Source organism: Giraffa tippelskirchi, chromosome 7 (assembly GCF_054371585.1).
Source record: "Giraffa tippelskirchi isolate mGirTip1 chromosome 7, T2T-mGirTip1v1.2.pri, whole genome shotgun sequence".
NCBI classification, from domain to species: domain Eukaryota; kingdom Metazoa; phylum Chordata; class Mammalia; order Artiodactyla; family Giraffidae; genus Giraffa; species Giraffa tippelskirchi.
In genome coordinates, this window is record NC_137281.1 from 48,001,897 (window position 1) to 48,072,855 (window position 70,959).

General features: G+C 52.7%; 1 long non-coding RNA gene across 2 annotated transcripts; it reads right to left on the reverse strand.

The window, feature by feature from the left end:
- Positions 1-15,647: 15,647 nt before the first annotated feature.
- LOC145514728 (uncharacterized) lies at positions 15,648-19,371 on the reverse strand. Of its 2 annotated transcripts, XR_014060323.1 has the most exons (3): positions 19,226-19,371; positions 16,840-18,868; positions 15,648-16,046 (listed from the first exon to the last, which is right to left on the reverse strand). It is a non-coding gene; the product is annotated as an uncharacterized LOC145514728 (long non-coding RNA). The 2 variants fall into 2 exon arrangements; XR_014060322.1 differs by lacking the exon at positions 15,648-16,046 and having other exon boundaries at positions 16,626-18,868.
- Between the last annotated feature and the right edge of the window lie 51,588 nt (positions 19,372-70,959).

Here is a 70,959-nt window from a genome sequence, read left to right on the forward strand (position 1 = left end):
GGTGGATGTTAAACCAACACTTGTTAATGGAAGGGAAACAAATTATTTTTAGACCTTCACTTCCCTGAAATTGCAGTTTCAAGTAGGGTAGTCAGGAAGGCCTCTGGAGACCATGCACCTTAAGGTAAGGTGGGGAGGACCCTCCGTGCTGTTTGTCCCACCCTCTTCGCATGACGGAGGGAGCTACATGGGTTTCTGGGGGAGGTGATGGGGATAGACCTTTCAGGATGAGTCCTGACACTGGGACCCTCAGCTAACGAAAAGTGAGAGGCTTCACCCCCAGAGCCTCTCAAGGCAGTTGTTCTGGGCAAGAGTAGGTGGAGAAGGACCCCAGAGGGCTCTGCCAGGGGTCTCATGTGAAGAACAGCAGTGCCAGCTTAGTTGCTTCTCAGGGGGCCTCAAGCATCAGGAATCGAGGGAGGACATGGGGCAAGCTTGGGCCTGGTCTGGCTTCTCTCCAGAGGCAGAGAAAGTAGAGCCGGCAGTTTCTAATCACGTGATAAGGGTGTGCACATCTGTGACACCCAAGGCCTGGCCTGCCCTTGCCTTATGGATGCCCAGGTGGGGACAGGTGTGCAGGGGTCCCTCTCACTCTAGGCAGCAGCTGAAGGGGCATGAGAGGCCTCCAGGGAGGGAGAGCCGTGTGCAGGCTGAGCTCCACCCTGAGCCGGCGGGAGAGTTCACAACCAGGCCTGCTGGAAGCCCCGAGTGGGGCCCATAGTGCGTGCCGGGCACCTGCCGGTGCTCAGCCACCACCCAGAAGAGGGGGTGCAGTTCCCATCTGGGCATGAGAGCCTTCACGTGTGTGTCACCACCCTCTCATCGGGTGGTTGTGTTGCCCCCAAAAGGAAGAGAAGCTGATTTCTGACCCACCAGGAGTCTCTTTTTTGCCTCTCCTGGGCCTGCAAGTCAGTGCCCAGCTTGGCTCAGCTCAGCTGGGCCCTGGACCCCATTGGCCGCTGGGAGGAGCTGCCAGGAAAGTGTAAGCGCTAGCTAAGGTGGAGTGTTCTTGGCCTGGGCAGTTTCTGAGGCCCATTTGTGGGGAGAGGAAGCTGGTGGCTGGCTGAAACCAGAGCCAGTGCAGCTGGGCGGTGAGAAGCAGACTCGTCAGGCACACAGGCCCTCAGTGTGGGCTAGGCCAGTGCCAAACGCCCTCCTGCTGGGTCGGGGCCTGGCGGCGTGGGTGGGGGTGTTCAGGTGGTTACAGGGCTGGACTGGGAAGGAGCCCGCTGGCGCTGACGACATGTCACTTTGGGGAGGAGGTGGGGCTGTGGAAAAGGACTCCTTTGGTGTCTGAGGAATAAAGAGGTTTTTGTGCGAGGGCTGACGACAGACTCCGATTCCCCGTCAGGTGGAAGGACAACCGCCTGCCCCTTGAGTCCAGACTCGGTCAGAAGGTGTGGATTTGGGTCCCCTAGCTACTTCTGCACAGGTCCAGAGTTAAGGCCACAGCCCCTGGTGACCTAACCGGGACCCCCCCCCCCACCTCACAGGACTGTGGCCTCCAGTGGCAGAGCCATCACACTGTCGGGGTGGGTGGTTACAGCATCGAGGCCTTCTCTGGAAATGCAGAGCATCAGACCAGGACACCCGCCTCCTCTCACCCATGTCCAACATCAGCCTTAAATGTGAGACCCAAACACCTGGGGTTCATCTTTTTTTAAAAAAAATACATTCGTTTTCAGTGAACTTTTATTATTTTTTTTTGAGAAAAAAATTATTATTTTTTAGGTTTATAGAAAGTCGGTGGAGAGTACAGAGCATGTTTGGACCCCTCCTTCAGAGCCCCTGTGCTGACGGCTTCATCAGTGGGTGCGTCTGTTACATGCTTTCTGGCTTTGCACACTTGATAGACACGTAACATTGGGTGAGCTCCAGGTGTACAATGTGGTGATTTGATGTATGTATGTATTGCACAATGATCACCACAATAAAGGTTAGTTAGCACCTCCAACACCTCACATGGTTACCACTTCCTTCCTATGGTAAGAACGTTTAAGATTCACTCTCTCAGCTGCTTTCGAGGATATCATGCAGTGTTGTCAACTATAGGTACCGTGCTGTGCGTTGGACCCTGGAACTCACCTCCTTCCAACTGAAGTTTGTACCCTTTGACCAGCATCTCCCCATTTCCCCCACCCCCCCAGCCCCTGACACCACATTCCATTGTTTGCTTCTCTGAATTTGGCTTTTTCAGATTCCATGTATGTGTGATATGATACAGGATTTGTCTTTCTTATTTCACTTAGCAGAATACCCTCCATGTTGCTGCAAAGGACATCATTTCATTCTTTTTTGTGGCTGAGTAGTATTCCATTGTGTGTATATGTGCCACATCTTCTTTATCCTCTGCCCGTGGACTCTTAGGCTGTTTCCATGTCTTGGCTGTTGTAAATTGGGCTGCTATGAACATGGGGTGCAGTATCACACTGGGATCCTGATTTCATTTCCTTTGAGTGTATATGGTGGGTTCGTTTTACATGTTAATGCTTTTCCAACCCCCAGGGAACAACTGGATAAAATTCATCTAGGCCGGTTGTTATACACAAGCCATCTAAGAGTCACATTTATAAATTAAATGACAAAAGAGACTTAAGTGCTGCTAAGTCTTAAGCATGTTCTTTGTCAAGCAACAGTCTGCCTGGGGAAATTGCCTACATGTTTCTTATATGCTTTTATTTTAAAAAAAGAAAGGAGAGAATTGAAAAACAGAATTCAGAAATACCTAGTGAATTCCAGGTCAGTAATTTAGTGTCAAATATGGAGCCATTTTCCTATGGACTCTGGTCTGCCACACTGATTCTCTCCAGAGAACAGACAGTGGGCGATTCTGGCCAGATCTGGGACCTCTTCTTCCTGGCGACTTCCCCTGGAGGTTTCATCCCTCTGCCTACAGCGGGTTCTGTTGGGGTCTGCGTGCTTGTGGAGAGTTGCTTCGATCAGTCTCATTTGCAGTCCAGGGGAGATAGCGATACTTTCTGTGCAATTCACTGCAGACAGTGGCATCAGGACGGGACCCCTTACAGTGTATTTTAAGGCCTATATCATTTTTTTTCTAAATGAACGTGAGCAAGCAGATGAAAATACAAATAAGGCGAATTAGAAACGTGTGGCCTGAGCTGCCCCTTAAATTCTAGGAGTGAGGGGGCCGTGTCCAGAGAGGCCAATGAGTGAGCAGCACAGAATCCGAAGGTTCACCTGGAGCATGAGGAGGGGTCAGCCTGGAACCGCTGATGGAGCAGACTCGGGACAGGCCAGCCGGAGGCTGTGGAGGGGGTCATGGTGGAAGCTGGCCATTTCTCTAATCCGTGCTGTTTGTCCCCAAGTTGGGCGCCAGTATCTTCTCCATGGAGCCGAAGGTGCACGACTGCTGTCTGTGAGCGTTTCCTCTGGGTCCTCCCCATCTCACGGGACCCTCTCAACAACCGTGCAGCCCAAGGAGGCTGCTGTTTGGTCCTCCCCCCGCGGAGATGGGTAAACTGAGGTCAGAGTGCTCAGTGACCTGATCAAGGCCATGCAGCTTAGAGAGCTGTTCATGAGTGTCCTCGAGGCTCTGAGGATTCCTGCAGGCAAGCCAACGGCACACCCCGCTTAGAGGTCTGGAATCCAGCATCTCCCATGAGAGCTGCGTGCGGGCAGAGGCCAGTGTAGACTCACAGCCTCTGGACGGGGCCACTCACCTGAAGGACAGTCTGAGGCCCCGAGGCCAGGTGGGGGGCACTGGAGACCCCGCCTCTGAGGCCTTCAGTGCCGTGCCAACTGTGCTTTCAGCCTTGCTGTGTCCCTTGCCTCCCTCCTCGGGCTGCTGTTTGTGCAGCGTGTATCATGTGGCTTCCGCGTTTGAGCTCCTGTTGTGCAGCCGGCAGTGCTGTGGGCAGTCACGATCTTGGCTTCTTTGCCGACGGGGACACTGAGGGCCAGCAATGCTGAGGAGGCTGCCCAGGGTCACACAGCTGGCCGGTGGGATTTGGACCTGGGCCGAGCAGGACATCTCGGCTGGATGACCGGTGAGTTCCGTGCTCACTGCATCCGCCACGGACGTCAGCACGGGGTGGTCATTACCCCAGGACAAATCGTGGCCGGCGGTCCAGCTGTCAGCCTCGTGCACTCCAGAGGGGCCAGGCTTGGCCTGACTAAAATCCATTTAAGAAAATTAACCCTCGGCTCTCACCCTGCTTTCAGCTCAGGGGCGGCAGGAGCTGCAAAGTTCTTAAAAGGTGTGAGGGCAGATTAATGGAGTCCATATGCCTGGAACTGAGAGTATCTTTGTGCTGGGTGGGCTTATCGTCAAGCCTTTTAGGATAACAAAGGTGGGACAGTTCAAAGGCCTGGCTCTCCAGATGCGGGGCTCTTTCGGGGCCTCCGTTCTGGCCCTGCTGAACAAATATTGTCATCTTGCTTCTCCACTTGGAGCCCAGGCCTCTGTCTCCCCTCCTTGTTTCTTTCCTTTTTCACTCTGACAGTTAGGCAGACATTCTGTGGGAACCATCCCCATAAAAGGACTGATTTATAAGTCCTCTTGGGAGTAAAACGATCTCTGATGATCCATCCCTGGGCTCATGAGGGCCGCAGGATGAGCAGGGCAGGGGCACATGGAGCCTGACAGCTCAAAGCTGACATCCCAGCCTGCCTTGTCTACATAGCCCTGCCGGGGGCAGACTAGCTGCTGGAACCTGGGCCAGGACATGGTTCTCCCCACCAGCCCCCGCCCCCCACCCCACCCCAACAAGGCTCGAGTGACACTGCTGCTCACTGGCTTGTTCTGTGAGGGACTCATGAGTCGTTGTGTGCAAATGCCCCAGGGGGGGAACGCTTGTCCAGGTTAGATGTCTGTGGTGCGTAAAGATCAGACATCAGCCACTTCCCTGTTAGGGGCTGCTCACCTTCTTCTTGCTGGTGCCTGAGCTGTGGTCTACACAAGATGGCTACTTGACAACGCACCTGACTTGCGGATCCTCCCGCATTGGTAAATGAGCACTTAAAGACTCCAGGTGAGCCAGAAATTGACTAGGGCTCACAGACACCTCAGAGAAGGAAATGGCAACCCACTCCAGTGTTCTTGCCTGGAGAATCCCAGGGACGGGGGAGCCAGGTGGGCTGCCATCTATGGGGTCGCACAGAGTCGGACACGACTGACGCGACTTAGCAGCAGCAGCAGCACAGACACCTACTAGACACAAGGCTTTCCGCTGGGGTGGCAGGTAGTCATACTACTACTACTGATGATAATGATGTTGCCTATTTGCATTGGATTGTGATAAAGGGTCCGAGTTTGGAGATGGACCCGCCTCCTCCAGGAAGCGTTCTTGGTGCATGCTGACCTCAGAGTCAGCTTTCCTCTCTTCTTTGCCCAATATCCAACAGTCATCCAGTCCTGCGGCTTCTTTCACCAGAACATTGTGAGGGTGGGAAGTCATCCAGTTCGGAGGAAGTGTGCCTCTCTGACCCTCAGTTTCCAGACCCATAAAGTCAGGCAGTAGTAGAAGTGTCTGCAGGGCTTGGAAATAGTGGGGAAGAGGCTTAGGTAGGTCGTGGCCCTGAGGAAACCTGGTCACACTCAGCTTTCATCATGAGCTGCTATGGCTGCTATTTCTCTGTGGAGCAACATTCACTCAGAGGTTTTATTTCCTGGGTCTGTTGCAAAACCCTTCAGAGATCTTTTCCCTGGATCTTTCTAGCCTTTTGCTCCTCTGGGCTCCTTTCATATGTTCCTGGCCTTATCTTGGGTGTCCCCCAAGCTGCACCCTTGGGATCTGGTGGTTGATTTGGGAGGTGGTGTAGGGTGCAGGAGTGATGGAGGGGGGGAGGGGAGGGTGTCAGGTTGAGGTCCCTCGGGGCAGCGGGGGCTCCTAAGATGTCAGGACATCCCAAGGCGCTCACAGAACATCTCCCAGAGCTGTCTGTGCCCCAAATGAGGGCAGGAGTATTTATTCATTGGTCCCCTGACCTCGTTGGTCAACTCCTAACTCCCAGACAGAGCCCCGGGAGGTTGGACGGATCCCCTCCGCAGCCTCAGTGTCAGAGTGAGGCCCTCTGGCCTCTGAGGCACGATGTGGTCAGCAGGAAGGGGCTGTGTGGATGCTCCACCCGGCATGGGCCGTCAGAGGAGGGGCTGAGTGGATGCTCCACCCGGCGTGGGCCGTCAGAGGAGGGGCTGAGAGCACAGGTGCGGAGTTCCTCCCGTGGGCCGATCGCCTCGGGGCTCTGGTCAGGTACTCTCCTGCTCATAAATCTGCTGGTCCCCCCTTCATAGCAGTGCTCGACCCAACAAGGCTGAGAAACGCTGTGTTAAGCAAGTGTGGACTGGATTCTCTACTGTAGGCATTCTCAGAGCCTTGGTCCTATTCACGAGCCTGGGATTTGTTAAGAAGGAGGCAGGCGATTAAGCTCTCCGGCAGTTTCCTGATTACAGAACTCTCACAGCTGCAGCTCACGGGATGGGCAGTTTCCTGGGAGAAGTGTCATTAGAAGAACCGAATCCAAAACCCTTCATGTTCATGGGGCCAGTGGTCTCTTCTAGCTTGAATTTCCATCACCTCCTTCTGACGTCCTTAACTCTGACAAAACTGGCTTTGCTTCACACTCCTTAATTTCTCACTTAGGATCCTTTGTTCCTGATGTTCCTTCTACCTGGAATAGCATTTAATCTCCCAGCTCAAACTTTCCTTCCAGTCTCCACTCGGCTACCATGGCCTCTCTGAGGCCGACTGAGATCTGGCAAAGCACAGAGCTGCCACAGAATGGTATTTGCAGCCCTTAAGGTGCTCAGCTTGCCCGTTCTAGTTGCTCGCACACACATCTGGTCTCCCTGCTAAGCTGCATGTGGTCCGGGGAAGCACTCATGTCTACTTTGTCAGTCCTTGGTCAGTCCTCTACCTGCTTTGCCATGCCACAGTAACAAATAACCCAGATCTCAGTGATGTAGCTCAGTGAAGACCCACCTCCCACTCCTGCCAAGCCCAGTGCACCTTCCTGGGTAACTGCCCTCCACGCAGTGACTCAGCGATCCAGGCCAATTCCATCTTATTGCCCCATCCTTCCAACGGGGGCTTTCCATCTGCCGCGGAGGGAAAGTGGGCACACGGCAGTTGGGTAAGGACCCCCTCCCACCCTGCTCTTTACTGATGTGGCCTGGGAATCACCCACGTCACTGCAGCTCATGGACCTGCCAGAACCAGGCACAGGCTGCCCTACCCAGGGGTGGGAGGGCCGAGGAGTGCAGTTTTCCTATGAAAACCTGTGGTGTCTAGCACACCCACCTCCTGTCCCTCACCTGCTCCCCACTCCAGCAAAAAGCTCATGGCCCTGCACTAGAAGGCGCCCTCAACCCGTTTATGCAGTGATGCATAACTGCAAGGTGACCTCTCCCTGTCTCTGGAATTCAGGGCCCACACAGCTGGAACCACTTACTGGGCATTTAAACACATGTTGTCTTGGCAGAGCCCTTGGAATGCCGTGTGTGGTTCAAATCTAGAACCGAAATGTGTCCCAGGAGATGCTTCACAAAAAGATGTTTCCTTGCCCAAATAACTGGGGAAACCCAGCTCTCCTCTATTTTCTTGGAGATGCACAATGCACATAAGCATATTCAAGGCTCTGAAAAGTCCTGCACGGAAACCTGTATCAATTTCCTTAAGCCAGCACTTCCCAAACCTCTACCAGCCTTGTGGGGTGGTAACGCTGGGGATCGTGATGAAGTGCACAGTTAGCACCGTGCCTGGCAACTCACAAGTCTTCAGTGGGTGACAGCAGCACCACGAGCTCGCCCCTGGCCTCAGCTTTCCCACCTGTAGAGTGGGAGAGTTAGATGTGTGCCCCTGTGATTCTTCACCTCTCACACCGCAGCACATGTATGTGCTTTCATGTCATGGGGCTCAAGTCGTTCTGGGGCAGGAGTTTCTTGCTCAAGTGCTTGTATTTCCTCTTCTCTCGTGGACGATCATATTTGAATTAGACTCAAGGTTTTGGTCATAGGTTGACTTGCTGTGTGTCTTGCATAAACCACTTTCCTTTCTAGGGGCTTTTTCTCCATACTTGAAACTGTGGGCTTGACCTCTAACATCCTTTCTGTTCCTAAAAGTTACAATGCCATGACTCTGTTCAGCAGTCCCTAACCAGTTTGATTTCTGAGTTATTAGCATACTTCCTTGTTTCCATTCCAGCTTCTCTCTGCTTACTCACTGAGATCTCTCAAGAATCTCACTGTTCAATGAGAAATTCAGTCCCCAGGAGAGAAAATGCATTGTCGAAAATTCTTGCTGGAGTATAAATGCCCGATAAAGAAAAATCTGCCCAGAAGGCCATGCGATGGGGAGCAGAGGGTTCGAGTGGGGGAATGGCAGGGGGCTGCATGGGGGGCGGGCCGGCCCCCGAGGGCTGCAGGTGGGATCTGCTTGGGTCGGTTAGAGTAAGTGTAGTTTATTCATTTGGGGATGGAAAAATAGGAGGCAGTTCTGTGTTGGTGATGGGGAGCCCCAAGCCAGGAGTGGCCAGTTCGGAATTAATGGACACACCAAGCCTTTGGAAGTGGGCCTGGCGTGTTTTCTGCCAGCCTCACCACTACAGCGGAGAAAGCAATGGCAACCCACTCCAGTACTCTTGCCTGGAAAATCCCATGGATGGAGGAGCCTGGTAGGCTGCAGTCCATGGGGTTGCTAAGAGTCAGACATGACTGAGCAACTTCACTTTCACTTTTCACTTTCATGCATTGGAGAAGAAAATGGCAACTCACTCCAGTGTTCTTGCCTGGAGAATCCCAGGGATGGGGGAGCCTGGTGGGCCACCGTCTATGGGGTCGCACAGAGTCGGACACAACTGAAGCGACTTAGCAGCAACAGCAGCAGCACCGCTACAGAAGAGCAATTAGAAAATGCAGAGGAACCACACAAGAAAAGTCACTTTTCTTGATATGCCACTGCTGACACTGAGTGCGTGCCTGCTTTAAGTTTTACCTGGTACCTGTAGTAATAGGATGCTACGTGTGGTTGCACAGAGTGTGCACTGCACAGCTCCATTCAGAGAGGTGAGGTTGAAGTGGCTTGCCCTGGAAGTGTACAACACATAAGCAGCAGTGCTAACAGCCTCGTCCCACTTTCTCAGCTGAGCTGTGAGCAGGTCTGTATTTCATCGCACACATGAGAGGTTGTAGGGCTACTCGGCGCCACGGGGCTTCTCTGGGTCTCCCCACCTTGGTTACCTCCAAGCCAGGGCTCTGGAAGAGCAGAGCTGAAGGGGATTTGTGATTATTCTGCCCAATGAGTCCTCTGATTAAAGGTTTAGAAGGTTTAAAAAGACAGGCATGGGAGGGGGGAATGGGAGGAAGAAGAGGGAGAGAGCAGGGCTCTGTTTATGGAGCAATAAAAGGAACGTTATGCTCTGAGGCTCTGCTGAACGTCTCCACAGAAGCCGACCCTCTTGCCAGCGAATTCAGGGCGTAATAAATACTAATCCCACAAAGGGGGCCCTTGGAAGCCATCAGAGCCCTATCTCCTTGTAATCAGAGCTCCATTAAATGCCCGTCTTCCTGCACTCAGCGGCCCGGCCGACAGCCCCGCTGCAGGCCCCGCGTGGATGTGTGGCAGCCTCGGAGCTAACCCGGCTGGCCCTGCCTATGCCTTCCCGTCCCGCTCGCTGCCCGGCTGTGGCCATGTGGGCCGTCCGTCTCTGGGACACCTTCGTGAGGCCCCGGTGGCAGGCCGGCCCTCTGCCTCTGTTGCTGGGCACCCCGGCACCAGGCTGGGGTGCAGGGTGTCACGCGCACCGTCAGGAGTGTGGCAGCTCCAGGAGCCGTGCTGGGTCCGTCACCGTGGTCCCCATTCTCCCCACTGTTGGGGATGGAATCTCCATTTCACAGCCCAGACAGCTGGTGTGTGTACGCCACCTGTCTCGGGATCACAGTGGAAGTGATGGAGTGGGGTTTGGACCCGGGGCCCTTCTTTGCCCCTCAGCCACCTGCCCTGGAAGCTCCTCTTTGGAGAAGCCAACACTCCCTGCCGCTGTAGTGGATTCCATAATCGTGCATCAAAATGTGTATTTTTCCACTCCACAGGCATTGGAGCCCCCATATATTCTCAGATATTAGTCTCCTATGCCCAGGGGTCCGGAAGCTCCTCGTATAGAGCCCTCTCTTCGCACTCTACCTCGGTTTCCCCAGTTCTGAGGTGGGCCGGCATGGCCCCAACCACAGGACTGCAGTGAGGAGTAAGCGAGAGAGGATGAGTACGAGATCACAGCTGATGCTCGGCCCTGCAGCCCTCAGACAGGCCTGGGTGGGCATTCTCTGGACACCCACCCGCAAGCTCCCTCCTTCTCCACTGTCTGCTTTGCCCCCAGCCATCCTGCGCCACGCTGAAGTCGTGGTCTAGTCACGTGGCCCTCAAGGCTAAAAGTAGCAGGGGGCCATCTTGGTCCTGAGGACCTTCAGGGGTCTGGTCGAGGGTACGAGGCATTCCTAAGCTAATTAGCCCAGCCTCTGACCCCTACACACCTGGATTTGGGTTCAAGGTGGGTGAGTGAGGTTCTGCTCCCTGAACAGCCAGACAGATGCAGTGGTTGACCTGGTACCACAGTCTGCTCTGCTGGCTGGGGCACTCCGCTCAGAGCCCCTGCCTGGAAGCCCCGGAATGAGGGGCAGGGAAGACGGCCCCATACCATGGGGCTGTCTCCCTGCCCTTTCGCTTGGCACTGCAGGTGTCTCACCAAGGTGGTACAGGCCTACCTCTGTGCTGCCTCTCCCGGGGTGGGGGAAGGCCGCCAGGTAGGTGACAGGCACCATGATGCTGACGAGTCGAGACGGCATAAGTCAGAGCCCTCCCCAGAAGTCTGCTCAGGTGCGGTGCAGGGTCCTGGGGCTGAGGCAGCCAGTGTACATGCCAGACGCTCGCAACAGCAGAGGTGTCCTCTCCCAGGTCCGGAGGCCAAGAGGAGGGCAGGGCCGCGGGCCCTCTGGAGGCTCTGGGCAGGGTCCTTCCTGCTCCTCAAGCTTCCAGTCGTTCCAGGCGTCCCTTGACTTGTGGCCACATCACTCCAAGCTCGGCCCCCGTGTCCCCATGGCCTGCTTCCCCATGTCTCTCTGTGTCCCCTCATCCTGTAAGGATGCAGTCCCTGTGTTTAGAGCCGCCCTTATCCAGTGTGACCTCATCCTAACTAGTTATAGCTCACAGACCCTAGTTCCAAATAAGGTCATGCTATGAGGTTCCAGAAGCACGTGAATTTGGGGGCACACCGTTCCACCCCCACATGCCTTTCTTCTATACTATTTTATTCCCACTTCCTAGAGGAGGAAACTGAGGTTTAGACTGGTAAAGCAGTCATCAGGCCAAAGTGACGCTTTAAACCCGTCAGGTTCCCGGGGCCCTGCTCTCAGCCTGCTCATGTCTCACAGGCCCCACAGTGGAGCTTTCTGGTGGTTTGACCCCTGGAACTGGAGTTCCTGGAGACGTCAGCAGCCAACAAAATGGCAAGGCCCTGGGTGGGCAGGAGGAAGGGCAAGAAAGAGAAGGGAAGGCCCAGCCAGCCTGGGGGTGGGGGCATCTCAGGCCAAAACCTGGGAACGTGAGCCTTTCTCAGCAAAGTTCAGGTTCAAAAGTTCAAGCCTGCCACTCTCCAGAAGGCAAAACAGAGGCCGCCCTGTAGCCGCTGTGGCCGACCCCCACCCCGCTCCCCCATTCTGACAACAGCAGACACTGCCTTTTTTTTCAGAGAAGGCTCGAGCAGAGGCGGCTCTCAGGACGATTCTCCTCCTGCCATTCCACAAAATGTTAGCCACTGAATGGCACGAGGATCTTTTCTGTTTGTGAAATTCCAAAAGTAACCTTGGCTCACCACGCCTGTCTGCCGTTCCCTCTGAGCACACTCACCAGGGCCGCACTTCAGGGCTTTAGAATGAAACACAGGGCAGCTCTGTCAGTGCACGTGCTTGTTCACCATCGATTGAGCACCTACTGTGTACCCACCACGGTTCTAGAACCTGGGGATACAGCAGTCAACAGCCAGTGAACCCTGCCCTGTGGAGCTTGTGATTTAATGACTGATCCTGTTACTTCCACTGGGGGCAGAGATCTCGTTGTGGGGGTACCCCATGCAGAGCACTGGAGTAGGGCCCCAGGAGGTGTTCTTAGAGGGGAGCCTAGTCCTTTACGGGCATCCCTGGGGCTTGTCTAATTAAGACGCAGGTCGTCCTTCTGTGGCCGGGGTGGGGGGGGTCCGCATTTCCCCCTGCTGTCAGTACTGCTGGTGCACAGACCATGCCTACAGCACCCCTGCCCCCGACCTTGGTCTACAGGGAGGTCCTCCCCAGGGTGGCAAGGGCAAGCTGGCTTCGAGGAGGTTTCCTGAAGTCTGGTCTGAGCACAGGACCTGGGATCATGGAGACCCTGTTTCTCCACACCCTGAAGCAGCGTGTGTGCCCCTCTGAGGTGCCTGTGTGTCCTGTGGGCCAAGGTTTCAGAGATTTTCCAGAAAGCCTTTGGGGCTTGGAGTGACCAGTCGCCTCCATGGGCCAGCCAGGCTGCCTCCCAGGCTCACCCCTCAGGAACCCGCTTACATTCCAGAGGAAGGAGGTCTTTCTGCCCAAGGCATTTATTGCTGAGCAATTTGTAACTAATTAGCCAGTGTGCAGTGATTAGACGCTTGCATAATAATTGCAGATAATTGCCTCTTGACACCACGAGCATCCACTGACCAGCTCAGAATGTCTTTTCTAATTAGCTCAACTACTCGGGAGGCCCTCGGAGGGAGGGAGCAAGCAGCTCCGTCCCGGTCTCTCTGACACTTTCGGGTGAAGTCCTGCCTGGGGGATCATCGAGTGGGTGCCAGGCTCTGACAGCAACTCCAGCCCTCCTCAATTGGTTCCAGATGCAGCCACCCAGCGGGCCTCCAGTTCTATAAATAGCTCACCCAGTCTGGGCGCCGACGCAGAGATGGACAGCTCTGCCATTCCCCGGGGCCCACACCAGGGGCCACACACCAGTGCCGTCTTCTCCTCCCTCTCCTCCTGCATGGGGCACACCTGAATTCTGGCTCCCCAGCAATCAGCAGTTTGCCTTTCCAGTTGCCTTTGGGGTGTTTTCTCTGGAGCTAGGAGAAGGGGGAGTCGTAAAGTGTACTCGGAGGGAACAGAAACCACGGTGCCTGACTCTGGACAGTGTCCCTTGGTCCGCAGCCGACCCCACAAAGACGTCTTGTTGGAGAATTATCCCCCAGAGGAAAAAGCGGGGACAGCCAGCGTCCCCCACACCTCCCCTGTCTCTGGAGGTGACTCGGGGTGGCGGTCAGCCTTCTGGCGCGTTCTCTGACTGCCTGTGTGCCGAGTGGGAGGAGGGCCATTGGAAGCTGCAGCGGGGAGGCCGGAGCCAGGTCTGGCTGTCGAGATGTGGGGATGAAGCTGCCTTATCCCCAGCTGGCCCTGCTCTGTTTTCTGGCCATGTTTTGAAGACAGCCAGGGCCTGGGTGGTACATGTGGCAGACATCAGCTCTGGAGCCTGCTTTTGTAGAAATTGTTCAGAATGGTTGGTTTCCCTCATTTTCCTGCAGTGGTTTGCACGGAGAGGGGGAGGGGGGAGCCCAGAATGCTTTGAGCCGCCTCTCTCCTTCCCACCCCCGCCCATCGGATACGTGGATCCATAAACACGTCAGGAGGACAGTTGTAAAAGAGATGGATTTTGCTTCCCAATGTATCCCCATCGGTCTGCCGCCAGATAATTCACGGTTGTTTTATGGTCAAGGTCCCCGGCTGTACGTCCAGTACCGTGCGACCCAGGGGTGAGGGTACAGCTCAACAGCAGCTCCGTGGCCTGGAGCAAGCTACTTACTGTGTCTGGGTCTCAGTGCCCCTGCGAGCAGAAGGGGCATGAGAGACAGAATGTCTGTGAGAGGGGTATGTGATGCAGGCTCTTAGTCGTTCTACCTTGTTATCCATTAGATGGAGAACATGCAGGGTCCACACACACGGGAGGCATCTGGAACCTGGCAGGCCTTGCAGGGAGCAAGGGAGGGAGGTGGCTGCAAATAAGGATAGGGTAAAGCTTCCCAATATTGATCTTTTATATTCGGGGTCACGTAAATGAATTTCCTCTAGACGTTATAACCGTCCTCTAAAGCCATTGTCCTCCAGTACGCATCGTAGGATAGAGCCGTCTTACTTCTTGTTGCAGTTGACATGTATTCAGTAATGGGAACACATTTAAGTGTACCCCTCAGTGCATTTTTCCTTGGCACGTGCACACCACGTAACCACCACCCAGACCAACATCCAGAACATTTCCAGCCCCCAGCAGGCGCCCCCCACCTCCCACCTGCTCCAGCTGATATAGCCCCCTTCCACAGAGAGGAAACTGCTGTGTGATTCCACACTGCGCAAGCCATGCTGGTTCTTTCCTCTCCCTTCCCTCTCTCTCTCCCCCTCTTCTCCCCCGCTCTCTTCAATATATATTTTATTGAAGTGTAGTTGATTTATAATGCTGTGTTAGTGTCAGGTATACAGCACAATGATTCAGTTAAACACACACACTTATTTCCAGACTCTTTCCCCTTGTATGTTATTACAAAATACTGAGTTTAATTCCCTGTGCTGTACAATAGGTCCTCGTTGGTTATGTGGTAACCATAAATTTATTTTCTATATCTGTAGGTCTATTTCTGTTTTAGAAATAAGTTCATTTGTGTCTTTTAAAGAAGACTCCATATACAAGTGATAGCATATAATATTTATCTTTCTCCAGCTTACTTCACTTAGTATAATAATCTCTAGGTCCCTCCATGTTGCTGCAAATGGCATTATTTCCATCTTTTTTATGACTGAATGGTGTTCCATTGTCTATATGTATCACACTTTCTTTATCCATTCCTCTGTCGACGGACATTTAGGTTGCTTCTGTGTCTTGGCTATTGTGACTAATGCTGCCGTGAACATTCTTGCTATAGAGTCTGTTACGTGAGCCCCACGGGACTGACTTGCCACCTCCACCATGGAGGCGCATCGAGGGGTCCAGCCAGGGCACGTTTGGGACATGTGGGCCGTGTCTGGCCGGGGTGCACCCTGGAGTAGAATTGTGGCACAGGGCACACGGTCTGCATCACTAGAACATGTTACTGCTCTGAATCCTCCTGCCAACCCTAAGAAGGGTTTCATGTGTCACTGGGTGTCATTTACACGCGAGGACCCCGGGGCACAGGCTGGTGACAGCCATGGCCCAGGTTCACTTTCGTAAGTCAAGGAGCAGGGTTCCCTCTCAGGCCGTCAGATTCCAGACTCCAGGGCTGAACTTTTAACCACCTCGATACGCTGGGACAGACTCACTGGCCCCACTCAAAGGGGAGGCCCGGGTCACTCTCACTCTGAAAGCCTTGATCGTATCTTAAACTCACAACTTCCTCTCATGAAGGGGGTCACTCTCTAAGGACACAGCCCTTTTGTAGGAGAAAAAATATTTTTAGCTCACACACCCGGGATCAGATTTTGGCTCAGCGAGCCAGTAGCTGTGTGACCCTGAGCAGCCTCATGTGAGCAGATAAAGAGATAAACCACACTCTGGGAGGCTGTGCACAGGGCTCCTTTTGATATTCTCCTCAGATCCCACATAAAGAGAATCTCCTTATGATTAAGGGAAAGCTCCTGAACCACTGGGAGCAAGCCAAGGCTTGTCATCTTTCTTTCTTTTTTGTTTTGGATTTATTTGGGAAAATTGTTCCTATAAGACTGCAATTAACAGCCAAACAGCATGAATGTAATAGAACATGGTATTAACTGATCTGCCTAATGTTTTCGGTGTACTTAACCTTTAATACCCTGAAACTATCTCCCTTCTCCCTCACAAGAGTTAGTATTTAAATGGATGAAAATGAACAAGGCAAAAATGGAATTCACTGTAGAAAAATTAGTCTTGCAGGTAACTTTTTCATGAGTCAGCCTTGAGGCTCTCTTGCTTGATTTCACACCAGGAGAGAGGGGGTGCAGAGTCCACCCGAACTGGGGCCACAGACTCTTAAGGATCCTGTGCAGGAAAATATGGGTGCAGTCTAGCCACAGGAGTCTCCTGGCTTTGACACTGGAGGACAGGTGGGATACAGATAGCCAGGCATGAGAAAGAACAGCAATAGTGATGCAGATAAATTAAATCATCTGCACATATCAGGACTATTCATGCATTCATTCGTTTATTCACTCAGTCTATCCATCCACCCATTCATCCTTCCTTCCTGTCTCCCACACAATCATCTATGTGACTCACTCCCTCACTGCTTTTAGGTTTATACACAAAGATCATCTTATCAGAAAGCCCTTCTCAGTCCACTCTATAGAATCTTCAACTCTCCTGGCCCCCAAATTTCATGTTTCTCCTCAGCTTTCTATTTTCTTCCTTTTTAAGTTGAAGCATACTTGACTTAAAATATTACTTTAGCTTCAAGTGTACGCTGTTGTGTCTGTGTTTTTGTACATTATACACCATAAAATGTTATTACAGTATTATTGATTATATATCCCCTGTGATACATTACATCCCTGTGACTTACTTGTTTTATAACTGGTAGTTTGTACCTCCTAACTCCATCCACCTATTTCGCTCATCCCCCCACTTCCCTCCTGTCTGGCAACCAGTATTTTCTTCTCTTATCTGTCCTTTCTATTTTTTTTTATATTTGCTCATTTATTTTATTTTTTAGACTTCATATACAAGTGAAAACATACAGTATTTGCCTTTCACTATCTGACTTATTTCACTTCTCATAATAACCTCCAGGTCCGTCCATGTTGTTGCAAAAGGCAAGGTTTTGTTCTTTTTTATGGTTGCATACTATTTCACTGTTTGTCTCTTTATACAACAACAGCGATCTATCTACCTGTATCACATGTTCTTATCTAGTCATTTTCAGTGGACACTTAGCTTCTTTCTATATCTTGGCTATTGTAAAGAATGCTGAAATGAACATTGATGTGCATGTATCTTTTTGAATTGTTGTTCATTGTTGTTCAGTCACTAAGTTGTGCCTGACTCTTTGTGACCCCATGAACTGCAGCTCACCAGGCTTCCCTGTTCTTCACCATCTCTTGGAGTTTGCTCAAACTCATGTCCACTGAGTCGGTGATGGCATCCAGCTATCTCATCCTCTGTCACCCTCTCCTTTTGCCTTCAATCTTTCCCACCATCAGGGTCTTTTCCAATGAGTCGGCTTTTCACATCAGGTGGCCAAAGTACTAGAGCTTCAGCTTCAGCATCAATCTTTCCAAAGAATATTCAGGGTTGATTTCCTTTAGGATTGATTGGTTTGATTTCCTTGCTTTCCAAGGGACTCTCAAGAGTCTTCTCCAGCATACAATTCAAAAGCATCAATTCTTCGGAGTTTAGCCTTCTTTATGGTCCAACTCTCACATCCATACATGACTACTGGAAAAACCATAGCTTTGACTATACAGACCTTTGTCAGCAAAGTGATATCTTTTCTTTTTAATACACTGTCTAGGTTTGTCATAGCTTTCCTTCCATGGAGCAGGTGTCTTTTAATTTCATGGCTACAGTCAATGTCCACAGTGATTTTGGAGCAAAAGAAAATGAAGTCTGTCACTGTTCCCACTTTTTCCCTTACTAGTTACCATGAAGTGATGGAACCAGATGCCATGATCTTAGTTTTTTGAATGTTGAGTTTTAAACCAGCTTTTTCACTCTCCTCTTTCACCATCATCAAGAGCTCTTTAGCTCCTCTTCACTTTCTGCCATTACAGTGCTATCATCTGTTTTTATATCCTTTAGATAAATACCCAGAAGTGGAATTGTTGGATCGTACAGTAGTTCTGTTTTTAGCTTTTTGAGGAAATTCCACTCTTTTCCATAGTGACTGCACCAAGTTACACTCCCACCAACAGTGCACAAGGGTCCCTTTTCTCCACCAACACTTATTGTTTCTTGTCTTTTTGATGATAGCCATTCTGACAGGCATGGGGTGGTCTCTCATTGTGGTTTTGATTGGTATTTCCCTGATGACTAGTGGTGTTGAGTAAGTGGAGGCCAGACCTAGAGCTCTGAGTGGGGCTCAGACTGACCCTGGCTGTTCTTACAAACAGGACAGAAACGCATGGAGAAGGCAGTGGCGGGTGCTGTGACCTGCTCCAGTGGAGCTCCCTGACCTCGGCTCCCTGCCCGCCCCCACCTCCGTCTCAGAAGCAGATGTTTCTACAGGTGTTCCTGCCTCCTTGGCTGGGCTTGTCCACGCAGCGCACATGCCCAGGGCCCCTTTCCGAGGCCTCTCGTTTTCACCTGCTTCCTGCTTCCGCTGGGCTTCCAAAGGCCTTCTGTCCTCAGTCCAAACTGCCCAGAGGCTGCCAAACAGCTGGGATGTGGCTGCTGACAGCCAGAGCCAGGATCAAGCCAGGAGCCACAGCCGTATTCACCAAGCATGTCTCTTGTGCTAAGATTGTGGCTGTTATTCCCAGCATCATCCACTAGCGATAAATGAGATTACTGCCCCCGTCTTGAAGATGGGGAGGTTTAGCTCCGAAGAATTAGGTAAGTTTCCCAAGCTCACCCCTGGTCAGTGGCAGAGGTCACGCTCCAGTGCGACGGGGCCACCCTGATGAGCCCTTGGCCATTGTGCCATGTTGCCTCTGCCCCTTGGTGGGGCCTTGAGCCCAGCCCACGATGGCCCGTGTTTCAGGGGTGCCAGGGCCTGATGAATCCTTGCCTCCTGCTGAGGGCAGCGAGTCCACCTGGAGCCGGACTCCTCAGCACAGCCGGTGCTGGAGTGGATGTGTGGCAGCGGGGGTGGGGGTGGGGGTGCTGCGGTGCTGCTGGACCAGACGGGCCTCCTCCTTCTGCCCCTCATGGTCGGCTCCTGGCTACAGAGGAAGTGCGTCCCTGCCCAGGCAACGGGGCTGCTGCGGAGAAGGGAAGGTTGATGCAGAGAGGACTGCGCTTGGCAGGTGTGTTCTGTGCCTGCCCGGCCCTCCCAGAAAAGGGCCCCCTCAGAGCCAGGCCTCCCGCACAAATTACCCTCGTCCCCAGCAAGTCAGGGGCCTCCCCTGCCATCATCTCTGCTCAGTTTTGTGTCTGGAGGAAGGACGTCTAACACAGACGTTTCTGAAGAGGCAGCTGCATGCCAAGCTCCAGTTACCAGATTGACACGTCCCTCTCCTCAGGGCTGGGTGGGCCCATCTGTGCAGATGACCCTGAGTCACTTGTTCTGCAATGTCCTGGGCTGCACACACTGGGGGCTTGAAGCCACACACACTTACTGTCCCACAGTCCTGGAGGCCAGAGTCTGGACTCAAGGCGTCAGGGCCGTGTCCCGCTGGAGGCTCTCAGGGAGGAACCCCCTGTCTCCCCCAGCTCCAGGTGCCCCAGATATCCTTGGTTTGTGGCTGCTTCACTGCCTCTTCTTGTGAGGACACCTGTCATAATGGGTTTAGAGGTCATCCTGATCCATTGTGACCATCAGCTCCCTCTTTGTGGGCGCTCACACTCCCTGTCTCTAAGATGAGGACGTTGGGTCAGGTTCAGGGCTATGTCCCTGGATGTCCATTCTAGTCCTCTGAGAGCATTTGAAAAATACAAATGCCTGGCCCCTCACACTCCAGATCTACCGAGTCAGGAAGCCCTGGAGCTCCAGGAGGAGTGGGGCTGATCGTACACCCCGGAAGAGCGAGAATCTCCCAGGCGACTACAGAGAATCCAGTCTAAGGACCATTGTTGGAGAACTTCCGGTGCAGGTCTCCTCCTGGAATCTTTTCAAGCTCAGACCCTGGAACTCCATGGCATGCACCTCTCACACCAGACCAGGCAGTTGGTGTAAGTCCCAAGCCTGGAAACTGGATCCAGACCGTCCAGTATCCTGAATTCAGAAACTTTAGAGAAACGCTGGAATTTCAGTAGGAAACACACACATCCAGCACAACGTCAAAGAATTTTTAATGTAACCAGAAAGTCAAAACTTGCTTTAGATTTCAGTCAGTTTGAGATGGAAACCATTGGCAAGACGTTAGACACGTTTCTTAAAACAATGTGACTACTGTGCTGGTATTTATGCAATGTCTTTGGCTGAGGTCTTCTCTGTGGCGAAGGACTCTTCATAGGGTGTACAAGTAAGGTCACTAAAGCTCCCTGAAGTATGATAGCATTGGGCCCTACATCAAAATGATAGTAATTGACCCAAAATATGCTAATAATGAAAAAGTATATTTTTAATTTTTCTACCAATTCTGTCAGTCAGTTCAGTCACTCAGTTCTGACTCTTGGCAACCCCATGGAATGCAGCATGCCAGGCTTCCCAGTCCATCACCAACTCCCAAAGCTTGCTCAAACTCATGTCCATCGAGTCGGTAATGCCATCCAACAATCTCATCCTCTCTCATTCCCTTCTCCTCCTGCCTTCATTCTTTCCCAGCATCAGGATCTTTTCCAATGAGTCAGTTCTTCACATCAGGTGGCCAAAGTTTTGGAGTTTCAGCTTCAGCATCAGTCCTTCCAATGAATATTGAGGACTGATTTCCTTTAGGATTGATTGGTTGATTTCCTTGCAGTCCAAGGGACTCTCTAGAGTCTTCTCCAGCACCACAGTTCAAAAGCATCAATTCTTTGGTGCTCAGCTTTCTTTATTGTCCAACTGTCACATCCACACATGACTACTGGAAAAATTGTAGCTTTGACTAGATAGAATTTTGTTGGCAAAGTAATGTCTCTGCTTTTTAATATGCTATCTAGTTGTCATAGCTTTTCTTCCAAGGAGCAAGTGTCTTTTAATTTCAGGGCTGCAGTTACCATCTGCAGTGATTTTGGAGCCCCCCAAAATAAAGTCTGTCACTGTTTCCATTGTTTCCCCATCTATTTGCCATGAAGTGGTAAGACCAGATGCCATGATCTTAGTTTTTGAATGTTGAGTTTTAAGCTAGCTTTTTCACTCTCCTCTTTCACTTTTATATAGAGGCTCTTTAGTTCTTCGCTTTCTGCCATAAGGGTGATGTCATCTACATATCTGAGGTTATTGATATTTCTCCTGGCCATCTTGATTCTAGTTTGTCCTTCATCCAGCCTGGCATTTCACATGATGTACTCTGTATATAAGTTAAATAAGCAGGGTGACAATATACAGCCTTGACGTACCCCTTTCCCAATTTGGAACCAGTCCATTGTTCCATGACTGGTTCTAACTGTTGCTTCTTGACCTGCATGCAGGCTTCTCAGGAGGCAGGTAAGGTGGTCTGGTATTCCCATCTCTTACAGAATTTTCCACAGTTTGTTGTGATCCACACAGTCAAAGGATTTGGCATAGTCAATAATGCAGAAGTAGATGTTTTTCTGGAATCTTTGCTTTCTCTATGATCCAGCAGATGTTGGCAATTTGATCTCTGGTTCCTCTGCCCTTTCTAAGTTCAGCTTGAACATCTGGAAGTTCACGGTTCACGTACTATTGAAGCCTGGCTTGGAGAATTTTGAGCATTACTTTGCTAGTGTGTGAGATGAGTGCAATTGTGGGGTAGTTTGAACATTCTTTGGCATTGCCTTTCTTTGGGACTGGAATGAAAACTGACCTTTTCCAGTCCTGTGGCCACTGCTGAGTTTTCCAAATTTACTAGCATATTGAGTGGCATATTAACAGCATCATCTTTTAGGATTTGAAATAGCTCAACTATTCAATAGGATTTGAATTAGGATTCAATAGGATTTTAATTCAAATAGGATTTGAAATAGCTCAACTGGAATTCCATCACCTCCACTAGCTTTGTTCATAGTGGTGCTTCCTAAGGCCCACGTGACTTTGCATTCCAGGATGTCTGGCTCTAGGTAAGTGATCACACCATCGTGATTATCTGGGTCATGAAGATTTTTTTTTTTGTATAGTTCTGTGTATTCTTGGCACCTCCTCTTAACATCTTCTGCTTCTGTTAGGTCCATACCATTTGTGTCCTTTATTGTGCCCATCTCTGCCATCCATGGGGTCACAAAGAGTTGGACACAACTGAGCGACTGAACTGAAGTTGCATGAAATGTTCCCTTGGTATCTCTAATTTTCTTGAAGAGATCTCTAGTCTTTCCCATTCTATTGTTTTCCTCTATTTCCTTGCATTGATCGCTGAAGAAGGCTTTCTTATCTCTCCTTGCTATTCTTTGGAACTCTGCATTCAGATGGGTATATCTTTCCTTTTCTCCTTTGCCTTTATCTTCTCTTCTCAGCTATTTGTAAGGCCTTCTCAGACAGCCATTTTGCCTTTTTGCATTTCTTTTTCTTGGGGGTGATCTTGATCACTGCCCCTTGTACAATGTCATGAACTTCCATCCATAGTTCTTCAGGCACTCTATCAGATCTAATCCCTTGAATCTATTTGTCACTTCCACTGTATAATTGTAAGGGATTTGATTTAGGTCATACTTGAATGGTCTAGTGGTTTTCCCTACTTTCTTCAATTGAAGTCTGAATTTTGCAATAAGGAGTTCATGATCTGAGCCACAGTCAGCTCCTGGTCTTGTTTTGCTGACTATATAGAGCTTCTCCATCTTTGACTGCAAAGAATATAATTCATCTGATTTCAGTATTGACCACCTGGTGATGTTCATGTGTAGAGTTGTCTCTTGTATTGCTGGAAGAGAGTGTTTGCTATGACCAGGGCGTTCTCTTGGCAAAACTCTGTTAGCCTTTGTCCTGCCTCATTTTGTACTCCAATGCCAAACTTGCCAGTTACTCCAGGTGTCTCTTGACTTCCTACTTTTACATTCCAGTCCCCCATGATGAAAAGGACAGAGTTTGTTTATTATAGCTCTCTCTGGATGTCAGAGAGTTATACTTAAATATTTAAGTTTTTAGTCACTTTTTCTGAAGAGAGCAATACCTGAGATTGTGGCCACTGAGAAGAACTGCTTCTGCTGAGGCACACGGTGTCCCAGTGCCTGGCATGGCCACGCAGCCAGGCCCTTAGGTTGGCTGTCCAGGCTTCTTTGGCGCCCCTCCCTCCCTGACATCTGTTTTTGCTCCACCACTGATCTGTCTTTCCTGAGTCAGGCCCTCGTGATGGATTGTACCACGTGTCTAGTCGTCAATCACCAGGCTGCCGGTGGGCTCACACAGGGCAACTGCAACTGGGCCATCTTGAGGCTCCAAGTAATTTACCAGGTCTGGCTCTTTCCCCCATTGAGTACCAAGTGGAAAAGCAATTTGCAATGGGGTCAGCCATGTAGCAGGCTCCTCAGAGGATTTCTTAGCAAGTCCCTCTAACAGAGAAGGTGTCCTAAGGCGTATTTAGTTTCCATGCCTGTTGCCCCTGTACCATCATCATCATTGTAAAGTTGATTTTGTTAAATAGCAGAATATTCACTTCTCATCCCTTGTCCTAGCACAGTTTCTGATGTCTCCTCCCCAGATTCTTATATTGAAGCCATCACCTCCAACATGGTGGTGTTTGGGGATGGGGCCTTTGGGAAGGACTTAGAAAGGTCACGAGGGTAGGGCTCTCTTGATGGGATTAGTGTGTCCTTGTAGGAAGAGGAAGAAACCTAGTGAGAAACTAGCCATTCAGGAGCCAGGAGCAGGGCTCTCACTGGAAGAGCCACCCTAGTTGTGGCTTTCCCTCTAGAATCATCATATAAATGTCTGCTGTTTAAAGCGCTGATCTCTGGTGTTTTGCTGCAGCAGCCCAAGCAGACTAAGACACTGTTTTGTTTTGTTTTTTCAATTGTTTTTAATTGAAGGATAATTGCTTTACAATAACAATATTGTGTTGGTTTCTGCCATACATCAACACAAATCTGCCTGCAATGCAGGAGATGCGGGTTCCATCCCTGGGTCGGAAGATCCCCTGGAAGAGGGCATGGCAACCCACTCCAGTATTCTTGCCTGGGAAATCCCATGGACAGAGGATCCTGGCAGTCCATGGGGTTGCAAAGAGTCGGCTGAGTGACTAAGCACCCTATACATATGTCCCCTCCCTCTTGAACCTCCCTCCACCTCCCACCCCTTCCCACATCCTCTAGGTTGTCACAGAGCACTGGTTTGAGTTCCCTGAATCAAACAGCAAATTCTCACAGGCTCTCTGTTTTACACATGGTAGTGTATATGTTCCCATGCTACTCTCTCCATTCGTCCCACCCTCACCTTCCTCCTCCGATCCCTGCCCATGTCCATAAATCTGTTCTCCATGTCTGCGTAAGACGCCGTTCTTTCAAATAAACTCAGTTGGGTTTGTGCACTGCTGCTCTCAGCCTCACTGCCCAGCCGTCAGCAGGGGAGCTGGTAGAGCAGAGCATCTAGGCCCCTTGCGAAGGCTCTGATGTACCTGAGAAAAGCCCATGCAGCAACAAAAACCCAAAACAGCCAAAAATAAATAAATGAATAAAATTATAAAAATAATTCATAGCATTTTAACAAAAGAACATAGCTACCAGTCATTGAAAGGGGACAAGATATGGGACTTGTCCATCTGACTCAATGGACATGAGTTTGAGCAAGTTCCGGGAGTTGGTGATGGACAGGGAGGCCTGGCATGCTGCAGTCCATGGGGTCACAAAGAGTCAGACATGACTGAGAGACTGAACTGACCTGAACTGAAGGTATGGGACTGGCAAACCCCGGCTCAGCTGTTCATTGCGCAGACGCCTCTTTGACCCTTAGTGTCCTCATCACCAGCAGAGCAGACCTTATTCTCTGTCCCCTGTAGGATTTTCATGTCGATTATATGGGTTGCAGCAGTCGTATTTTATCATCAGATTTTAAGTTTCTTGAGGGCAGAGAAAAATGTCTTTCCTTTTTTATATGACTACCGTGTCTGCCTACCTGGAAAGATGACTTAATATTTGTTGAGTCAGTGAACGCAGGAAAAGACTAGCATGTTCTCAGATTATTAATGCACTGAAATTACTTCATCTTTCAATGATGGATTTTCAGACAAAGGAAACAGGAGAGTGTACTGAAAAGGACACAGGTTCTGGAGTCAGATGGCATTCAGCTTAATCTCTACTCCACCTTTGGCAAAATTAAATGACTCGCTTAGTTTTTCTCATCAGTAAAATGGGTTTGTAGATGTTTTTCCTCTTGGAGAGGAGGTGAGAACCTTAAAGTAGATCACATATAGTAAGTACTTCATATATAGTGCTTATTTATTAAATAAACTTTTATGAAGGCACAGGGCTTCATAAACCAGAGGGCCAAAATCAAATATTAATTTTTGTCCCAGCAATAGTAGCCACTTTATTTGCGCCAATGGCAAAGCACTTTTTTCACTCTGTATGTATACATGTAATATACAGAAAAAATGCCCCTCCTCCTAAAAAAAGACATTGCACCAAGTCCCTAGAACTTGTAGTACAGTCTCAAAATAGAGAGGTGATCCATTTCTGGAGATGTTGTGTGAACCCTGGAGCAAGCCTTGCCTGAAACTCCTAAACTACTCTTGGGCTGCTCTGGTATATAAGCCAGTAAGTTTCTTTTGCATAAGAACAGATAAGAATGTTGTCATTGCTCAAAACATGGCAGGACAGGTCTCAGAGCATGGGCTGGGGCCCAGATGTGGGGTTGGGGCTCACTCACCTCTTTGCCCCTGACTTGGCTAACTCCTGTGGTTAACGTAGCTTGCACCTGCCCACCCTCTGTGGAATCTTGCCCACCCTGGGGGTGGGGCACCTAGATTAGAATCAGCAGCAAAGCCCCTCATTGTCAGACTATCTCCTGGAGCCCAGGGTTGTGGGGGGTGGGGGGTGGCACAGGCATTGGCTTCCAATCAGATAAGGCACCCCCTTCACAAGGCACGGCAGGTCAGGTTTCACAGGCTGGACACATTTATAACAGCACAGTCTCCATGTGGAGAGTGGAGGGAGGGCGGACAAGGGCCAGCGGGAGATTTATCTCCTTAATAGTGGCTCTGACAGGCCTTGGAGTGAGATGTCATGGTCCATGGGGGATGCGAGTGGGGATGGGGCAGGAGCTGATCTGAAACATAAATTTGGGGGAAGCCGCTGGGGGACAGCTGGCCCAGGTCTGCAGAGCCTCGAGCTGCCCTTGGAAAGGACAAGAGCCGACGTGGCTCGGGGCGCCATGAGAAGCGTGTTGTTCACATTCATGTGTTTGATCCCCCGCACCCTCAGCGGTAGGTGCTGCTCTCACGCCTGTTTTACACGTGAAGGAACTGTGGCACAGAGAAGTTAAGGGACTTGCCCCAGGCCACACAGCTAGTAAGTGGCAGAGCTGGGTCGAGAGTGTGATTCTGTCTCATCCTGAGCTGTTCTTGAATCTACCCCAGGAAGGTTGTTGTCATTCGGTCAAGCATGTCCCATAACTGCCTATGAGAGACCAGCGCTGGCAGCTCTGGCTTTCCCGGGCAGCGTCATCTAGGGAACCTGAGCTTCTGTGGAGCTGACCGAGCCTAGGTTTGAATCTTCCCCCATCCCCCTCCCCTGCTTAGCTTGGCGACACTGAGTAAGTGAAGCTGCCTCTCTGAATCTTGGACCATACTCGCACACACCATTGAGGGTCGTGAGGCGAAAACCCAAAAGCACAGAGTACTAGTTTGGAAAACTGGTCTCAGAGCTCAGCTGTGGGCCCTGCCGTGGGTGCTCATCCTCCCCGGTGCAGACTGGAGTGCGGTGGTCCCAACCCAGCTTTGCAGAGAGAGTCTGTTCCTGAGGGCAGGGCATGAACCACGAGGAGCCGACCTCAGCCGTAGGCTGCCTGCACCCGCAGGTGACCGTGGGCCTCTCTCTCCTGCTTTGGAGCCTCAGCTTCCCCATGTGCGATGGGCCAGGGCAGCAGTTCATGAGTCCGGCCCTGCTATCCCCCGCCTCCCCTTACACATCCTGCTTTCCTTGATCCAGGTGTGGCAGGGCTTTGATGTGTTAGTTTAAATTAGGGGTTGAATTGTGTCCCGGCAAACAGTGCTGAAGTCCCACCCCGTCAGTATCTGTGAAGGTGACCTTAATGCGAACAGTGTCTTCATCAGTAGATGAAGATCCAGTTAAGACTGAGTTAAGATCAGAGTGGACTGAATCCTCTATGGCTTACAAGTGTCCTTATGAAAGGGACGCTCACAAGGAGACACCGCCGTGCAAGAATGAGGCCAGAGATTGGGGTGACACTGGGGACAGGACTGGCAGGGTGTCCTCACAGACCCATAAGGAAGCGGCCCTGATCTCAGACTCTGGGCCTCCAGACTGCAGGAGAGGATGTTTCTGTTGTTCAGGCTGCCCGGCGTGTGGCCCTTTGTCCGGGCCGCCCCGGGACACACTCACCAGGTGGTTCCAATGTGCTGGCTTATTGGAAACAGAAAGCAGCGGGGTTCCTCCTCCCTCGCGAATGTTCATATCCCTGGGGCTCTTTCTTGTAAGTGACAGGGTTCTGGAGCACTCTGGGGACAGCGCTAAATTCTAACAGAGATCAGGTCTTTTTGGAGTGATCCTCTGGAAGGTCCGGGTGAAGGGAAGGGCCTTGATCTTGGGTGCAGACAGGTGGGCGTGGGAAAGGTCGCCGCAGGCCTCACCTCCCAACAGATGCTGCGGCCGCCTGCTGATAACTGCCATAGGGCACAGGGGACAGGAGGCAATATTGGTGCAAAGCTCTCAGATAAGAGATGCAAACAGGGCCCGGCTGTCATTCCTGGCAGGCCATCAAAGCCTGTCACCCACCAGGGAGTGGGTGTTCCAGGAACCCGTCCTGGTGTGCAGCTGGTCACATGGCCCAGACACAGTCCTCCTGCTGCCTAGCACCCACCGTCCATGGCTGCTGGACACAGAAGGAGTGTTGAGCGTTCTGAGAGAGCGGCTGCAGACACCGAGGGGGTGTCGGGGATAGAGCTGAGGGCACGTGAGGCTCCAGGATGGAGAGCCCAGGGTGGGAGGTGCCTGTCCACACAGCAGCTCCTTCTGTCACTGGTCCCAAAGGCTGCGTGTTGGAGGGAAGGCTGTCCATTGAGGCAGCAGGGCTGGGTGGTAACAGACCAGGATGAGTGCTCAGGCCCCTGGGGCCCTGTGGTGGTACTGGGGGTCTCTAGGAGCATCCAGGCTTTGATGGGTGCCAGGCTGTGGGCAAGTGGCCTCCTTCTCCTCCTGTCTGAGCCCAGGGAGGCACTCTCATCCCCACCAAGGTCTGAGGGCCAGCTTGGGAGGATTAGAAGCCCTGTGCTATGCCGGGCCATGCTGGCCATCCTCCAGGACAGGGGTTCCCACAGATGACTGTACCCTACGGGGGACCTGGCAATGCCTGCAAACAGTGTGGTTGTTATAACTGGGGGAGGGGTGCTACTGGTGCTTAGTGTGGGGTCCAGGGGTGCTGCTCAGCATCCCACAGTGCACAGGACAACCCCCCACAAAGAATCATCCGGCCCCAAATGCCAACGGTGCCAAGGTGGGGAAGCCCTGTTCTTGGCCCGACTTCCCATAAGATGCTCTGAGATGGGGCTGTTCACTGGTTGTTTCAGGGGCTGTGCTGCTCCTTGTGGGCACGGGGATGGGCGTGTACGATTCCATGTGATTCCCAAGTGACTGAGTGTGGTCTGTGGCCCCTCCCCGTCCTCACTGCCCAGATGGGGTGCCGGGGCCAGAGGCAGGATGCGAGCTTCGCCCATAGCGGAACCACAAGCCACGCCTCCCACCTGCTCAGAGCCTCCCCCCTGAGCACCCGCTTATTCCTCCTTGGACCCTGCCATTCGCTCACCATCCAGAGTGACCCCGCTGAAGGCAAATCCGCCTCTATCACCTGTTGCTGGAAACCTTCCAGCAGCTTCTGTGAGCAGTTAGGGAAAATTTCACAACCCCTCCCAGGGCTCCACAGCCTCTGCTTGGTCGACCCCTCACCCCTGGGCCTCTCCACAGCTCTACTGACTTCAGGTCTCCTGCAGCACCCTTGCACGGCGCTGCCCTCTGCCTGCAAAGCCCCCGGCCATTCTCAGGACTCCCTTCTCACTTCTATAGCTTGGTTGTCAGTCATCAAGGCCTCCAGTGAGCCTCTGTCTAAAGAGGCCCTCTTGTTCCTTCATTCTCCATCTTCACTCTGGTGTATTTTTTATTTTTTTGGTAGTTTTTAATCACCATATGATGTGTTTATTTATCCATTTATTCTCATGTTTGTTTACAGTCTATCTCCTCCACCGGTCTGAAGCTCAAAGGAGGCCGGATATTGGTTGGTTGTGGTCTGTACTGAGTGCTCAACTCTGAGCATAGAGAGAGTGGAGGACCAGGGTCCCCCGAGGGTACAGACCTGAGGCCACAACATGGGCCCCCCGCCACCCGCCAGCTCGGTTCTTCTCAGGAACAGCTCTGGGAGGTGATGGGCCTTTGTACACTTGCTCCGAAGAAAGAAGAAAACTTACTGTAGCGGGGTGAACAGTGGCCCCTGCTCCCCCAGAAGATATGGTCATGTCCTAATCCTCAGAGCCTGTGGATGTGACCTTATTTAGAAATGGCATCTCTGCAGACATGATTCGGAGAAGGCAATGGCACCCCACTCCAGTGCTTTTGCTTGGAAAATCCCATGGACGGAGGGGCCTGGTTGGCTGCAGTTCATGGGGTCGCCAAGAGTCAGACACGACTGAGCAACTTCACTTTCACTTTTCACTTTCATGCATTGGAGAAGGAAATGGCAACCCACTCCAGTGTTCTTGCCTGGAGAATCCCAGGGACGGGGGAGCCTGGTGGGCTGCCGTCTATGGGGTCGCAGAGTCGGACACGACTGAAGCGACTTAGCAGCAGCAGACATGATTAACTGAGCCTTGTGAGGTCAGCCCGGATTGCCTGGTCAGGTGTGGAATCCAATGACAGATTTCTTACGTGAGACAACAGAGAAGCACACAGAGAGAGGCCGTGTAAAGACGGGGGCAGAGGTTGGAAGAACGCGGCCACAAGCCAAGGGCGCCTGGAGCCACAGGAGCTGGAAGAGGCAGGAAGGACCCTTCCAGAGGCCCTCCAGAGAGACTGCGACCCTGCCCACACCCTGACTTCAGACTTCTGGCCTCCAGGACTGCGAAACAATCAATTTCTGTTGAGGCAACTTCTTGCAGCAGCCCCAGGAAACTCATACTTCCCCCAGCAGATGCTCAGAAATCTGCATGTGCTTCAGTCATGCTTTAATCCGTGAGATGCACCAGCTAGGGGGATGTTGGCTCCCAGCCTGTGTCTGCAAGAGGTGAGGGAGTTGCTGAGAAGTCCATGGGGTCGCTACGAGTTGGGCATGACTGAGCTACTTCACTTTCACTTTTCACTTTCCTGCATTGGAGAAGGAAATGGCAACCCACTCCAGTGTTCTTGCCTGGAGAATCCCAGGGCAGGGGGGAGCCTGGTGGGCTGCCATCTGTGGGGTCGCACAGAGTCGGACACGACTGAAGCGACTTAGCAGTAGCAGCAGCCAGCGTCACCTTCCTGCAGTGGAGGGCAGGGAGGATGGAGGGGTGGAGACGGGAAGCAGATTGCCTTGTAATCAAATTCAGAAGCTGCCTCGTAAACCTCATTCCCAGAGACCCTCCGGGTCCTGCGCGTGGGCAGCACAGCGGTGGGTTTGATTCCTTCGAGCAGGCAGATTCCTGGGGCCTGGCCACCCGGTGATTCTGGCCGAGGACGGCAGGGAGGGTTCCAGACGTGTCACTGAAGCAGTGTCGTCTCCCTGGGGCCAGAGCAGTCAGCGGGCTGTGGTCGTTTTCCACGCTGGGGGCCCTGTGGAAAGAGTGGGCCATGGGTTCTGACGGAAGGGCTGGGAGCTGCTCCTCGTTAACCCTCTGGAGAATATCAGGAAAGGGAGGGTGACCCCAGTCTCTTCCCAGCTGTGACTGTGACATACCGGAGGGAGTGTCCCATGAAACCCTGGGATAGAACCCCATGTCCTGTGCTGGGCAGAGCAGATGGACAGGGGAACAGGGCCTGGTTGAGTCCCGATGGCTCACCGCTGGTGTCTTGGATGCTTGGATGTGTCCTTTGTCCTCTCTGAGTCCCAGTTTCTCCATCTATGTTGGGGAAGGGGACAAAGAAGGCCACAGCTGAGGAAATAAGAGCCTGGGGTGAGGCCTGGGTTTGAACTGGGCTCTGCCACGCACTGACTCCGAGTGGCGCTGAGGACGTCACTGACTCCTCCAAGCCTCAGTTACCTTGCTGTAAGAAGGAGCTCATCGTAGGGCCTGCCGATGGGGCTGTTATGAGGTTCACAGAGAAAATGTGTGTCCGGCTTTTAGCATCTTGGTGTAGCCCCCTCCCTGGCAAAAAGGAATATTTTGTCACTCATATCACAGGAGTCTGGGTGTGGAATGATTTGAGTTCCAAATAGTCATTATGGCTAGCAGCTGTGTGACCTTGGCTAGTTTACTTACCCTGTCTGGTTTTCCACTTTCCTTTTTTGAAAAACAATCATTAGAGGACCCATCTCATGAAGGATAAAGTGAGATTTCGGCCTAGCACAGCACTCAGCACCCAGGCGATGGCCTGTACCTGTTGTCTGTTGTTACGGTGGTGCCCTGCCCCCAGTCACAGTGACCTTCTCTGCGTGTGGCCACCTGGCCAGGTGTTCTGTCGGCGGCAGTCTCAGACCCATTCCTCTTGGGTTCTTCTCCCTCTCCTCCCTATTCATCCCTGGTTCCCTCCAGGCTGTGTGGCCTCCCGTCCAGGCACTCCATGCTGGGCAGGCAGGAGCTTCTCTCCACCCAGTCCCTGGGCCTCTGCAGGCCTCCTTGATTGTCCATCAGGACCCAATGCCCAGCTTCTGGACAGCCACTGAGGGACCAACGTGTTCTACCTCCCTGCTCCTTCTCCAAACACTCAATATGAGACGTGCTTTTTAAATTCTTTGACAGAATGCTTTTTACAGGGCCGAAGGGCTGATAAATCTTCTCTACATCCTGGCCTCTGGGCCTCCGGGAAGTCTTGGTGGTAGCGAGCGGGCTGGGGGCAGCTCCTGTTTTCTCCTGGAGCCCATAGGGGAGCTGAGAGGTGGGGTGCTGCGGCCCCTGTGGTCTCAGGAGAGCTGTGTTACCTTTCTAGAATCTCTTGGGAGGAGCCTCGAAGCTCCAGGGTGGGACTCCAGGGCTGGGGCTGGGGCTGCAGAGCAGAGCTGGACGTGGAGGGGGGGTCTGTTCTGGGGGGTCCTTCCCTGGGGTGCCTGCCCTGGGGATCCTGCTCTCGGGGGGTGCAGTGCAGCTGGGAGACACACACTTGTCTTGCACACAATGGAAAATCTTGACTGCCTGGGGGAGCCGCTGGGGAGCTCCTGAGCTCTTCTGGTTGGGGGGTTGCCCTGTGAAGGAAGTGGGCTGATGTGAACAGGAGCAGGCTTTTGGGGAGGACAGAAGGGAAAGTACGTTCATGAGAAGGTGGGACAAACAGAACAGGACTAGCTCACTCTACCTTCTGTGTTAAGACTCCCCTGGACGTTGTCACATGCCTGCATAGGTGGCAAAAAGTCACTGAGCTGTATACTTGCGTTGTTGTTGTTCAGTCGCTCAGTCGTGTCCGACCCTGTGACCCCATGGACAGTGGCACGCCAGGCTTCCCTGTCCTTCACCACCTCCCAGAGTTTTCTCAGACTCATATCCATTGAGTCGGTGTACACTTACGAGGGTGAGTTTTCCCCTGTGTTCAAAAAGCGTTTGTCACCCAAAACATCTGAAATCACACCAGCATGTTGAAAATGTGTGTCTTTTCTGGGTGTTGGGATTCCATGGAATTCGCCCGCTCCCTTACGCCCACGGTCTCCCAACCTTGTTCCTTTAGTCTGTGTTCGCTGTTTTACAATGAATATATGGTGCATTAAGTGTTTAAAGATGGACACCCACACCCCTGGGGAAAGTCCGTCTGCCTGTCACACCTCGCATCCAGATGTGACTTCTCATCCTGGACCTGGGATTAGCATCCCTGGATGCAGGGCTTTCCATCGCATGCAGATAGCACCCTGATCTCAGTGACATTCTGCAGCAGAGCCTGGCAAGCCTTCCTAAGACAGTGTTGGGGAGGCAGAGGGTGGGAGGGGGAGCAGGGTGATGTCACTGGTCAGGAAGGCCCTCAGTGCAGAGGCGGGGATGGGCATTATCTGGCCCAGCCCCTTCTTTTAGAGCTCAAGATCAACTGCTGGGCCTGTGGCCTATGCGTTCCTTCGTTCGGCAGATACTGGTTGCACATCTGCTGAGGGCCGGGTCTTGTTCCAGGTCTCAGGGACACAGCTGTGAACAAGGTCCTCTCTTCCATGGAAGAACAGATATTGAGCCCCATGAGAGCAAACCCCAGGATTCTAATCTCTGTTGTGTTTACCTTGGGTAGTTCTGTGCTTGTGGGTCCCAGCAGGGAGGACAATCTCCCCTCTCCTTCCTCTCACGTGCTTTGCTTACTGATGGAGAAAGTTGGAATCAGACAAATTGGGTCTGAATCCGAGCTCTGGTGGTTGTGGCTGTGCCTGTGGACACTTCACTCTCTGTCTCTGATCTCCTGTCTAGAGGGCCATTGATGTCACCTAAATCATGAGACAGTGGGGAGGATGGAAAGGAAACCCATGTGAAAATTCCCAACACCCGCAGAACTCAGGCATAACTTCCTGGCCTCCTTGCTTGGTTTCCTTCTTAGAAGCTTTTGTGGATTTGGGTGGAGATGTGGGCTGCCATTTCCCTCCCTCGTTGTCTCTGTCTGCAAAATCACATGACGCCCAGTCAGTGTGATCACCCTCCCCACAGCCCTGGCCTCGGCACTTTCCTGAGATGCAGCCCAGGCTCTTGCTAAGAGAGACTCAGCTGGGGTGGTAGCTCCTCACGGTGGCTTGTCGGCATCAGATGCCCTCTCCCTGAAAGGCACAGTGGGGCTCGGCCTTGCAGGTCTGTTGTAATCAGCTGATGCTGCGTAACAAACTGTCCCAAAGCCGTGGCTCACGAGTCTAGGGATGCCTGGGCTCTCCAGGTGGTTCTCAATCAGGCTTTCTCACCCAGCTGCAGGGAGCTGGTCCTGGACTCATCTCGAAGGCTTCTCTCCTCCTAGTATCTGGAGCTACCTGGCCACCCTTCTCCCTACATGGTCCCTCCAGGGTGGTCCCTGAGGGCAGCCAGACTCCTAAGTGCTTCACATGCCTGACTCACTGGCCCACTGTGTGATGATCACATGGAAAAGAATTCTGGGCAGAAGGAATGGCAGCTGCAAAACCTCTAAGCTGGGAAGTGTCACTTCAGTTTCCCTCTCTGAAATGGAAATAATAATTCCTTGTGGGTGATGCTGTTGGGTGAATGTGAGAGATGAAGCAGGTGAAGTGTAGGGAAGGCCCCACACAAGGATTGGGGAGCTCCCCCACCACAAAAGGCACACCTTCCCAGGGCTCTGAGAGGCTGCTCCTGAGGGGAGTTACACACAGAGGGACCTCATTCTGCACACAGCTCATCACCAGTGATGCCATGTACCAACTCAGAGGCCTGGTCAGACTGGAATCTGGACGTGGGGCACATCACCAGACGTGGGCATTTCTTTTGCCCTAACACCAGAATTATGAATGGCTCTAGTGTGCTTTGCCGACACTGAAAACAGCCCTCCACATGGTGCCCGTCAATAACGCTGTATTTTTAGTGGCAGCTTGCACCGGGGAAGCTGAAAACCTGAGCTTGAAAGCACAGGCATGGCCTTGCAGCTGCCTGGACAGGGACGCGGGGGCCTGGGTTTGGGGGCAGGTCAGAGTGAGCTGGAGGTCAGAGGACTGGTCACATTTGTTTCTCAGGGTGGGACACCAGGCCCAGTCTCTGGGTGGCCTGTCTTTTGGAGGTGGGAGGCTGAACTGTTGTCCTGGTGTCTGTGCCCCCGTCCAACCACTGCCCACCTGGGGCCCGCTCGGTGACTGCGAAGCCCGGGAGGTCAGCTTGTGGACGCAGCTGCTAGTGGACGAGGCTCGGGCTCTCCCTGAGGCCTGGCCCTGGCGTCCTGAGAGCACCTGGGCCCTTACTGGGCACCAGAGGCCTCTCTGGTCTTGCGTTTGCCACCTCTGGTCTGGGGGTTCCTTGAGGGCTGTGACTGCCAAAGGGGAGACAGCCCCAAGGCAGGGGGGCCCGTAAAAGCTATTCGTCCTCCCAGTAGGGTGAGGAAGCATCTAGAACCTGTGGACAGGGAGGGACTCAGAAGCCGTCCCACCCACACGCCAGGGAGACAGGTTGGCCAGGTCTGCATACTCACTCCTCCCCAAGGCCCCTCTGCTCCTGGCTTCACTGGCAGGAGACTTAGAGGTGATCATCAGGGAGTGTTACACTTCTTAGATCAAAGCAGTTTTGTCATAAAAAAGTGGTAGATGCCCATTAAACATTTTTAAAATAGTACAGAACAGTCTGAAGGGGGGTGGGGAAGAAAACCAAACTGTTGCCATCAATGGTTCCAGACCTTTATGTATTTTGATTATTATTTCTTTCACTAGTTGTGTGTGTTTCTTAAATAGGCACGAACTGTAATCCTGACTGGGGCTTTCCCTTTCTCATCCTTCCGCCTGTTCCCAGGCCCGTCTCCCCTCTCCCGCCCTGGCCCCCCCTCAGAATTTCACCGAATTTCCCGAGCGAGCCTTTGGCCCAGAGGATGCCGGGAGAGGGAGGCGGCAGTGGGGGAGGGGTGGCCACAGGACAATGGTGCCTTGTTTTCCGTGCTGGCCCGAAACGCTGGACCCCACTGGCGAGTTCATTGGCTCCTTGCGGAGTCAGCATTCTGCCCCCGGGAGTGAGTGAGAGGCTAATTAAGAGGGCTCGCTTCTGCGTGAGCGCTGGCCGCACATCAGAGGGCCCAGGGTGATGACTGTTTTGGTCAGGAAGCTGGGGACATTGTCGTAGGGGAGGACAAGCCGGGGCACAGAGGTGCCGGCTGCGGCCCACGCCGCCCCCCAGCCCCCACCCTTTATCAGTTTCCTCCTCCCCCTGGCTGCAAACAAAAGGCCGCCAGTACCTGGGGGCCGGGGAGACACCGTGACACAGGATGTTCCCAGCATTTTGGATGTTTCCTCCGCCGTCTGACTGATACGTCCTAGAGAAAGCACTGGGGTTCTCCAGGGAGTGCGGGGCTGTAAAAACTCCAAAACACGGTAATAACAAAGCCATAAATCTGGGCCTGCCACAGCGGCTCCAGGCCCAGGGCGACCAGCCCAGGCCACACAGTGTGGCCACAGGAGGCCCAAGGACTCAGAAGCAGTCAGAGTCCAAGGGACAGAAGGTGGCATGAGTGACATTCCTCACGTGGGGGTGGGGGTGGGTAGTTGGGGCTGGCTTTCATCAGGTGCGCGAGCTCTTCCTGCAAGGCACGAATGAGAGGTAGGTGGGGCCGGGACTGAGGGCAGCACTGGGGTCTGGTGTCCAGAAGAGAAGGTGTGGATCACATCTCTGTCTGTCAGACCAGCAAGTCGCTTAACCTTACGTGCTTGACTTCCCTCCTTGTAAAATGGGGCTAATAAAGGCACCCACTTTTGGAATTTTCCTGTGAGGGCGAAGTGAGCTGGCACCCGTTAGGCACATAGTGTGATGCCACGGAGATGGTCTGTACGCACTACACATCCGCCCTCCCTCCTGCCTGTTCTTCTCGTGAGCACCACGTCCCTTCCACAAACAGCAGCCTCTCCAGGTGTTTTACAGAGAGGATTTAATCCAGGGGCATGGTGGTTGAGTGGAGACATCAAGCAGGGACAGTGAGGTGCTTACGTGGATTAGCAAGAGCAGAAAGCTACCAGCACTTCCCGCGCTGGAGAAGCGGATGGTGTAATGGAACCCAGGAGCCGGGGCCACCTGCTGAAGGTTGCTGGGAACAGGGACCAAGGAAGGAGGGACATTCCCACAGGGGAGGAGCAGAGAGAGAAAGGAGAAATACTCCAGGTTTTTACCTGCGTGGCTGCACTGTTGCCTCCCATTGACTGAACTTACTCAGGAGTCTGAGAGCAAGGGAGCCTGGGAAATGTAGTTCTCTGAGCCAGAGTAGGGAAAAGTGGGAGGGAACCATCCCAACCAGTACAGACCGAAGGTCCACGTGACAGGTGATGGGGTTCTGGGAAGAGATTTCCTGGCCTTGAACCCCAGCTCCCCACTTCTTAGCTGAGTGACCTTGCTATGCTAAGTGGCTTCAGTCTTTTCCAACTCTTCATGACCCCATGGACTGTAGCCCTCCAGGATCCTCTGTCCATGGGATTCTCCAGGCAAGAATAATGGAATGGGTTGCCATGCCTTACTCCAAGGGATCTTCCCAACCCAGGCATCGAACCCGAGTGACCTTGAGTGAGTTATATTATAACATCTTTTGGCCTTGATTTCCTCATCCACAAACAGGAGATGTTGACAGTTTTTAACGTATTGAGTTGTTATGGAGAGCAAACATGATAACAGACATGAAGCCACCAGCATACCCTCAATAAACGTCAGCCAGCACATAATTCAGAACACTGGGTTCAAGCAGAGATCGGATCAAGGCCTGAAAACATTGTCCAGCTCTCAGCATGGCCCTGGCACATCTGGGCTTGGATCCCTTTTCAAAGAAGCAGGTATGACAACCACTTTCTTGGGAAGGAATTGCTCATAAAATCTCGCCACGTCCTCTGCCAGGAATGACATAAGCTCTGTGCTGAAGGTGGCTTTTGGAGGGAGGGAAACAGGTTGAGGGCATCTCCCCCATCACCCACATTCCTCAGGGATTAGAAAACCATTAGCTAATGGAGACATTCGCCAATGGCCACTAGTCACTGGAAATGCGGGCATAGCCCTGCTTCTCATTTCCCCACCCAGGGATCCGAGCGTTCCTGACACCCTGGCACAGCTTGTTGGTGTGACTTCTCATGCTGGTTGAGTACACACTGAGCTCACAAGTGGGAAGAAAATGTTCCATTTCTGGATGGGGGCCTCCAAAGTGACTTCTTCACTTCCTGGGCAGATCCTAAGGGAGGCCACAGAATGAGTAATTCTCACCACACCCTGGCCGACCAGCCAGTGGAGATCTCTGTTGCAGAGATGGGGCAATGGTGTCACGGAAATCTGCCCACCTGCTCCAGATTGCATGGCAGGACCCCCAGGAATCAGAGCATGTGAGGTACTGGCCCTTTTCTGGGCCTCCTGCCTCGGTCATGCTGCTGACAAAGTGGGCTAGCTAAGCCAAACATGCTGGGGAACTGGGGAAAGCCAGATTTCAGATGTGTTTCATGTTGCTTCCCAACTGGCTCTAAGCTGAGCTGCAGAATCTGACGTGAGATAAACATCTGTCTCAGCAAAGTGTCCACAGAGAAAGTGATGATGGTGTTGATGGTGATGATGATGGAGATGATGGTGGTGGTGATGGTGACAGTGGTGGTGGTAGTGGTGATGTTGGTATTGGTGGTGGTGGTGATAACTGTCATTTTTGGAGTGTTTGCTGTCAGCCCAGCACTATGCTAAGTGCCATATACATTCCATTTAATCCTCCTCAGAGCTCAGTGACCCAGGTGAAGAAACTGAGGCTCAGAAGAGTGAAGTAAGCTGCCTGTGGTCACACCACTGACAGGTGACCAGGTCCAGAAGTAGCAGATCTGTCTGATGCCACAGTCCACATGCACCTGTCCCACGTGCTGGCCCCACGGCAGGTGCGCTGCTAAAGCCTGCAGATGCTGTGGTCAGCAAGGTGCAGGCAAGTGAGACCTGGAACGTGTGGTCCTGGCCAGTGAAATGAGACTTGATAAGGAGCAGACTACCGTCCTATCAAAGCCACCAAGGCTGTCAGATTCCGGGCACCAACCCCACCAAGAGCGGAGAGCCCACACTGGCATCTTGGGTGGAGAGAGGGGGGAGGCAGCCCTTCCCCCAGCGTCTCCTCTCACCATATCAGAGGGTGGCTGGGAGATGAGCAGAGCCAGGGGCCAACAGGGAAGAGTGGAGGAAGAGACACCAGCATGGGTGTGTTGGGAGATGCATTTGCTGGATTGGAAGGTGCAGACAGAGAAACACGGAGTCCTGACTGTCAGCCCGGGAGATGTTTGCACAGACCTGTGTGATGTGGGCTCTAGGAACTCAGGATGCCAGAACCTTCTCTCCCGGGACTTTGGACGGAGACTGCACCCTCCCAGCCTCGGTTTCCTCGCTTTCATTTGTACCAAGGTACTGACAGATAACTGCTCCTAGAGTCATCAGAGGTGTGAGTGAACCAGTGCCCAGGAAGCTTCAGAACAAGTTAGCTGCATCGGGGTGGGGGCCTTCCCTCCTCTGACAGGTCCAGAAACAGGCTCAGAAAGGTCAGATCTGAAAGGTAGGGCCAAGGCAATAACTCAAGAACCCTGAGGCCTACCCTGCAGCTTGGGCACAAGGCTCAGGGGCTTTACTGCCCCTGGGTCCTTGTGCACAGTCATCTGTTGTCACCAACTCCAGCATCACCTCTTCATTTTATGTGGAAAACACAGGCATCGTGCGTGCGTGCATGCTAAGTCACTTCAGTCATGTCTGACTCTTTGCGACCCCATGTACTGTAGCCCACTAGGGTTCTCCAGGCAAGAATACTGGAGTGGGTTGCCATGCCATCCTCCCGGGATCTTCCTGACCCAGGGATCAAACTCACATCTCTTGCATTTCCTGCATTGGCAGGCGGGTTCTTTACCACTATGCCACCTGGGAAGCCCACTGGCTGATAGGTTTATGATTTATTATAATATCACTGATGTAAAGAGAATTGAGTTCTCTTTTGGTGTGAGAACTGCATAATGCCTTGTAAGATGGTTGGGGACCCCCCAGTGGGTTGTGACACGGAGTAGGGATATGCTGGCCCAGCTGCCCATCTGTTCTTGAAGAAGTATTTGGTCTTAAGAACGAGAAGGCAGTAGAGAAAATGGGAGGGGAGCTGCCGTTTGCCTTCTACCCTCAGAACCGTGGCAGGAAGAGTCAGTGCTCGGGGCAGGGGGCCACTGGCAAGCCGGAGGGCTTCCGCTACCCTGCTGTAGAGCCTGTCCTATGACACCTGCACACTGCAGGTGAGAAAGGGCAGCTCAGGTGGGCCACGCTCCAGGGTCACCGCTGAGGGGCTGGGATTGCCCTCCTGCTCCAACTCTGGGGCTCCTGGCTTGACTCCAGGCTGCCGCTCGAGAGATAAGAGTCCTGAGTGCAAAGCCCAGCTCATCCTGTGGGATAGGAAGGAAAGACTCCAGACATAATTAGAAGTGCTTCGGAGGGAGTGGAACGTTCTCAGGAAATGTATTCTCATTAGAGCTGGCCCCTTGCCTCCTGGGAGAGAGTGCCGGCGTGCTGATTGAGCCTGCCCTCACCTCCCCACCACCTACATGACATCCTCTTCATCGAGAATGGAGCCAAAAATCACGGTTGCTCCCCTGCATGGGCCTTTCTTTCTGCTATAGGTCCAAAGAGAATCTGAGAGGCTTTCAGCTCCCCAAGGAGGGGACCTAGGCACCCCTGGTTTAGAGGGTTCTCATCGTAACCCACTCTAGTATTCTTGCCTGGAGAATCCCAGGGACAGCGGAGCCTGGTGGGCTGCCGTCTATGGGGTCGCACAGAGTCGGACACGACTGAAGCGACTTAGCAGCAGCAGCAGCATCGTAGCTCAGTTGGTAAAGAATCTGCCTGCAATGCAGGAGACCCTTGTTCGATTCTTGAGTCGGGAAGATCCACTGGAGATGGGATAGGCTACCCACTCCAGTATTCTTGGGCTTCCCTGGTGGCTCAGCTGGTAAAGAATCTGCCTGCAATGTGGGAGACCTGGGTTCAATCCCTGGGTTGGGAAGATCCCCGGGAGAAGAGAAAGGCTACCCACTCCAGTATTCTGGCCTGGAGAATTCCATGGACTGTATAGTCCATGGGGTCGCAAAGAATCAGACATGACTGAGCGACTTTCACTTCACATCACCCACTGGATTCAGAAACTTCGCCTATCTGTTCTGTGCCTCAGTTTCCCCATTGTCAGGTGGCCTGAGAACAGGGGAAGGTATTGCATGGCGGGCCTCCAAGGTCCTCTCTAGGCCCCCAGACTCTCCTCCTGAGAAGAAAACCGAGGAAGGGCAGAGTTGCCTTGTGGCGGGAAGCAGGGCTCTAGAGTGAGGCCGTTGGCTCTGAGGTTCTGAGTGCTGATCAGGGGGCATCACTGTGGTCAGAGGTGACTGACAAGCCTCAGCAAGGATGGAACACATGTCCCTTTATGTGTCTCCTCTGTATCTCATGCTTCGAAGTCCTCCAGGTCACACTCAGGAGCGTATTCCACGTCTGGGTCCTGCGAGACTCAGTGCTTCACCGACTATGACACGCCTTCCCACATGGTGATGGCAGAGGTGAGGTGGCGCTGGGGGCCTCGGGGTGCTTTCTCCCTCTCGCTGGCCCGTGACTGCAGCCCGTCTTGGTGCTGATGTCCAGGGAGACAGGCCCGCGTCTCGTCAAGGCTTCTCGTAGAGGCTCCCGCCCGGCCCAGGCTGAGTGGGGCTGCAGCATCAGTGCCCAGGTGTCAGTGGCAGCGCCGCCCGTCCCGGGTGCTCGTGCAGCATGGGGAGGGAAGACCTTGACCAAACTCCAGGAAGAAGAAACCCCATTCTCCCTGCTTTCCCAGAACCCAAGGGCTTCCACACTTCGGGAATGTGTTGATTTTGAACCTGAGCCCATCGTGGACCTGGACACAGATCAAAGAGGGTGTATTGTTTTTCCTGAAAGTGTTGGGACACATCAGATCAGCAGAATTTCAGGTGCTATGACTCAGCGTTTCCTCTGCGGCTACCACCTTCCCCGCCCACCTCTTGAGGAGGAGGAATACAGCTCTCTGCCTCAGGGAGGCGCCCAGCGTGGTACTCAAGGTCATGGGACCTGGCGTCCGCAGAACAGGTTTGAATGTGCCTTTACCAGCTTCTCGGGCAACCACGGCAAGCGCCTCTGCTTCCCTGGAATCTGGCATCTCTTACTGACAGTGAGGGTAAGCGTGGGGGCTCCTCACCGCGTGCTGTGTTCGGGATTAGTGAGAAAATGGGCAATGCGTGCAGGTGAGTTTGGCACAGAGTGGCCGCTCGGTTAGTGACCAGGTCCTTCTGTCGGCCCCTCCAGAGGTTGCCTCACACCCTAGTGCATCGTCGCGACCTCCCCTCTGTAAGCACCTGCTTCTCTTCTCTGAGTGCTCTCTTGGCGTGGAGGTGGAGTGGGGCCGTGCAGGGGCTCAGTGCCCCCAGTGCACCCTTCCCGTGTAAGAAGTGGGAAAAGGTGGGCAAACGCCCAGCCCTTCTGCCCCTCAAGGCATTGATTCCAAGGTGTCTTCCACGGCTGCCCAAGGTCCCCAGCAGGACAGCACCCCCCTTTCTCATTATGCCCCCAGGCTGGTTCCTTCCTCCCGTCCCCTCCAGGCATTTCCTGCATGCACCTCCAAAACAGCTCATTGTCCCCACGTGTGCCTGGGGGGTGGGGGCACCTGACCAAGACAACACTGGTGTCTCTACAGTGCTGGATGCTGGCCTGGAAACACCCATGTACTTGTGCAGACTTTCCTACAGCAGCTCAGAGGTGTCCAAAGCTGGATGGGGAGCGAGGGCCCTGGAGGCTCACGGAGGCCCTGGACCCGAGCTCCACCCTGGAGTGCTGGGCGCCATAGGTGTTTGGGTTGGGAGGCAATAGACAGCCTTACACCTGAGTTTTAGCTTTAGAATCTGGAATGCAGACATCACGATGTTGTCTGGACTTCCTCGTCTTTCTGGAAGGTGGATACATGGCTTTTGCAATAAAGAAAAAAGATATTTGGAGAGCTTAAGAGTGGTGTGACACAGAGCCTTGTGCTGGTGGATGGGGGCCATGGAGTCAGGCCAGCTCAGGGGAGTGCAGTCAGGCTTCGGGATTCCTGTAGAATCCGGTGAAGCTGATGGATTTTGGCGGCAGGAGAGTGGACTCCCGCATGCAGGTGGGCTCACAGGCCCACAGAGCAGATGTGGGCCCAACGGTCACTCAGCTTGGATGCGTTTTCTAACAACTCAGGCAGGACGTTCTGAGGACGTTGGAGCTGAGTGCTCAAGCCTTGATGCTGGGGACGAGCTGCTACCCGCTCCAGGGAGAGCCCGAGAGAGCAGAGGCCTTTCTCAGCATGCGGGGCCCATGGAGGCGGGGCGAGCAGAGACACAGGAAGGACCTTCATTGCAGGTTGCAGCTTAGATTTGGAAAGAGCTTTGGAACCTGGGGACGACACTGGCACGCACGCGAGTGGTCGTCAGTGACTCTGGGTGGCAAGGCCAGCCCTCTGCTCCCTAGGCTGGCACTGGGTGGGGGAGCTGGGGGTCTGTCGCTGCTCTGGCCACCTCAGGCCACCACAAGCCACTGCCCAGCCCGGCTCTGGGGACACCAAGCGTCTTGTGCAGAAACATTCGAAGGCCCTAGAGTCTGCTGTTGATTTTTGAACTGCAAACAAGAATGTATTCATTCCCCGGGCTTCGCCATAGCCTTACATTATCCACTTAGAGTCACATTACAAAAATAGCTTTCAACCGTTTTGCTTGAAATATTGGACACATCCACTCACTGACAGGGAGGTTTCGTTTGGTCGTCTAGCTGGTCTTCAGGGCATAACTTTTCACGCTGATGGTATACACACCCGTCACTTTGACACGAAAGGGGATGTTGGTATTTATTTTTCCCTCGAGAAAATGATGGGGGAACAGGCAGAATAAAAAGAATCTCCAGAACGGCCCGCACCAGCCCTCACCACATCTCTGCGGGCGTGGAATTCTCCCGGGCCTTGAATTCCTTTGGTTTGAGAAAGAGCCCCTTTTCCACCCTAAAGAGCGGGGGCCTCCTGGTGATGTGGGCTCCTCTCACCCTGGCTGCCCACATTCCCAACGTTTGGGGAGGCTTAAAAACATGCCAGTGCCGGAGCCCCACCTGAGGCCCATTCAGTCATCATCCCCGATGGCACCGATGGGCGGCCAGATTGAGAAGCCCTGCGTCAGCCAGCCCTGCCCTTGGGTGGGAGAACGAGGAGGTCGCAGCAGCTCAGAGCTGTGCGTGATCAGGGGTGCATCTGCGTCATCACTGCCCGGGCTTCCAGTCCTCCTGCTGCTGCCCCACCCAGGGCATCCCCATCTCCCACTTGGTGACCCCCTCTTCTTCTGCCGCCCACACCCAGGGCGCCCCATCTCCCACTTGGTGACCCCATCTTCTGCTGCTGCCCCACCAAAGGGGCCTCCATCTCCCACTTGGTGACCCCCTCTTCTGCCGCCCACACCCAGGGCACCCCCAGCTCCCACTTGGTGACCTCCTCTTCTTATTTTATTTATTTTTATTTTTTATGACATTCAATTCAGTTTTATTTAAAACAAAACAAAACAAAACTTTTAACTTCGAGGTAACCATAGATTCACATGCAGTTGTAAGAAATAATACAGAGCGATCCCCGATACCCTCATCCAGGTCCCCCATAGCAGTCCCTGCATCCCCACAGGGTGGCAACATCGACAGGAAACCCACCCTGCCATGATCCCTCCGCCCTGTTCAGATTTCACCGGAGTTCACTCATTCGTGTGTGTGTGTGTGTGTGTGTGTGCACACGCGTGTGTGTGCTTTATCCTGTGCAGTTTTGTGACACTGGTCCACTCGTCCAGTCAGTACACAGGACAGCTCCATCGCACCCCAAGGATCCCTCGTACCCCATTCTGTAGCCTCTGTCTCTCCCCTCCACTCCCCAGCAGACGCCAGCCTGTTCTCCACCTCTGTCATTTTGTCACGTCAACAGTGTTATAGAGATGGAATCACATCGTGTGTAACATTTCGGGGCAGGCTTTTTTTGCTCAGTGTCATTTTCTTGCACTTCATCCATGTGGTCTGATGTGTCTGCGACTTTCCATCACTGTGTAGTTTTCCCCATGGCCTTGCACCACTCTCTGTGTGATGCTCACCTTGGGAAAGACACTGGGCTTGTGTCAGCTTTTCTCTGCTTTGAATAAAACCGCATTCACAAGTTTTTATGTGAACATAAATCTTCATTAAACATGAAAATTTTCATGATTTTCAGTGAAAATTTATGTGAACCCCATCTTCTCATTGGTCTTCCTGCTCAGCCGCTCGTGCCTGGCAGCTCATGAGAATGAGCTTCTCATGTTCCCTTCACGACGCAAGCCTGACCCTGCCACCACCCTTGAGAGTGTCGGGTGTGCCATTCAGAGCCCAGACTCTGTCACCCCTTGGCTGGGTGCAAGCCTGCTCCTCACTCCCAGGCCGAGGGCTGTGAATTCCTTTCTCTCTCTCTCTGCTTGAGCATCCCCGCCTGGAAAATACAAACAGGAATTGCACCCACCTCCCAGACTGCCATGGGGATGGCACGATTGCATGTGTGTACTGCTCTGAGCTCCATGCCTCAGTTCAGTTCAGTTCAGTCACTCAGTCGTGTCCGACTCTCTGTGACCCTGTGGACTGCAGCACACCAGGCCTCCCTGTCCATCACCAACTCCTGGAGTTTACTCAGGAGTCTACTCCATTGAGTTAGTGATGCCCTCCAGCCATCTCATCCTCTGTCGTCCCCTTCTCCTCCCGCCTAGCACACGGTAAACATCCAGTAAGCGTTAGCTGTTGCTGTCACCACCTGCCGGGCCCCCTCCCTCTCTGAACCCCCATCAAACCTGCTCTCCATCCATCCCTCAGGCTTGCCGTGCTCCCTCTTAGGCTCTGGTTCACGCCACCCTCTCTTCATGGGACGCTCTTCCTTTCCTCTCTTTCCTTGGTTAATATCACTTCCTCCAGGAAGCCTTCCCTGACTCACCGGCCAGGTCAAGGGTCTTTGAAATTCACTGGGGCACCTACTCCATTTTCAGGTCACTCATCACAATTGCTAATCATCTGTGTGTCTTTCTAGAGCACAGCTTCTACAAGGGAAAGAATTGGGTCTTCCTTGCCCACTAAATGGTCCCACATGGGTATAACAGGTGCTCAGTTAGTGCTGTCTCATGGATGAGTGAATGAAAGACTCTCATTGTTGGCAAAGCGGGCAGCACTCTCGTGCCACTGCCTTTCAGTGCCTGCCCCTTTGGACAGGGCCGTGTGGTCCACACCCACACATCAGGCACGCTGGCAAGGACAAGCCTGGACCCTCCCCTTTGCTCCTCAGCAGCATAGTGACTCTGCCTCTGAGCTGACCTGAGTGGATGTCCCTGCTCAGGATGGACATTGCCTATTCCTACCTGGGGCCCTCCTCTGTGCTATGGTACATAGACCTTGGCATCTCTGTAGCTTTTTCTGTGTAGCAGCCTTTTCTTTCTTTCTGTGTGTTGCCAAGAAGTTCACATAATATAAAATTAACTGTAAAGCAGACAGTTCTGTGTTGTTTAGTGCATTTAGTGTGCTGTACAATCACCACCTCTAACTGGGTCCAAATGTTCTAGTCACCTGAAAGAAGCCCTGGTACCCATGGTGACATCACCTCCTCCTGCCCTCCTCCACCCCTGGAAACCACCATCTTCTCTCTGTCTCTGTGGATATACAGGTTCTGGACATTTCATACAGACGGACTCATAAATATGTGGTCTTCTCTGATGGGCTTTGTTCTCTCAGTGTGGTGCTCTCAAGGTCCTTCCGTGTTGTAACGTGTATCAGGACTTCACCCCTTTAAGTGGTTCAGCGGTGTTCCATTGTATGGAGAGGCCGCACCTGTGTTTATCCACCATCAATGGGCATTTGGGTCATTTCCACCTTTGTGGGTTCTGTGAATGGTGCAGCCAAGACCATGGGTGTACATGTCATTGAACACCTGCTCTCCGCTGTAGGGGCCATACCTCGGAGTGGGAATGCCAGGTCATATGCTAATTCCATGTTAACTTTCTGAGGAGCTGGCAGACCATTGTCCACTGTGGCTGCCCTGTGTTACATTCCTTTGGTGTGTATTTCTCTCCTGGTTTCTACGAAGCGTGTCGCCCCCAGCCAGTGGCCCTAGTTGTCCTCTGGCCGTCCTCCCTGCCCCGCCCCTACTTCCCTTCCCCATGTGGACACCGAGGGGCAGCTTGTCTTGGTTGGAATCCTGGCCCGCTGCATGCAAGTTGGATGCTGCTGGGGCAGTCACAGCCTTCCTGAGCCTCCGTCTCAGCCTATAAAGCAGGGGTGATGGAGTTGTCACGAGGATGAAGTGAGCTGTGACGTAGGCAGTACTGGCAGTGGGACTGCTCATCATAACTGTGACCGTGAGCTGTCCCCCCTTCACATGATTCCCCAGGAGGAGATCCCAGCATGGCCCCTGCCCCTGGCCTTATAAGCAGTTGGAGAGACAAGGCTCTCCCACAGGGCCTAACCCTTGGAAGGTACTTGGTTACTGCTTACTGGTTCTGAAAATGACATGAAACAGCAGTATAATGGATCCATGCTGGATTTTATGGTGCAGATGGAAAATGAGCTATTTGAGAAGAACTTGTAGTCCATTAGTTTGTGGTACAGATACATTTATAATGTGGACAACTGGAGGACTGACCTAACCGTGCATGTAACTCATTTTACCTTCTCTACACCCCTCCACAGTAGCCCTTGTTGTCCTGTTTGGCCAACAGGTAAACTGAGGCTCTAAGAGGGAAGGAATCTGGATAAGTGGGGGCACCAGGAATGGGACCCAGGTTCGCCTGGCTCTGAAACCCCTCTCTGCATGCTCTGAGTTCTTTCTCACACACTTTTCCAGCCCCAAGACAGTCTCATGTCTTTCCATGCTCAGAGGGGACCCCCCCACACCCCTTGGGAAAATGGACACTACAGAGAGCTGTGAATCTCCTGGGTCCCAGCGTTCCATTGGGCTGTCTGAAATGCTCTAGCCCCTGCACAGTATTTGTTTTTGCCCTCCTGCGAGTATTTCCATTTGCTTTGGTTGGAAAAACAAGCCTTTCTGTTGTTGTGAACATTTCAAAGGGACCCGCCGGGCCACAAGATATCCGCTGGAACGCCGTACCAGGAACCGTGCGTTGATTCAGATGTATTGATTTTTATCAGCTTTGACCCTATTTATTTATGAAAAACATCTAGCTCTCAAATATGGTTGCTTTGAAGGCATAAGTGATAAGAGGATGACTGTGTCCCCAAAGTGACAAGGCTCTTTTGTGCCCACGTTGGGCGCAACGAGGCTGGAGCACCAACTTGAGTCCGGGAGTTGAGTGAAGTCAGAGTCTGCCATAGCCACACCACGTAGTCTAGGGAAACTGGGGTGTGGAAGCCACTCTGGTGTCTGTGATGCTCTGGGAAGTTCTGTGTCAGGAGAGGAAGGCTGTGAAATGGACCTGAGCTCAGATTGGGTCCATCAGAACCACAAGCCTGGACTCTGTGCCCGGAACATTGCAGTGAGGAAATGGCCAGGCACCCAGGACGCTGCAGAGGGATGACCTCTGAACTGACAGCGGAGCTGTCAGGGTCCACAGAGGGAGAGTGGCCAGCACTGCAGCGGCATCAGGCAGGGCCCTCATCATCTGGACACTGGGAGGCGGGCACCTTACTCTGCCTACCTATGGTGTTATTGGCAGCTAGGGCCTCTGTGTGGAAAATATCATTAGTGTAGGTAAGTGTGGTGCCCTTTCACTAGTTCTCAGACAAGTTAACTTCTGGAACCCGACTGGGCAGCACACCCAGTGAAAACACTCAGAATACCTGAAGCTCAGGACCATACCCTCACCTCAAGACTAGAATCGGTGCACCAATGAGAAAACAGCACAAGATGAATAAAACAGGGTCCATCCACACAGTGCAGTATTACTCACCAAGAAAGGAGTGAAGCGCTGACACAGCCATTACCACAAGGATGGACCTTGGAAACACTATGGTGAGTGAAGAAAGTCAGATGCCAAAGACCACATGTTGTACGAATCCACTTGTCGGGACACGCCCGTAGCAGGCCCATCTGCAGAGCAGAAAGCAGACTAATGGGGACTGAGAGCTTGGGGAGATGGGGGTTCAGGGACGGTGGCTAACGGGTACTCAGTTTCTTTGGGGGTGACAAAAATGTTATAAAATCAATTGTGGTGATGGTTGCCCAACTCTGTGAATAGATTAAAACTCATTGAATTGCATAGTTTAAATGGGTGGATGGTCTGGTGTATGAATGATGTCTCAACAAAGTGTTGAAAAGATGGAGTGGTGGGTGTTCCTAAGACCAAGTACTTTTGTCCAGTGAGACTTCCCAAGAGGATGGTGCCGGCAATCCTTCCCAAACTCCCAGCCTACTGACCTGTGTGTGTCCATGGATATGTGTGTGTGTGGCCACATGTGCGTCTGTTGCATATGTGTGCACAAACATGCGTGTATAAACACACATATGTGTCCATGTTTGTGCATGGATGCATTGTGTGCCTGCGTGCGTGTACACGTGTGTATATCAGCACATTTGTGTGCATGTGTGTATTCGAGCACATGTGTGTATAAACACATGTATGTACCTATGTTTGTGCATGGGTGTGTGTCTGTGTGCATACACCTGCACGTGTGCACACATGTGTGCATCAGCATGTGTATACATGTGTCTGTGCATGTGTGTATGCGCACAGTATGTGCATGTGTGTGTGCAATCACATGAATGTGTGTAAACACATGAATGTGCTTATGTTTGTGCATGGATGTATGTGTGTGTCTGCATGGGTGCAGCTGCACATGCATGTACACATGTGTATATCAGCATTGTATGCATGGGTGTGTGTATGAGTGCACATGTGTGCATGTGTCTGTGCGTGTGTGTGTACACATTTGTGTGCATGTGTGTATATAAGCACATCTTTGTGCATGTATGTGTGTGGTGCAGGGACATAGCCTGGGCCTGCTGTTCTGAGGCACACACTTTGGTAAACCTGGAGTAGGGAACTGGCCGGCAGCTTCTTTTCTCTGAGTTTTTGTGCTAAAATGGCCCTCAGGCATGTGTGGAGCTGAACTCAGACATTTGCCAAGTTCGCGTCTCTTTGGGGGTGGTTCCCGCCCACTCCTCCCTGGTCTGAGAAAGTCTCTGCCGTTTCCTGTCTTTGCTTACAGACACTGCATAAAGCTCCGCTTCCTTGTTCCCCTGACTCTAAGCAGTCTCTGATAACCTGTGACCCAGAGTAAATCCACCTGTGATGATCCTCAGAGCTCGCCAAAGTCCTCAGGTTACAACTTAACCTCCCCGTTGCCTTTGCAGGCTGCCCGGGCTAAACTTGCTCTGCCCTTCCCAGTGCCCGTGTCTGTGCAGCGTTGGGGGCAGGCACCCAGGCTGGGATCGCTGTACTGGAGGCTGCCAAGCAGCTCTCCATGTGGGGGTGCCACCTGACCCTCTGCCCGCAGCTCTGTGTCCACGCACCTGGTGTTGTGGAGTGGTGCAGGGGTGGTTAGTCATGACGGACTTCTCTCCAGACACTTACTGGCTTTTGGGTAAACTGCCTCTCAGGGTCAGTCCTCATGTCCATGTTGTGCATTTAAAAGCAGCCAAAGGCCACCCTCTCCCCCATCCCTCCCCTGTGGGAAGTGGGTCCCTCCTGCCGCATCCACTCTGTACCTGCTCCACTCCTGCAGGAAGTGGGTTCCTCATGTGTCCACTGTGTACCCACTCCATTCCTGCAGGAAGTGGGGTCCCTCCTCAAGTGTTCGCTCTGTCCTGCACCACTCCCACAGGAAGTGGGGTCCCTCATCCCGTGTCCACTGTGTACCCGCACGCTCCTACAGGAAATGTGCACTCCTCTCCACAGCGACAGTGCCGCCTGTAAAACTCAACCCCCCCCACCCCCCGCAGAGCTCTGGGCTCTCCTGCTGCTCACATCTCACACACCACAGGGCACCCCACGCAGCCCCGCCTCCTCCACACCGCACAGCCTGTCATCTCCACACGGGCTTCCCTCTGCCCCAAGCCCACATCAGCCCATGTTCTCTGTCCACGTCTCTTGGAGGGAAATGATAGAGGAGGAGATTGCACGGGAAATCCATGATAAATTTAGACGTTACCTGCTGCGTCTCCCTGAGAGTCACATGCTGAAATCCTAATGTCCAGGATGGTGGTGTTGGAAGGTGGGGACTCTGGGAGGTGAGAGGTCACAGGGCTGGAGACTTGTGAAGGGGTTAGTGCCCTCGTAAAAGAGACCCTGCAGCCCCTCTGCCTGCGAGAGTCTGTGACCTCGAAGGAGGATCTCACTCAACCGAACTTCCAGCCTCCAGGTCTGTGAGAAAGGGACTTCTGTTGTCTATCGGCTGCTCAGTCTGTGCCGTTTGTGATAGCATCCTGAGGGACTCCGGCAGTAGCCTGACAATCACAAGACTTCACCCAGCCTTTCCAGGTACCCAGTAAGAGAGGTGTGTGGACGTCACTTGAGAGATGTGTCTAGGGCAGATCAGAGAGGCTGAGTGCATTGGTGGCTTCATTCCCTTACCCCAAACTCCATTCATGGGGTACATGACTCAATTGAATGGAAATTGTGCAAACACCTTCTTATCTTCCCCAGCCCCATCATTGCACTTATTCCACCGCAGAAAATGGTGTTGACTCACAGTGTATTTTCCTTCTTCTCTCCACCTGCTCTCCAGATCATGCTGCCCCTCAAATACAGTCACATCTGTAGTTCACATTCTCCTGCCCCTTACACTTCTAGGAGGGTAAAGCTCCACTAGATTCCTGACTCTCAGCAGATCCGTCCTCAAAAAGTGTGAGTCCCTCTTCCTTTTCCCTTTGAAAGTATGGCTCAGCTTCTGTTTTCATGGAAGCTTCTATCTTCACAGGCCCATTGAGGCTGGAAGGGAATGGGACCAAGGCCCCAAGTTAGACAGTGACTGCACCGTCCTCACATTCCCAGGGTGCTGGATGCCTCCTGATGGGCATCTTTCTGATCCTGGTGGAGCCATCACTCCACAGGGATGAGCAGGGTGGTGGCGGGATCTTCCTGTGGGAGAAGGCTGTTTCTAGGCAAAAGTTGGGGGTTCTCAGGTGGCTCAATGGGTAAAGAATCTGCCTGCAGTGCAGGAAACTCAGGAGACACGGAAGCAGCAGAAACAGGCTCTCGTCCCTAGGAAGCGGGGCATGGGCAGCACAGTGTTCCCAGCAGACTCCAAGCTCCTCCCTCTAGCCCCAGGGATGCAGGTGGACCAGCCAGGACCCCCAAACTGGCTGTTGTGCCCCTCAAGCAGGGCAGGGCTGGGCCCACAGCGATCTTAGATACGAATCCCCCTGCTCACTTCTCCGGGAAGGACGGTGCAGGACACCCAGCCTGACTGGTCTGGGCTGCTCCTCAGCCTCTGGTCTTCACAGTTTATCTCCATGTAGCACAGACCCTTTAAATGCTTCAGCATTGCTATGAAAATCAGGATCAATTCTGGCCAAGACCTGACTCACCCATTGTTCCTGCTAATTGTCATTTTAGGAAATTCTTCCCAACGGGGCTCCTGTGGGTTTGGGCAGAGGGGCCTCACGGTGACCCTCATGCCATGTGTCCGGTCACCCCTCACCTCCTGGGGAGGCACACATTCCAGAATTCATCAGAACAAGCTGGTCTTTCCTGGAAGGATCCCGGCTCTCCCAATACTTCCTGGATTCGCAGGTTCCCAAATTCACCAGTATTCTTTCTCAACCTTTATTTATTTATCTCACTTTATTATTTTTGGATTAATGTAAATGAAGTCTGCCTTTGCTTGCTAAAATGGATGGAAGATTTGCTAGGATCAGAAGCTTCAAAGTGGATTTTGATGGAAGAAAACCGATAAGAGTCTCTGCAGTGTTTTTTAACCCTCACCCCATGTTGGTATGAGATGAGGAGGACGGGGAGGCGAAGGTGGGAAGAGGCTCGCTCCAATCTTCACCCACACATTGGGGGGAGGGCACCCATGGGCACCTGTCTGGGGCAGGACATCACTGTGCCCCCATCCTGCTGGCGGGAATCTAGATGTGGGTTCACACCTGCCTGAGACCCTGTGCCTTTAGTAAGAACAGAGTCCAGGATGGTGGGTCTTTGGGAAGGACAGTCATGCCTAGTTACAGTTAGTATTATCACCTGAGAGGAGAATGGATATTGGTGAGCACTATTAATAGCAACCTCTCCTTGATACCTGCCCGTCAGGCTGGTTTTAATCTGGAGGTGGAGGTTCTATCTGAGCTGCCCAGAGAAGTCAGCACCCACAGGGTCAGCCCTTCAGTGTTCTGCTAAGATGTGTCTCCTCCTCCTGTCTTTCTGTGCTGCTAGTTGTACCCTCCTATTGTCTTGGTTTGAATCCGCAACCCCCTACCCCAGGCAGACCAAGGTCAAGGTTGGGTGTGAGGGGTCTGTTTGAGAGGCGACCTCAGGGGACATCAGGAAAGGAGAGCAGGAAGAGAGGGGGCCAGTGCCCGGTGCTTTCTTGGCCCTGTGACCATGGTGGCAGCTCAAGCGGACCGCGGATCACCCCTCGAAGTTTCTCAGCTGCTCAGCCAGGGCGCTGGGATGTTGCCCACCAATTCTCCCTGGTTGAGAACCGCTCCCAAGGACAGTGGTTCCCGGCAGCTCTGGCCTGTCTGTGCTCAGGCCCTGCTTATGCCTGTAGAAGAAAATGCTCCCGTGAGAGGCTGCAGGCGCCAGAGGAAGCCATGGCTGTGTCCGGGACGACGCTTGCCAAGGCTGGGCACCAGCAGTGATGCTGCAGCCGTGTCCTGAGCTGACAAACCCCTGGTGTCCACGGAGTTACTCCCCCCACCCCACCTCCACCAGCTGTGATGTGACAGCTTCATGCCTTGGATGACTCCACGGAAGCTCTGCTGCTGGGAGCCTGAGGGGCTGCTTATAATTTAGGGGTGACCTCTTTCCTGAGGTCCCCAGGCACTCCTGCGCCTGGCCCTGTCCTTCAGGAAGGCGGCTGTGTATTAGTTTGCTGGGGTTGCAGAAAACAAAGCGCTACTCACTGGGGGCTTCGACAGCAGAAATGTCTCCTTGGGTCAGGAGGCCCCACGTCCGAGACCAAGGTGTGGGTGGGGCAGCTCCACCTGAGGCTGCGAGCAGGACCTGCTCGAAGCCTCCTCCGCTCCGGGGTTTCCTGGCCACCCCTGCTCCCTGTAGACGTGTCCCCACCATCTCCACCCCATGCGCCCTCTGTGCCCACAGTCCCCCTTTTATCTAGACACCGTGGTAGTCAGTTAGAGACCCACCCTTGCCAGTGTGACCTCATCTTGACTAACACCATATTTCCAAATAAGGGCACATTCTGAGGTGCTGGGTGTTGGGACTCCCTCATGGGGACTTGGGGAAGACACAGTTCAGCATGCAAAGGGTGGGAGAAGATGGCAAAGGGGCTGCCACACGGCGTGCGAGAGGATCTGATTCAGATCAGCGGAGCCCCCAGGCAGGTGGAGGTGTGTGCTGAGGTCACCCTCCAGGCAGGGCATAAGCGCTTCTTCTCAGACACTTGAGGTCAGAATGAATGGGCTCCGTCCATTGCATCGTGTGGCTTCACCACTGCCCTTGGGTTTTGAACTCGAGTGCCCTTTGGGCTTCATCCAGCTCTGCTGAGGCAGCCCTGAGGGTCCACCCTGAACTGGGACCAGGGTGTGGGGTGTGGAGCTCCCTCTGACCGCTGGGCAGAGCCGACCCTGCAGCCTGCGGCTCTTCGCTCTTCGGTGCCTGCTTTCAACCTCCGGGCAGTGGGGGTGGGGGAGCAGGCAGAGGGAGTCGGAAAACGGTCCAGTCCCCAGAGCGGTCACTGGCCATCCTCCGCCCCCTGGAGAATAATCCATTTAAAACTTCTGAGCTGTCTAGACTTGTTATCTGGCCCCTAATTCCTGAGAGCCCGGAGCGGGCAGCAGCGGGACTGCCGAGATAGCAAGAGGGTGAAGTCATTGGCGTAAATCCTGCAGCAGGAAGTCGGCTCCAGGAACGATGGACGAGCGTGGGCCGGTGCCCGCACGGGGGGCAAGATAACGCGTCTAGACTCCGCTGGCCATTTCCTCTTCTTCCTCTAGGTGTCCTATCGGCCGCCCCGTGGCCTTCCTGCTCGCTCTTCCCGTGCCCCGCAGGAGAAACCCTCTCAGGAAGACCTCACTTCATTTTTGGTGTGAGGGGCTTCGGCTGGGCGTGGGCGCCTTCTCTATGCCACGGCGACACCGGGGACAGCCAGGCCGGCCTCCACCACCCTGTCATTTCTGAGAGTTCAGTGGGTTAGGGGAAAAATGACGTTTTCTCGCCAGCATCCAAAGGTCAATGGAAGGTCATTGGTGGGATCAAGAGGACACAAGTTGATGTCAAACAGACCCAGAGATTTCCACAAGTCCTGGGGAGAAAAGAGCCTGGAGCAAGGCTTATCTGAAAGCCCCTGGGAGCTGTGGAACGCTGCTCAAGCTGCATAACCTCCCATTTCCGGAAAGAGTGGCTCATTTCATTGGCCCCTGTGCATGCTGGGTGATCCTGAACCCTGAAGTCAGGGTGGGGAGTGAGGTCAAAAGGTCATTTGGTTCACTCCCCTGCCTGCAGGCAGGACTCTCCCAGCAAAGTCATCGTGTGTGTTCCAGCAAGCAAGGCCGCAAGTGGGGGCTTGGGGAGGAAACAGGCCTGTGAGCACCTGTGAGCAATGATGACGTGGTAATCCCTGCCAGCTGTCCGAGTCTGCTAGCCCTGCCAGTGCCTTGGGGTTTGAACAACTGCCCTGAGACCTGTGGGGGGACATTGGTGGGGAAGAGCACAGTGCATCTGGAGATCAGCCACCACCACTAGGGCAACAACCACGGAACATCAATGACAACAACAGAAGCGAAAATGTCTTGAGCACTGGCCATTCGCTGGGTTATGTGGAGTGGCTGAATGCTTGCACTTCATCTCTTGAATCATCACATAAGCCTCTAAGCCCATGAGGGGGTCCTGTTGTAATTGTCCAAACTGAGGCTCAGAGATGGAAGGTGCCTGCCCAAGGTCCCCTAGTCTGCAAGAAGCATAGGTAGAATTTGGACTAGTTGGAGCTGACTTCAGAGCCCAGGGCTGAACAGCTAAATGTTCCTGCCATGTGAATGTACCATGTGTGTTCTGTTAAACAGGTGGGGATGGCTGAGGGTGGCCCAGGTTAATAAATGAGGTGACTGGGGTGCCCACTCACAACCTTTAGATCCAAAATCCTCTATTGCTCCACTGGGCACCCCCCTTCCCACCACGTGCAGTGCCTTCTTACAAAACCAGTTGCTCTTTTATGACCCGTGGGGCAGGTGGAGAGGGAGTCGCTCCACCAGGACTTATCTTTCCTGCCCTCCTTTAAATGAGGACGATCCTGCACCTACCATGCTCCTGTCATAGATGTAAGAGAAAGCTATGCTGTGTGAAAGGAGGTCAAAATCAGCAAGAAGAGTGCATCTAAAGATGCAGAAGGACCCTGAGTCTCACCCAGCCATGAACATAGCCTCAAGCTGGAGATGGACCCCACTAAGGCGGCTGCAGAGATTGTGAGGAAGAAAAAGGAAGACCAGACTGAGAGTGCCTGGAAGTCCCAGCTGGCCACAGTGGGGGAGCTGCCTAATACCTGAGTCCATGGGAAATGTGATGTTTATCATTAAGGCCCTATCAGTAGGGGGCTAGTTAAATAAACAGACAATGAATGGGCCACCTGATGGAATAGCATGCAGCCATCAAAAGGAATGCAAGGCTCTTTACGTAACGATGTGGAATGATCACCAAAGTAGTTGAATGAAAAGCCACTCGATTTTATGTGAGTGTGTGTGTACCTACATGTGTAAGTGTATGTATTCATATGCTTACATGCACATAATTATATGTTTATATTCCTGAAAGATCTCTAGATACTAGTAGCCCTGGAAAGGTGACTGTGGGAAATGTTGGGAGGGAGATACTTGCTTATATCTTGGATTTTTGACCATGTGACTATCTGACCTTAAAAAGAAAGAAAAAAAATTAGCCCATCCTGTCCTCTAAACTTGGGTGGTCTCTTGAATAATAAGCAATTCCCCTTTGTGCCCAAGGGCTCTTGATCTCTCACCTGGGTGTCACAGAGGTACATGAGGGGTGCATTTTCGGGCCATGAGAGTGAGCTCTGGTGAGGGGTGTTAATGCATGCTCATTCCCGCCCCGCCCATGGGTGGCACTGCCCAGCTGTGGTATAGGATGGAATTCTGCAGCACAGGGGTCCCAGAACGTGCAAAGAAGCCAGTGCCCTCAGCTCCACGAGTGCCCAGGTGGCCTCCTGAAGGCATAAAAAATGCCTTCTCCCAGGCAGGGGCCAGAATCCTGAGAGGGCAACACTGAGGATTTATGGGCCTTCCCAGGGCTCAGACTTGCTGATGGCCCATGAGACAGGCAAGGGGTCAGGGGTTATCTCCGGGTGGGCAGCTGGGGGCTGCCTGGGGCCCCCTCCCTCCCTCAGCATCTGCTAGAACCATCAAGGGGTCCGTCCCTTCTTGTGCCCGGCTCGGGTTTCTGACCTCGGAGCAGCCCATACACTGTGCAGACCTCAGTGGGGTGAAATGGACATTTTGAGAGTAAAATGAAGAGGGACAGTGGGCCAGAGGGACAGATGGGGAGAGGAACAAGGGAGGACAGTCCCCTGCCGAGATAAACGTGAGGCCCCTGGAACGTGAGGCTGTGGGGGCCGTGGAAGGGTGAGGGGACCTTTGTTCCTGCCGCTGAGCGCTGAAGTTAGTCCTAACAAATGGTAGCATGAAGTCCGAGGGGGAGTTCCTAGGACCCGCCCTTGAGAAGGCAGAGACAGGCCACAGGATTTCCAATTCCCTGTTCAGGCTGCCAGAAGGCAGTGTGGTGAGGGGTGGGTGGTCCCCACTGGGGAGCATTGGAGGAGTGAGGCTGTGCTCTGGGCCTCTGTTTTCACATCTGTAAAATGGGACTATAGTAATTCCTCTTTCTTGAGAGTCTACAGTGACCATCTGAGATGTTGCTGGTCAAATGCATGGCCACATGCATTTGTAGCAGCTTGGCTCCCCGTAAAGAGCTTTGTCCAGGTGGCCCAGGCAACCCCAAGAATACCATGCTGGGGGTGGGGTTGGAGAGGTGGTCCAGATAAAGCAACTGAAGCAGAAAAACTGAGGACCTCGCACAATGTCTCAGAGCTGGATTCCAACCCAAGCCCAAGCCCAAGCCCACGCTGGCTGGTCTTCACCCCTCGCTGACTGCAGCCAGGCCTCTAGCCCAGCATATCACTAACCCAGGGCCCTTTTGCCCTCGTTTCAGGCCCATATTTGAGCCAGCGGGTTCCTGTGTGGCTCAAGCGCAGGTAAGCTTTGATTTAACGTCCGCGGTGATTTCTCAGACTCCAGTGAACCTGGAGGATGCCCTTTCTCAAGGCCCAGCGAGGGAGGAATCCATCCTTTCTGCAGTCCCCAGAGAGATTTATGCTGCTGGCGGGCCAGCCGTGCATTATTACATTTCCTTCTCTTTCATTAATCATCCCCCGGCCCTCACTCCTCCTGACAGCCAGGAGCAGCGGCCTGCGAGCCCTGAGTCCTGCCGATTAGGACGCTGCCGGGCAGGCAGCGCTTATCTCTGGGAGAGAGCCCAGAGCTGCCTCGACGGAAGGGCAGTGGCTCTGCCCTCGGCTCCCCCATCACCACCCCTCCAGGAAGGAAGCCCACCCCTCCCCGGGAGCCAGGTGCTGATGGAATGGCTCAGCATGCTTGATCAGTGCAGGAACAAGTGCTGATGCGCAGGGCAGCTCGTCCAGATGCATGCCGGGACAAAGACAGTCACTCTCTTCTTGTTGGTTTTCTTATTCAATCTTGAAAATTCCCCAGGGTCCTGTGTCAAGTACTTCCCTCCTTCCCCTCGTGTTTTGATTGTCTCAGCATGCTCTAAGGAGCGTACGGCTCATCACCCTTCCTGAACAAGGAAACGGGGGTCCAGGGAGGTGAGAGGGACAGGTCCCCATCAGCAAGCAGGGCGCCTGGCTGTCCTGCCCTCCTCTGCTGTCCATCCCGACAGGTCGTGGGTTTCTGTTTTCAAGACTTTTTTTTAAAAAAAACAGCTTCATGGGGGTATAATTCACGGTGTTACAAGTTACCCGTGTGAAGTGTATAATTCAGTGGTTTTTCAAATATTTGCAGATGTGTGCAGCCTCCCCCAGTAAATTTCAGGACAGTTTCATCACCTAAAATCATCCCTCCACCCTTCACCCCAGGCCCCTCCTTCCTGAGTCCTACAACCCTCAAGTTGCTCCCCGTTTCCATCCAGTTAATAGACAGCTGTGGACTAGACCCCGGCTGCCACCCTCGTGTGCCCCCGGGTCGGGGTAGTAGTTCTGAGTCACTACTCCTGCCAAAGCCCCTTGGGGTGCTTGGCTAGCTCAGGTGGGGCGTGGGTCTGAGCCCTGGGGGCCACTCTTGCTGGCATTCTGGCTGGCACTAGTGGCATGGCAGATGGGACCCTGGGATAACTGACAGAAGGGGCCGAGGCCCTCAGGGAGCTTAAGGTTCAGTGCGGGTGGGGAGGACAGGGGCGACGTGGGCCCGCGGGCAGTGAGGAAGCGGGCAGACCACAGGCACACAACATACGTTTGAGCTGAAACCTGAGGTTAAGTGGGAGTTGGGGTCCATGCGAAGGGTGGAGGGGGCAGGGGGTCAGGAGGGGAAATGGCTGAGGTCAGAGAACAGAGTCCCTCTCGTAACTGCAGGGAACTCAGCGTGAAGCCCAGGAGGACCGGGTTTGGGGTGGGAGGAGGGCAGGAAAGCAGGCAGGCAGCCTGGAGGCAGGAACGGAAATGCGAGGCCTGGGGCTCAGAGGGGAAGGGGCTTCCTGTGAGCCCCTCAGTTACAGAACATGCTTCTCTGGGCTCTTAGGTCCTACTGCAGAGCTGTCAGGGCAGAGCAGCCTGCCTGCTGCTCTCGATAAATCCTATGAGTCTTCATCCATTCCAATGACTTCCTGATACTTACTAAATCAGGAGAAGTCCAGATTTGTCTTCCTTCTCAATGAGCTGAGTCCCTCCTGGCAACCACTGGAGTGTGTGTCTGTGGTGGGCATGTCCCCACGACTCTCCCTCTTGCCCCTGACTCCAGGCCAAGGGTGCCTTTTCTCCTCACTGGCCTGCCGCACTCAGCTGTGTCACCTCCCCGGCTCAGAGAGCTCAGAATTCCAGAGCTCTGTCCTTCATTTGGGAGAAGGCAATGGCACCCCACTCCAGTACTCTTGCCTGGAAAATCCCATGGATGGAGGAGCCTGGTAGGCTACAGTCCATGGGGTCGCTGAGAGTCGGACATGACTGAGCGACTTCACTTTCACTTTTCCCTTTCATGCACTGGAGAAGGAAATGGCAACCCACTCCAGTATTCTTGCCTGGAGAATCCCAGGGACGGCGGAGCCTGGTGGGCTGCCATCTATGGGGTCGCACAGAGTCGGACACGACTGAAGCGACTTAGCAGCAGCAGCAGCAGCAGTCCTTCATTTGAAAGTGTTTAGAGCAGACATTTAACACCTGGTTAAATGTGTTAGGGCTTCCCTGGTGGCTCAGATGGTAAAGAATCTGCCTGCAATGGAGGAGACCTGGGTTTGATCCCTGAGTTGGGAAGATCCCCTGGAGAAGGGAATGGCTACCCACTCCAGTATTCTTATCTGGAGAATCCCATGGACAGAGGAGCCTGGTGGGCGACAATCCATGGGGTTGCAAAGAGTCGGACACAACTGAGCGACTAACACTTTTATAACACTGAAATATGTTAGAGAACCTGCCAGCACGATAGTACCTTTGTGCAAAATATAAATGGACAGATGGTTCCAAGGTGCCCCCTCTGGGCAGATGGATTCTGAAAAAGTGCGCCCTCCCTGGAGGGCAGACGCAGGGTGCAGGGCAGGGCGAGCAGAGCTTGTGTGTGCGGAGCAGCACCCCCCCCCCCCCGCCCCAGCAGCCCCTCCCTAATGGGTAGGCAAGCCCAGGAGCCCAGCTGAGAAAAGACAACAGCACTTATTAAGCTCCTACAGTGTGATACCAGCACGAGGGCCAGGGGATGAGGATGGAGCTGGTTGCCTTCCAGCAGAGGGCCAGGGGATGAGGATGGAGCTGGTTGCCTTCCAGCATTCCAGCGTGGAGGGGGAGAACAAATGCTGCCCTGGCCCCTCGAAGGCTGGATTTCCTGCCTGGCGCTGGGGAGCCGAGAGGGGGTGGGCGGGTAAGGCTCCCTCTGCCCCCTTCCCCCACTGGCTCCCAAACCATCCATCAGCCCACGGCTCACCTGTGAAACCCAAGGCTGGGAACCGCAGCGCTATTCCGTTACACAGTCAAGATTTATCGGAACATGACAGGCCTGCAGGGCTTTTATGACGCGCATGGCGCCAATCCCTTCTGTTAACCTGCCTGTCCCCAGTTGGGGCGGGGGCGTTTTACGACTGCCGACACCACTCCATCTGCTCCTGAGCTTGTGGCGTTCTGACAGTGAGGACAAAATGTCCAGCTTTGTCCAGGCCCCGCGGGCTGGATTATCACCTCAGCACTTGAGAGCTCAGCCTGCTTCCCCCTGGAGCGAAAACCCCCGGGCAGGCAGGATCCCCACCCCGCCCTGGGCCTGGTGTGAATGAAATTCAAATCGCGCTCTGACAGTCCCGTGAATTATCTGTTTTCCAACCTGCCTCCCTGGCTCTTTCATCTCCACAGCAGAAGCCACGTTGGGGTGTAAAGGAGGGGGGGTGTTCTTCCCGTGAAGTAATCCATTGACGTCTCTACAAAGGCCCCCGTGACACCCAAATTGCCCAAGTCTCAGGGAAGAAAGATGCGATGAGGGGACCGTTTGGAACCTCTTTAAAAAGGAGCTCAGCACCTCTCAGGGACACGGGAAAATTGCCATCCAGCGAGTTGGGAGGGAGTCTGGGCCCAAGACACTGGGCCAGTGCTTTTAATGACCTGGTTAAAAGTTAAGCCATGTTCACGAGAAACAGAACCCCCCAGGGAGCTGGAAGCTCGCGATGTGCTGAGTGTCTTCCTTGCCCAGCACGTCCCACTGGTTCCATCCAGATGGAGGACGAGGATGGGTTCTTCTGGTGCTGCTCACTCTTCCTCGGCCGGTACCTGGCTCCTGGCTCTGGGACTGGGCAGCTGACAGCTGTTTGATGTTCAACAGAGGAGGACGAAAAGGGCTTCTCATGGGGGGCATGCAAAGGGCAGCCCCCCCAAAGCTCAATTCCCACTGAGGAGGGTCCCGCCAGAGGAACTGGCCTCTGTCCACTCTAATATTCTGGGTTCTCTGTGCCTGGGCCTGGGCTGGCCTGCTGATGAGAGCACTAAGTCACTAACTCACCAGCGAAATGAAGATGGGGGTGGGGGGTCCTAGAGCAGGAGCTCGACTGGTGCCAAATGCACGTTCCCAGATAAAAACAATTCTGGCTGCTAATAACCAGGTCTTATTCAAGTGCCCCACTTCCCAGGTGACTCAGCCATAAAGAATCCGCCTGTCAATGCAGGACACACAGGTTCGATCCCTGGGTCAGGAAGATCCCCTGGAGGAAGAAATGGCAACCCACTCCAGTATTCTTGCCTGGAGAATCCCATGGACAGAGGAGCCTGGTGGGCTACAGTCCATGGGGTCGCAAAAGAGTTGGACACAACTGAGCAACTAAACAACAACAACAATTCAAGTGCCCTGGCTTCATTTGCTGCCTCCTTACATTGGGTTAATGACATCTGCCTTACAAGGTTTTAAGTCTAAATGCAAGAAGATGCATAAATGTACTGTATGCAGTAGGCACTCAATAGTTGTTCATGGACTCCAGTGTGTTGTGAGCCGTAGTGTCAAAGAAACCTAGATCTGAACCCCTAGGATGGCCTTCATAGCCCGCGATCCCAGGCAGGTCACAGGATCCCTCCCAGCCTCAGGTTCCGTGTCTGTAACAGCACGTGGGTCACAGAGCAGCTTGGAGGCCAGGCGAGGCATGCCGTAAGCACTCAATACACATTTGCCCCAATGGTGGCGAGGACCACCATCACTGCTGTTGTAGGCCTCCTCTCCCTGTCCCCACCTGGAAAGTACCTCCTGGGCCCTCAAGGGCAGGCCTCCCCTGGACCCTAAAGAGCAGGCCTCCCGTGGGCCTGGCCAGCTGAACCCTGGGATTTGCAGGTGCCCCTGTGTCCTGGGCCCAAGGGGGCCTGCTTACACTAGGGTCACAGTGTACAGTGCAGGAGGGGCCAGCCCATCCAAGCAGCCGGGAGGCGGCCCTGTCTGCTGGCCTCGGATGGCCTGATTGTTTTCATTTGCAAATGAAAAATAAGAAACACTCGCCCAGGCCAGAGCAGCATGATTTCTTCCTCAGTGCCTCCTCACGCACCCCCCCAACCCCTGCCCCCACCAGGAGGCCGGCAGGATACAGATGCCTGAAGCGGCTCAAATCGCTGAACTGGCCGTGACCTGGGCTGAAGTCGCAAGAGTGTCTGCCGGGGCAGCTGCCCAGAGGCATAGAGCGCCATCTACTCCAGGAGCGTCTCAGCCAGCCTGTGCAGCTGGAGAGAGCAGAGATCGGGGTTAGGTTGACTGCTCCCCCTAGCCCCCACCCCCAGGCAGGAATGATGTGCAGACAGACTCCCACAGAGGGGCCCCTGTGTAGGGCGGGGATGATCGTAGCTCACCTGCGTGGAGTGCCACCTGTATACCCACCCCATGCCATGCCCTTCCTGGAAGGAGGTATTACTAACAGTAATGACGGTGGAGAGGCAAATGGTGCAGATGTTTGGAGGACAGCCTGGCAGTTCCTTCCAAGGCTGAGTATACTCTTACCACATGATCCAGCAATCATGCTCCTTGGTATTTCTCCAAAGGATCGAAAACTTGTGTTCACGCAGAAACCTGCGCGTAGATGTTGGCAGCAGCTTTCTTCATAATCGCCAAAAAACTTGGAAGCAGCCAAGATGCTCTCACATAGGTGAGTGGGTAAAACAGTGGCACACCCAGATGATGGAATATTATTCAGCACTGAATAAAAATGAGCTGTCCAGGCCTATAATGACATGGAGGGGCCATCAGGGCTGAGGCATGGAACAGCACTTAGCATACTGCTAAGGGACAGGAGCCCATCTGAAAAGTATACATCCTGTATGATTCCAGCTCCCAGCTGCCCTTCCTGGGGGTCGTCCCTGGGCTTCTGGACTTGTCCAGCCAGCCTAACCATCGCTGAGCCAGTTCTTGAGCTAAGTGTCTTATCTGTCTCCCTCTGGTCCTGTTTCTCTGATGTGGTACAGACAGATATAGTCCCATCATGGCTATGATCTCTAGGGCATGTTGTCTAGGCTCTCTGCCTCAGTTTCCTCAGCTGTAATGTGGGGCTGATAAGAGCGCCCGCCTCCTCAGACAGGGCTAAGTCACCTCATGGGTGGCAGTGACACTGGCTGGCATAGAGCAGGTATAACTAGCAACGTGTGCTGTGCTGAGGAAGAAACAGAGCCCGGGAAAGTTCTATCAGCCACCCGGGGCACAGCAGCGCAGAAAGGCAGGGCCAGCGTGGGACGCGGCATCCGTGGCCCCAGCCCTGCTCACACGGCCTCCACCCACAGGTGGTTCTGATGGCAGTTGTGTGTGGAAGGGTCTGAATGACCTGTATGTTCTGCGCTTTCTGCAAAAAGAGGAAACAGGCTCGCAAAAGTCAGTGCATTTAAGTAGTCACGACAGCCCTTCAGAGGCAGGGAGGGTGGCTGGCCCATCACATGGCACCTCGTGGCCCGGCCAGGAGACGGAGGTTGGAGAAGCCCAAACCTTGCCCGGGCCCCCGGCGCCCAAGGCCTCTGGCGGGTGCAGTCTTCCCAGGGGCCACGGAGAGCTTCCCACGGGTTTTTATTAGAAACAATTGGAGGATCCAGCGGCCCTTCAGACACTTCGAGCTGCACATTTTCCACATTCCTCCTCGACCTGGCACGGCCGGGACACCGTCATTTAAAAAAAAAAAAAAAAAAAATCTGGTATTTGAAATTAAAAAAAAAAAAAATCACAGCCTTCCTTTCTTTGACTCATTTCCTGTGGTGTTTCCCTGGCCTAATGGAAACCTGACAGGCTTCGTGGCAAAGGAAGCCAGGCCCCCCCTGCGCAGGGGCAGAGTGCAGCGTGGAGAACGGTGCTTTTGTTCAGGGGGTGGGAAGAGGTGATGGTGAGGGGCCTTCCTCTGCCAAAACCGAGGAGCAGAGCAGAGGCCTGCAAGGAAAACATCCTCCTCTGTGCACTCAACTCGGCCCTCAGAATCAGGCTGAGATTTGAGCCGGCAGCATCGGGGTGGGGGTGGGGGCTCTGGGCCTGGTCTGCTCCCCAGAGCTCCTCTTGGGCTTTGCAGGGACCACCGAAGCCCTTGGAGAGGAGTGACAGGGCCCACAATGGACAGGAGCAGAGTTCTCACTAACTCTTGGCTTCCACAGAGCTGGATGAGAATAAGAGATTCCAGGCAGCGACATGGAGCCCAGAATTCAGGGGGTGGGTAGTAAGCATTATGGAGCACCCGCCACGCCAGAAAGCGATCAAGCTGGCAATACCTGCTTTACTGGTGTTTTCATGCCAACGCCGACATCATCACTGGCTTGTATGGGGCATTTACTGGGCTGCTTGCCATATGGATATCACTGCGTTTTATCCTAAGACAACCTTGGAGGGCAGAGGACATGGTGGTTGCTGCCCTCTACAGAGGCAGGGTTTAGGGGGAAGCGGAGCGTCTGAAATATCACCCCGCCGTGAAGGGAGCCACGTGCCCAGAGCATTGTGCTCTGCTCGTTTCAGGGGGCGGCTGGCAGAGAGAGGGAGGCTCACACGGAAGTCACCTGGGATGTTCAGCAAATGTTTACAAATAGGCATCAAGGAGCCTTTGAAAAGAAAGAAGATGTGGCTTTAAACCTAAGGAGCTAAAGGGTTAAAACCAGCTGTGGGTGCATTGTCATCAGATACCTTGGAAAACCGGGCGGCAGTACCTTTAAAACTAAGCATCCGCCTATTCTATGACCTAACGCATACTCCCAGGAGAAATGAATCTGTGCACCCACCAAAGACACATGCAGGACAAGAATGCTCACAGCAACTTTATTCAGAAGAACTGCGAGTGAGAAAAAACCAAACGTGCCTCAGTTGCAGAACGGATTAATAAACTAAAGCACATCCACAGAAGTGATTCCACAGCAGTAGGAAAGAACAGAGGTCTGCACACACGTGAGCGATCTCACAAGCCAGCAACCAGGGAAGGAAGTCCTACTACAAGAGTACACCCTGTGGGGCTCCGCTCCCCTGAGCCTGCAGATCAGGCAGCGCTGACAGTCTCCATGGTGAATGGGGCGCCATTGGAGATGTTGGTGGGGAAGCAGCACAGGAGAGCCTTCTGCTATGGAAATACTCCGTGTCTTGATCTGGATGGTAGCTACACGAGGGTTTACCTGTTTAAAAATTCATTCAGCTGTTGCACACTTTACTGTATATTTTTAACACTTGAGTTAAAATTCAGGAAAAAGCACAGGCCTTGTCCTTAGGCCACTTACAGCCCCATTTGGGCGACCGTTCTCTCCAGGGAATGCAGACAAGAGATGCCTCTGTAGCGACTGGGCTGGGGCAGAACGGTGACATTGAAGCCGGAGTTAGACAACTTCAGAGTCTCTTTCAGACCCTGGTTGAGGGTTGTTTCTCCTTCATGTGTTATTTTCCAGGCTCATGTCCATGTGTATGCACACACACGTGAAGCTCTCTTTATGTGTGTGTCTGATTTGAACTTTTATATACTTGCACCAAATGCAAAAAGTTTAAACCAACTATTTCACTGGCGTTGTTACCACCCATGATCTGAGGACGAGAGGCAATTATTCATTGTTTCTTGTTTCTCCTAAACACCTAACCTCCAGTTTGGCCTCTGACCCTGTCCGTGTATATTTAGGCAGAGGGCAGAAGAGGGAACTCCCACCTGGCCTGGGGTGAGGGTTTGTGAAGGTAGCCACGGGGTGCTGTCACTTTGACAGCCACACTGCAGTTGTCACACACGTGACAACCCTTCATAAGCGTCCTGAGCATGCCACCCCCCTAGAAGCCCTTCTTCCCAGTTAGCTATCTCAGGAGCCCTTTGGAAAATAATAAAATATTGCCACAGAGAAGTGTGGGTGGTGGGTTGATTACTCGGTAGACCCAGGATGACCAGTCCTTAACTGCTCAGAGCAAGGCAGACAAGAAATGGAAAGCTGTAAAGTGTGGGAGAATATTGGATAAAATAAAAACAGAAGGTGGCCTCCATACTCTTGTCTTGCTAAATGAAAGTTCTATGTGTGTCTAAACCTAAGGTTGTTTCTTGAGGGAAGATGGTCATCATTGGAGAACTCTACAGCAAGCTCATGTCATCCCGTTTGGGCTACAAGAAAAAATGACTCTACTAAATCAAATGGTTTGGTTGACAAGGTTACTGCATAGAACCCACACTGATAACTAATGTTGAGAGAACTCAGTTAAATCAAAGCTTTTCAAATCCACATTTAGCGAGAACCTGCTACATTCTGTGTTCTGTGTTTAGCATTGTTGGTCATGAATGAAAATGTCCCAATTGTGCCCTGAAGGAGCTCTCAGTTCAGTTCAATCGCTCAGTCATGTCCGACTCTTTGCAACCCCATGAATCGCAGCACGCCAGGCCTCCCTGTCCATCACCAACTCCCGGAGTCTACCCAAACCCATGCCCATCGAGTCAGTGATGCCATCCAGCCATCTCATCCTCTGTCGTCCCCTTCTCCTTCTGCCCCCAGTCCTTCCCAGCATTAGGGTCTTTTCCAATGAGTCAACCCTTCGCATGAGGTGGCCAAAGTATTGGAGTTTCAGCTTCAACATCAGACCTTCCAATGAACACCCAGGATTGATCTCTTTTAGGATGGATTGATTGGATCTCCTTGCAGTCCAAGGGACTCTCAAGAGTCTTCTCCAACACCACAGTTCAAAAGCATCAATTCTTCGGCACTCAGCTTTCTTCACCGTCCAACTCTCACATCCATACATGACTACTGGAAAAACCATAGCCTTGACTAGACGGACCTTTGTTGGCAAAGTAATGTCTCTGCTTTTAAATATGCTATCTAGGTTGGTCATAACTTTCCTTCCAAGGAGTAAGCATCTTTTAATTTCATGGCTGCAATCACCATCCGCAGTGATTTTGGAACCCAGAAAAATAAAGTCTGACACTGTTCCCACTGTTTCCCCATCTATCTGCCATGAAGTGATGGGACCGGATGCCATGATCTTAGTTTTCTGAATGTTGAGCTTTAAGCCAACTTTTTCACTCTCCTCTTTCACTTTCATCAAGAGGCTCTTCAGTTCTTCGCTATCTGCCATCAGGGTGGTGTCATCTGCATATCTAAGGTTACTGATATTTCTCCCGGCAGTCTTGATTCCAGCTTGTGCTTCATCCAGCCCAGCATTTCTCATGATGTACTCTGCATATAAGTTAAATAAGCAGGGTGACAATATACAGCCTTGACGTACTCCTTTTCCTATTTGGAACCAGCCTGTTGTTCCATGTCAAGTTCTAACTGTTGCTTCCTGACCTGCATACAGATTTCTCAAGAGACAGGTCAGATGGTCTGGTATTCCCATCTCTTTCAGAATTTTCCACAGTTTATTGTGATCCACACAGTCAAAATCTTTGGCATAGTCAATAAATCAGAAATAGATGTTTTTCTGGAACTCTCTTGCTTTTTCAATGATCCAGCGGATGTTGGCAATTTGATCTCTGGTTCCTCTGCCTTTTCTAAAACCAGCCTGAACATCTGGAAGTTCACGGTTCACGTATTTCTGAAGCCTGGCTTGGAGAATTTTGAGCATTACTTTACTAGCATGTGAGATGAGTGCAACTGTGCGGTAGTTCGAGCATTCTTTGGGATTGCCTTTCTTTGAGGTTGGAATGAAAACTGCCCTTTTCCAGTCCTGTGGCCACTGGTGAGTTTTCCAAATTTGCTGGCATATTGAGTGCAGCACTTTCACAGCATCATCTTTCAGGATTTGAAATAGCTCAACTGCTCTGGGTTGTATTAAAATGTCTCAGTGATGCAGTCCTCCTACCTAGAAAGGCGTGGTGGCCAGCTGACGCAGCAGTTTGGGTGCTGGGGCTTGGATATTCTTCTGAGTCATGACTGTGGACGCTAGTTCCTTCATGCTGTATACACACAGAACCAGCTAAGGGAGCTCCTGGTGGCCGGAAGGTGACGAGTTCACACACGTGAACTCGTGAGGGGATGCCATGCTGGTGGGTGGATGCCACTGAAGAGGCTGGAATTCATGTGCATAATTCAGGAAACGTCTTAGAGACAAAGGCAGTGGCTTATCCCTCTGTGCCCCATATGCACCTTTGGTCCACCTGAATTATGGAAACTATAGAATTATATTGCATTTATTTATTTGATTTTTTTAACTTTTGATTTTATATTGGAATATAGCTGATTGACAATGTTGTCATGGTTTCAGGTGGACACAGCAAAGGGACTCAGCCATACATGTACATGCATCCATTCTCCCCCGAACTCCCCTCCCACCCAGGCTGCCACATAACATTGAGCAGAGTTTCCCATGCTATACAGTAAGGCCTTGTTGGTTATCCATTTTAAATAAAACAGTGTGTATATGTCAGTACCAAAGTCCCAATCTACCCCTTCCCACCATCCTTCTCCCTGGTAACCATAAGTTCTAGAATTATATTACATTTATTGATATGCATGACTATTCAACCAAATGAAGAAGCTCTTGAAAGCCGTGACCATCGCTTAGTCAGTTCTGCAACCCCAGGCCTGTCGCCTAGTAGATGTGTGCGTGTGTGCTAAGTCACTTCAATTGTGTCTGACTCTTTGTGACCCCAAGGACTGTAGCCCACCAGGTTCCTCTGTCCATGGGATTCTCTGCGAGAATACTGGAGTGGGTTGCCATGCCCTTCTCCAGGAGATCTTCCCAACCCAGGGGTCGAACCTGCATCTCCTGCAACTCCTATATTGCAGGTGGGTTCTTCATTGTTGAGCCACTGGGGAAGCCCCACCTAGTGGATGCTTAGTGCTTATTGGAAGACTCAAGGAATGATCGAGGGTGAGAGATTCAATGTGCCCTTGGGGAAATTAGCATTTCCAAGATTTCCTTTCTCATTTGAAAGAGGAGACAGCGATGGCACCAGCTCTCCATTGTGGGGTCATTGGGAGGGCCAGGTGAGATGATGCAGGTGGTGACGGCAGCAGTGACAGCAATCCTGGGGGAGGAGGGTGGGAGGGAGAGGGGCCAGAGCAAAGGAGTTTTCTTCACTAATCATTGGAATTCCTTGTCCAGCCCTGACTTGGGAGCACTTTCTCTAGAAGTAGAAGACAAATGAGGGACCTGCGCTCCCGCCTTGGAACTCCACGTGAACTCCCCCTCGTGGGCCGGGGTCAAACTCTGGGCAGTGGATTGGCTCATTAAACAAATGACCTAATTTAGTACTTAAGACACCCAAAATTTACTAGACTAATTTGTCAAGTCATCCAGAACAACCAAACCACAAACGGCCTTGTAGGTTTTAATGGAATTATAGACAAAATTCAGATTGACTACTCAATAAAAGTTTCTGTGAAAGCAGGACTGACAGTTTAGTCTACGGAACACTGAGGAGACTTTTATGGGCCGGCGTAAATCTTTTGATGGACCCTTTCATCTCATCCTTTCCTTTTTTACCGCCTCTGAAGGAGAATCGTTTATGGAACTGAGGGGCAGGAAGCAGGAAGTAGGAAACAGGAAGTAGAAATGTTCTATTTGGCTGCTGATAAGCAGGTTAAGGCTTGGTACACTGGGTGAGCTGCTGTGGTGAGACTGAGAGAGTTTGTCCGCCACCCAGCATCAAAGGTTGTCTACAGAAATGTGAAGGCATTGAGAAAAGTATGGCTGGCACAGAAACCTGTTCTTTTAATTTGAGGCTATGTCTGTCCTTTTTCAGCAGAACGACCAGAGAGGACTTACACAGACCCTTTCCGTTCCGCTGTTCCCAGAAGGACAATGGAAGTGGTTACTAATGCCCGTATTCTTGGGGACACTTTCACCCCTCACATCCTCTGGACAGCTGTCTATTTACACGGTGAGAGTTGCAAAGCTTCCACTTTAAAGATCCATCTGGTTCTTACATCAGGCTAAGCCTTGATCTTAAGGCGCAAGCCCAAACACACTGGGGAGATGCGAAAATTTAGGAATGAGTGTGTTTATATTGTATTTGCATTAATGCTTCCTAAAGTTTATTTTCAAAGTGAAGAAAGAACAATGCATAGTAGGCTATTAAACCCAAACACAATCAGTT